This window comes from Coloeus monedula (genome assembly GCF_965178545.1).
Source record: "Coloeus monedula genome assembly, chromosome: 1".
Taxonomy (NCBI): domain Eukaryota; kingdom Metazoa; phylum Chordata; class Aves; order Passeriformes; family Corvidae; genus Coloeus; species Coloeus monedula.
Genome location: NC_138781.1, coordinates 121,199,687 through 121,271,775, shown reverse-complemented (window position 1 = coordinate 121,271,775; position 72,089 = coordinate 121,199,687). Strand labels below are relative to the sequence as shown.

Here is a 72,089-nt window from a genome sequence, read left to right as displayed (position 1 = left end):
TGAGATGTCATGTGGACACCTACGTTTCGGCCATAAAAAGGAAAAGTGCATGGAGGTTGAAGAACTTAGGAAGCTTCAGAAAACTGCTGGAACAAAAAGCAGAATTGGAGCAAAGAATTTACCCAGCTGAAAAACAGTGGGGAAAAGGAAGGCCTGATTTTTTTTCCATGTAATGAAGTAGGTTTGCTGGTTTGTGTTCTACGAGAGCTCTAAGGATTTCACATGCTTCCATATATTTAAGGAAATGTCATGGCCATTTATTTCAGTGCTGTGGTCAGCATGGCATTCCCTTGCAGAACAAATGTTGTCCAGATTATAGGCTTTACTTTATTTACCTGAACAGTGCAAAAACTACATGCTGATATATCAAGCAAACACAGTTTCTGCTGCAGTGCTTTTAATGAGATGTAGTGGAAGACTGAGACTACGAAGCTCAGCAGTTTGCCAAAGCAGGTTCCTACTTTTTATGTGTCTAGACTCCTGAAATGAAAGTCTTCACGTGGAGTCAGGCAGTAAGCACTCAGTGTGATCACAGGGCAAGCTTGGTGTCTCAGAACAGCTTCCACAGCACTCAGCAACCTGAGAGAGTTCAGGCAGTTACCGGGAGAAGCCGAGGACAGAGGTACATCTGCCCATCTCCTGCCCTGTGGCACATGGTTCTGTGCTGCCAGGAGACACACACTGACTTCCCTGGGCTTCCTCCAAACTGCTTTCTAAAAGCATTCAGGAGGAACCAATTCATCTCAGGTGGCAGCAGCAGCAACAACCTTCTGTCAAGAGAGCAGAAAAACTGAGCTCATTTTCTGCTGTTTCCAAAGAGGACACCAACCCATTGTTGCACAATGTTCCAAACACAGGACTGAAAGATTTCTCTCAGTAGAAGAAGTGGAGATGATGACCCTGAAGGAAAGCTCTAAGAAATATTTGTGTAAAGTGTGCAGGTACCTTTGGGATTAGACAGCATTATCAGCATACATTGTCAGCATATCTGACAGTTGCGTTTAACTTGGAAATTAGGCTGGACTGCGAATCTAACCTAATTTTCTACCTACATCTAATCTTCCTTTCCAAACTGTGCAAAATTCAGTGTAATCTTCCTCGGATTTTCAGTCTGAATGCTTTTTACAGTTTTGGCCTAAGAGCAGAACTTTTCAAGAGATTCCTTTCCAACCTTCTGAGATTAAAGCCTTTACTAAAGCAATGAGGTGTGTTTGCCATCCTTTGTGCCTGTATCCGAGTGATTTAGAAAAGCAACATTATGTTATTGTCTAGTGTCTTTTGAACAGCTGGGCTTTACAATGGTACAGACAAATAGCTGAGGAGAATTCAGGCTTTTATAATACTATCAACTCAATATTCAGAGAACAGAAATTACAAAAAAATCTCCTTTTATTCCAACAGCTAAGTGTTTCCCTGAAATTCATATTTGATGGGACTAGATAACTAGCAGCAGGTTCTTAATCTAAATGCCCAAAACACTATTATGCATGTGCTGTACAAAGATCATATGTGGTGATAATCAGATCCAGACACTGAGAGAGGAAAACTCTCATAAAACACTTTCTGGAACTAGTAAATGAAGAAAAATACAATGGAAGTATAAAGATAAAAGTGAGGAAGATTTAAAAGCAGGTTTGTTTTTTTGGTGGTTTTTTTTTTTTTTCAGAAAGGGTTTGTCCACTGACTCTAAATCATCTCCCAAGATATGGTTAAGCTAGGGAAAAGTTATCAGGAAAAATGTTTTTGAGTCACTAAGTCTAGCAAGGGCACCTAAGACCCATTGGTGTGCTCAGACAAATTTGTAGTGTTTTGTTATGTGCAAGGTTATTTTGCTGTTAGACTGTCCAAATGAGGCTGCCTCTGGTGCTGCTGACCAAATGGGCCTTAACATGCTATCCACAGTCCTGCTAAAGAGTTATGCTAACAAAAGTCACACAGACTTACCTTAAGTTGCTTAACTAGACTGAAAGGTTATGTAGGGAGAAGATACCACTGTGATCACTTAACCTGCTTTCCTGCCTGGGTGGTACAAGCCTATTTGATCCACCCTACAATGCAGGCACAGTCCCGAGTGCCGAGCCATGAGCAGATGGCACAGGAGATGACTCCAGTTCTAATGGCTTATCCCATGCAAATATAACAGCTCCTGGCTCTGAGAGGCTCTCTGTGTGCAGGAGAAGGTACTGAAATGGCCGGTATTCATTTCCTGCCAAACAGTGAAATAAATATGCTGGATTGGAAGAATCCTGGGGAAGGATTTGACTCAGAGATTAGCATTCAGATATTGACCATTGGGCTTCACACAGCTGGTTCCTGCCCGTAATGAAAAACATTTTAAAGAGCATGTGATCTCAACTTAGATATTTCCAAATGACTTCACCATGGATTTTGGTAAACAATTAAAGTCTTCAACTACCACAGAGTGTGTGTGTCTTCAGCTTCTCAATGCTGGATCTTTTCATGCATCTACATCCAGACCAAAGAAACCTCTATTCTAACCTATTTTTCTCCTGCACTCAGCTGTAGATTGTGACCAAAGACATCCTCCTAACTGCTCCTTGTTGAGCTAAACAGACAGAGCTCTTGCATTCCCTCTCTCTCTCTCCAAGGTATGTTTACTTGTCCTTCTGTATCTGTCATGACTGTTCCCTGAATGCTCTCCAAATTGCAAACATTTTCCTCAGACTGCAGAGAAAACATTAACACAGGATTGCAGTAACAGCCAGATTCATGCCAAATGAAGAAGAAATATATTTTTCCAGCTCTTAAGATCACTCTGTTTACAGTCCAAGGATCACATCAGCACTGCAGCCCACTGCCATACAATAAGCACTTGTTTGAGCTGAGCTATTTCTTCACTACTTGGTGATTTCAGTTGCACAAAGAGGGCTAACTTGAGAGATATTATATGTGACCGTCTGAAAAATAAAATTTGTTTACAATGAGCAGCTTACCCCTTTCTCTTCATCACTCACCTTTTTCCACAGGGTCCCTGACATCTGCAAACCCAATCAGCAATGAGAGATGCATGAAAAGGTTCCAGATCTGCTCCCAGTGGGAAGAAATAACTCTGCCCAACACGTTCCCCACTTTTGCAAGGACTCAGTTATATGTGCCATGCTACTTTCTATCATTCCAGCTTTCACCCCTAAGGTTGCTCTGAACTCTGTCAAAAACTTCTAAATTCAAGCACCACTACACTTATCACCCAGCTTCTCTGAAAAAACCTATCAGGCTGGTCAGACTGGATCTGTTTTCCATCTGTGCATGTGAATTGATGTTAACTTCATTAGCACCATATTAGCACTTTAAAGGAACCATAGCACAGAACTGTATTAGCACTTAGGTTTGCTTATTCTATGTCAGCTGCTTATTATTTGGACAGGAAGGGGCTGATAGGTCCATAATTACCTAGACTGTTACCTCCTGCCTATTAAAATACAATGGGAACATTTTAAAATGTCTAATGGATATTTTTTAGTGCTGCAATACTGACTAAATTTCAGCATTCATATTCATTGACTTCCTTTGCCAGCTCTCTTAAACTCATGTATATGGGATGACCAAATAGCTGATTTGAATCCACCTTTGTCCACAGCTGTTCTCTGACATATTCTTCAGTTACAACTGGAGAGTACATATTTGACATTGATATATCCTACAATATATACCGTATATACATAGAAATGTTTCCCATTGTTTACAGTACTATAGTACTGTCATAACTTGACATTTTTGCATTAATAAATTTCAGAAGGAATCACGTTATTCTTTAATTTGTGATCACTTCAGAAATCAACATTTATGATTAACATTTATTACCAGAAATTTCTCCTTTCTCACAAAGTATAAAGGAACAATTTTAATCCTTTCTTTAAGTAAGTTTAACTGAGTTAGGCTTTTCTTTTTCAGTTGGAAAATGTGGTTCCTAGACTAGTAGATACAATGTTCATAATCATTTGCAATTAATAATTCACATCAATTACTTACTACCACTTTTTTTACAATTTTTTGGAAATTACTTAATTCTGTATGTCTGACTTCCTCAAACTGTACATTTACATAGTTGTGCAATATAACAAAGAGAAAATGTGCAATATAACAGAGTATTTGTATCCGTTTATTGTTGATAGCCTTAAAATGAAGATAATTTGGAGGGAGTCATGAAGGCAAATACAAGTATCTTATGTTCAGCGTAATAAACAAAAGTGGAGCCAGTGCAGCTATGCAAGAGGTGAGTAGATTTGAAAGAATATTAATTTGAAAGCAGTTTTTGCACTCTGACTAGGTATTTCTTAAGCAGTTGTTAGCTTCAGTGCCAGAAGTTCTCACTAAAGCTGAGTGCTTCTTCAAAATTAAACATAATCTTCAGTAAAACTCTTCAAAATAACTCCCAACTCAGTACCAAGATTGTCTAAGGGACGAGGTCACTTAGTCAATACATGATCACACCATTAGTGGCAAAGATTTGCTCACTGTAGAGAAGGCATTAAGGTTATCACCATTTGTAGTGATCAACCCACAGAGTACAGAAATGCAAATGGAAGTACTTGTGAATGTGACAATAATGACAGTGATATGTTTTACAGCTCATGTTGTTTATTTAACTTCATTTAGTCCAATTTTAATCACATAACCTGCATTTTTAGCTTGCATACCTCTTCTGCAATCTGCTTGACATCAGAAGAAGAAAGGTCACTTTTTCCTTTGTGCTATTCAAAGCACAGAAATGAAATTTATTTCAAAGTTTATCTGGTTCAACATATGCAGCTTGGGCAGATGTTTGTGGTTTTTTCTGTGCTTTCGTGTACAGGAGAACAACTTTTTTTCCCCCCTGATGAAAGGGAGAAAGCAGTGAAATTTGTTTTGAAAATACTTTTCACATGTACTCAAAGAAAACCCCTTCTATATGCATATATGTGTGTATATATATGTGCATATGGATATATATATGTGTATACATATGTAAACACATATACACATACACACATAATCCTTGTTCCTCTGTTACAACTTTACATGAAAACAAAGAAAAAAATAAGCAAGTTCTTCTTCAAACAGATGCTTCAAGATCTAAAGCTGACGCCATGGATTCCACAACCATTTACAAACATTTTATCCTATTAAAAACAACAGTAAACCATCATAAATGAAATCTGTGCTAACATACTGTGTCTGTTGCATTAATGTTTAGATTTTGCATCCAGATGCCTCATGGACTATTAACTTATAAATGGGATCTCTCTTTCTAGAAGATAGGAGAGCAGAGCAGACAGAAGATATTTAAAACCCATCTGGGTTTCAGGCAACCTGTTCTTAGTCAACTCTACTTGAACATGGGAGTTTGGCCTAGACAGCCTCCAGAACTGCCTTCTGAGAACCCTGCCTCGCTGAAGGACGAGATGACAAGGAGTCTGCTTGCTGACTCGTACAAATGCTGGAAAGAGGAGGTGAGATAAGGTAGCTATTAAGAGAGGAGGGCAGGGATGGCATTCACAGGCTGGAAAAACAACGGTCACAGGACAGCATGTAGACTTCCCTGCTCTGCTTGATGCTGGTCCCTGTACTGCTAATTAAAAAAAAAGAGACCCCATAGTGGGCTTTATGGTAAGAGTCAGATTTCTGAAATGAAAAAAGGTCATGATTTCAGTGACCTGTGGGGATGAACTGGATTTAGGTGGTGACAGCAGTGGCGTCTGGGAGCCACAGTGGGGAAGGAAGGGCCCACCAATGGCAACACCCTGTTATCTGCAATGGTGCAAGAGGAGGACTGTCCAGAACTGAGACACTAAAATGAAGGAGTGAGTAAAAATGTCCTAACTATCGACTTGTGATTATGATGGTCTGGGGTCTTGGGGTCTGTGAGACCACCTGACAGTTTCAGACAATGCAGGACCTCTCTGTAGTGCCTTTTGCAGAACAGGCTTGTCATACAGTCCTAAAGTCTGGACTCATGTCTTCAGTATTCACCTACACACCTCAATTTCAGACTGATTGCAGACCTGACATATTTTTGAATAGGAATGCTTTTATGAAGATTTAAGGTAGTGGTTGTAACAGAGCTTATAAAGCTTGTTATTTTCTGTGATTGTCATCATCTTATTCACTAGATTTTTATGTATTATTTTATGGTCTTAACTTATAAAACAAATACTGAAATGCAGTGTTATTAATATAAAACTACGACAAGCACCCAGTCTTTCTCTATTCCAAAATAAGAGAAGATGTTATATGATGTAATTAATGGCAGTTAAATGAAGAAAAAATTCAAGGAAATATTATTTCATGAAAAGCATGGGATTTACAGCCACAAGAGACTTTTTGAGTGAAATAGTGAGTTGAGTGATTGGTTTTTAAAAAGATCTAGATAATTATGTGACCATTAGCATTTATAATTATGCTAAGATAATTAAGTATAATGAAACATCATGCTTCTTGATATAAACACATTACTTATATAAGTCAGGAAGGAATATGTTTTAGGAAATCAGCATTTCACAACTGGCCAGGTGTATTTTGGTTTTGTTGTGCAGACCTTTTTTTTAAACTTTTACAATCAGACAATGAACACATCTGTAGGCAGGATGATAGATTGAATGGGGTAGCCATCTATTTTACTCTAGAATACTCTGTCTCCTCACCAGTTGAAGATAATAAAGTTTCACTGTCTATTTGTGAAACTCTTTATAAATGTTCAAAATTGACTATTCAGAATTGCCAGAGAGGAAATCCTATTTGGAGATATGTCAGTAACCTTATCTGCTATATCACCTGCTTGTTGCTTTTTCCAATGAGGAATTTCAGTGATGGACATTGTAGTCTCAGAAGCCAGACGCCTTTCAAAGGAAATGTCATTGATCTAATAGAGGGCAGGCTTTTGGCAGAAGACAAAAAGTTACTGCATGTATATTTTCAACATCAACAAGATTTAAAAGGAGTTTTTTTTCTTTATAAAAAAGTGCAAATCAGAGGCATGTCACTGCTGTTTATGAGGTTGAAAATCTGTGCTATTTTACTGCCAGTCTGGTTCTTTTTTATTCATTCATTTTGAATATGACAGTTGCTACATTTTGCTGGTGAATATCTTTGCTTACAAGTTGCATGCCTGATTTATATAACCCTGCACATTGCATAGATATTCAGAGTACACAGAGTAAACATGGTTTGACTGAAATACCATTCTATTTTGGCTGTGTTTGGCATTTGCTTTCACATCATATTGTCACAAAAAACAAACCTGATATACAGCCTAGGTATTTCCTGCGCATTTTGTTCATTAGGTGATAAGCAGTACTGTTTTGCACAGGTTGAAGTACAAATCTATAGCGGTTTGTTGCTCTGAAAGTAGCTGTACTTAAACTACTGAAGAGAAGTTTAAAAATTAGCTGGAAGTCAACAGACATGGCATATACACCTGGTTCAAACAAAGACTTTCTGTGTTGGCAAGTTGTGCAATATTTCAGTATGTTGCATTCCCTGTCTGTAACATGATAACAGCACTTATTTCAACCACTCTGAAACTGCAAAGATTTACTAAGCTCCTTGAGATCCACCTGTCAAATGTTCAAAGGATAATGGTTAGGCACTGAGAACTGTGGATACTTCTAGAATTTATTCTAAAAACAAAAACAAAAACAACAAAAAACCTCTGCCGTACACCTAGTGCACTTCAGTCACTGACAGGCATTCAGCATATATGACCAAAATAGAATAAGCCCAAAGTAACACCTTCTGAAACGTATATAATTAAAATGTCTGCAGATCCCCTCCTGGATTCATCTGCATATTTGCTAAGGTAGGCATAGCCAAAGAGCTTTTCAAGTTAAAGAACAATCTGTTATTTCAAAAACTAAATAAAGGCAAGAACTCCTTTTGCATAAACAAGGTACACAAAATAAGCATCAGTATAAAACTTGATAGTTGGAGTTTCTGTTTAGACATTTTGCCAAGCAGAGGCTGACACAGAACACATTGCTACAAATTGTGTATGTGTATATATGTGTATATATATGGTGCTGTGAAGGGCCAGGAATTGAACTCAATGATTCTTGTGGGTACCTTTCAACTCAGCTTATTCTGTGATTCTGTGATTCTGTGATTCTGTGTATGAGCACAATGAACTAAGAACTGAATGGAAAAGTTACACTCCCATGACAATGTACCACAACAGCAGTTTATTCCTGTAACCAAGAGCTAAGGTACCAGTAACTGGACAGAATTCCCTCCTCATTTGCAATAGCTATAGAAAACCAGAGTTCTGATTTCACCTCCCTTGCATCCTTCAGGAATTGCTCTTACCTAGTGAACAACCTGCAGCTCTGATAGTGGAGCCTCATGCAAGCAATCCCCTACCCAGACTGCAGCCTGAGGAGAGGTTCACCTACATCTAATTGATGCCATACACATACTGATGGCATCAACATTTGAGAACATTTCTGTGTCTATCTGCCTGCATATCAATCTATCGATCTTATACAATGCATAGCACTGTTGTGTCTGTAACTTGTAATACATGAGCAAACACTCAACTCTAATTTCTATGTACTCTTGAAGAAAGAGGAATCTGCAGACATTTTAATAGGTCCAATGCTTATTCCTGTCAAAGCAGCTGATGGGGCAGAATTGATTGAGATGGACATCCCTTGTTTGTAAGGAAAAAAATCTCTTAATCTGCAGCTATGAAATAGCATTTTCTAGTCCTCATAAAGTCCCTTGGAAGATTCAGAAAAAGTAACATACTCCTGAAGTATCAATACACAGGATCTGTAAAGACTCACTTCTTGTTAAGCTGTCTCAGCTTCAGCCTGCCAACTGAGTCAGCCCAGCTTGGGTTATATTTCACTCACTTTTCCAAAATCCACTGCTGCTGAGTCCTGGATTATCCCTGTCTAAAAATTCAGTCCCCCTGTGTCTGAAGGTGAAATTTAGTTTAGCAGCAGGAAGGTGTTAACACAACCGCACTGTGGAGATTAACGTTACAGCAAATCCTCAAAAGAACCAGAAATATCCAACACACTCGAGATACCTATTTTTAATGAAAGCTTCAAGAAATTAAAAAAAGAATAGCATTTTATAGTAGGCCAGTTATTAATTTTCTTGGAACACCAACAAGAGCTTGGCAAGAAGCAACATGTCTGCAATACAATTTTTTGCTTTTTATGTAATAAGATATTCAGTATACCATTTAACTTTCTCTGCTCAAAGTACATATTTATTGTTTCACCTGCTTTGAACTACCAACTGTGATCTCACTAATGAAAGGTTAGAAACAGTGTTCAGTTTCATTGTAGTTGCTTTAGTATATACTGCTGCCCCTAGTGAGTTGTGTGTGAGAAGTCCCACTCCACTAATGGTGATTCTGGAAGCATTTGAGAAGGAATCTGAAAATCTTTTAAAGAACCAGTGACTGTCATCATTCCAGTAATTTGAAGTAATCCCATTCATTTAAAACAAAATCACCTGAAGTATATACTAGATGTAATAGATATAATGTTGAGAAAAGCAACTGAATGAAAATACATTATTTCATAGGGGATTGCCATCTATGATGTCTGTTTCACCAACCTTTGATCCATATGGTTGAATCAGAACAAAACATTTGTATCTGTCAATTAGTGCTTGGCCCACATTGGCCACACTTACAGAAGTTCATGCTGTAGAATTACTACCTTCCCTATTTAATATGTTTGATCTTCATGAGGTAGATTGTGCAGCAACTGCTAGAAAGCAGCCCAAACAAATGGCTGTGCAAAGTGAAGTGGACTTTCTCACCCAAGGTTTCATGCATATATTTCACAGGTATCTAAACTTCATCAGTCTATGAATACACAGTAATTTGGTTTGAGACTTTTCCCAGCCCATCTTAAATGTTTCTAATAGTTCTATTATTGTAAGAAACCAAAGCAGCAAAGGAAAACAAACCTTTTCCCTAAAGCCTCTCACAGAGCTATCATTACTGCTTTAGACACAGCAACAAAACAAACGAAGATGTGTTTGGAACCACTGACTTAAAATCTGCAGTATGTGCACTCGAGTATGGGTGCTAGTCATGCATGTGCATAATCATGTTACAACTGTGACCCCACGAGCCTAAGCTCAGACTCAAACCACAGTTCTCTGAAATGACTTGGACAAAACAGGGAAAAGCTTTTCCTGAGTAGCTTCTAGCTCTTCTACATCATATCCCCATATACTGTGTTGAGAAATGAAGAGGAATATGATTAAGGTGTTTCAAGCCTGACATGAATATTTTTCCAGTGGAGAGGGTTTTGAAAATGTAGCCTTGTGGACTGAATTTGGAATTTTCTTTACTTCTGTAATTGGGCTTCTAATGCCAGCAGAATCAAGGCCTGAGCAGCAAACTAAAATATATATTTCAAGGGAATGACACATCTGTGGTACAGTAAAACCATTAGGCTACTGAATGCCTGTTTTGAATTACATCAAATCACCTGAAGACCATATGGCAAATGGAAATTTTTTAAGTTAACATTTACTGCCTTGTACAGGATTAAGAAAGATTTTTTGTTGTTGTTATTTTAGCTAAACCTATATATGTAAACTCACTTTCAAGTTTTTGTAGTCAATAACTGAAGGCCAAATGCAATCTGCTAGGAATGCACAATCTGCTATGAATGCTTAATCTGCAAAAGAGTGAGCCATCTTGCAGTGGAGAAGCATGTCTTCGTTTTTAAAACTCCAGTGAATAAAGGACCAGTCACCTAATCCTTAGACAGTATCACTGATTCTTCTCAAATCCACTGGGGAAACCAGGACTAAGAATCTTAAAATTAGATGACTCACATGCCTAACTTTAGGAGCTAATATTTTTAAAAATCGATCTATTTATCTATCCCTGAGAGGAGAAATTGTATTAGGAAGTTTAATTTCCCTATGCACTCTTCCATGTATATTCCATGCTGTTTGTGGGTTGCAGATGGAGAGAGCAGACAGCAGTCCTAAGAAAGTTTTTGTGCAATGTGGCAGAAGATCTCAAATAAAATGTCAAACAGAATTTCATCATTTTCTAAGCACATTTACACATATACTTGTAGCAAGTAGCCAAATTATTGCCCAAACCAGTTGTCTAATAGATCTAGTGAGCCTTTGCCTTTGTCCTTGCACTGACAAAATATGATTTTCACTCTGTATTGATGTCAACACCATTTCCTCTAAATTGTACCACTAGGATCAGGTCCATAGTTTCCTATTGATTCCAAATTCCTAAGAAAATTTAACCCTTTTAGACTAGAATATCCATCACAATGGAAACAAATTTAAGGGCCATTCTAAATACATTGCTGGGATGTTTTCTGTCTCTCCAGGCCCAGGATTTGTAATGTTCTTCCAGCTAGGCTTGAAGTGGATTTTCTATAGTGTGTCTTGAGCTTTCTTCTCAAGAATATTTACTCTCAATAACTGAACATGAATATTTAGAATTTGTAGTGCACAGATCAGCACTAAATACACATTTAAGGCAATAAGAATTGTGTGAGCATATATGAGTAATGACTACCTGGACTTAAATGTGATCCTACCTAATGTTTTCAAAAATAGCCATCTCTCAGTTGGAAGATGCTTTTCCTGGGGTTTTTTGCCTTTCTAACTTACATAAGAAAGAAAGAACACTGGTCTCTTAGAGCTACCACCTAGCTTATTATTCATATTCTTACTTCATCCCAGTGAGAAAAAAGGAACCTCTCTAGATGGAAAAGTTTGCATTATACATTCTGTCCAATAAAACATGGGGTTTATTATTGTTGGGTTCTGGTTTGCTAGGCATAATACAGCATATCAATGAGATGCACTTGTTAAAAATTTAGGACTTCATTTTAAAGGGGATTTTTTTTTTAAAGAATTACTGTAATGAAAAGCGCATGCCAGGTTTATACTTTGATATCATGGCTTATTTTAATGTCTTTACATTAATGTGCTTACCTAAACCATGTGTAGGATCAAGGCCTTTCCTATGTTTGTATTTGCTATGTTCTATCAGGTGGCATTTCAGTTCACAGAAATGTTACTTGGCAACACTAACATCCATTATTTGTCCCTGATACTGCAGTGGCTGTGACTGGGGCTGAACTGCCAAATAACACCTGTTCAGGGACCATTCTCTAGCTCTGAAGTGAGGTGGCCTGGCCTGATCCTGTCTACACCAGGTATCTCCTGTCCTTCAGGTCTCCTTCAGGCCAATGTGGTACCTCTGAGGCCCTAACATAGGATTATCATCATATTTGTGTGTGTTCACACTGTTCACAGTAATACAGAAGGCCACTGCAGCTTACCAAAACAGTGCTTTTGCTGCATGAAAATAAAATTAGGGTTGCACAGTTTGGGTCTGATATGCCCATGTATTTGAAGTAAAAAAGCTGCTAGCACAGTCTGGGAGAACTATGGAGGGAGGAGAGTGAGGGTGGAGGGAGCCAAGTTGTGTCACTCTTGTTCACACTGCCCTTTTGGGAATGGTCTTTAATAACTCCAAACCCCAAATCTGACTCTGGTCTTATGGCAGAGCATGCCAGTTGGCACAGGACAAAATCATTACTCAGCAGGCTACTGAGTAATCATGCAGTGGGGCTGCCAGACTGTGAGTTTCTCCATGACTCCTGCTATGTGGCTGGGTAGGTGTGTGTTACCACTTCCATGGCTTCCAGTAGTTCAAGAGTGCAGCACTCGGGTGTGTGCATTTATTTGGGTGAGTACATCATCTGGACAGTTTTCCAAATGAGGCCATTAATTTTGATCTAATTATTTCTGATTTCCACTACACCGAAAGTTAAAACTTCCATTTTGTCATGTTTAACCCGTGATAATTGGAAAGCCACACCTATTTTCAGCTCTGAATTCTGGGGCTCTGCTTGGTCTCATAGACATGCTCAATCTGGCAAGTCAGCTCATTTTACCTGTATAACATTTGCTAGGATATACTTGAGTTTCCATCCCTGGAGTTATTTGAAAGGCTTGTAGATAGGACACACAAGGACATGGTTTAGTGGTGGTGGGCTTGGCAGTGGTTAGGTTACACGGTTGCACTCAATGATCTTAAGAGTCTGTTCCAACCTAAATGATTCTATGATTCTATAATCTTTAGAGAGGCTCTGTGCCTGTCTGCCCTCCACCATGGTCTCCTCCAGGACCCCACAGCCTCCCAGGCAGCTTGTACAAGGGGCTGCAGGGCACAGGCGTCCTCAACAGGCACAGAAGCTGCAAAGGCTTCCTTTGGAGACAGGATGGTTGCCATCGAGGTACTGCACCAGCAATGCACACAACTATAATTGCAGTTCTTTGTTAGAGATTAAGTCTTTCCAAAATTTCACACGTTATTCAGGAATGGAATTGAGAGATTAAAAGGAGCATGAGCAGTTAGCAACAAGGGGAAAGAAAAGCTCTTTTTACCACACTGAAGTGCTATGGGAAGCCAGCTAAATTAAGTCTGATTTCTTGAGCAGATCATCATGCACACAGCTGTTATTTTGGGGTGAAGGAATGCACTTGATTTGATCTCCATAGCCTTATTTACTTTAATTATTTTTTTATAAACTTTCTATTAATTTTTCTTTTGAAACAACAACATGTTTCTGTTTCTTTCAGAAACTAGCTCTTTCTAGTGGCCAAAAATAATATGTCTTAATTCCAGTGGATTTAACCAAAGATTGCACAGACCTGTGGATAAAAAGCCTGCTTTATACTTCAAAGTACAAAGGTCAGATTTAGTAGGTACTTGTAGATTTTTTTTTAAATTTTAATAGGCCAGATTCTCAGTTTGTGTCAATCAGAAGAACTCCACTGATGTTAAGGGAACTATGTCAAGTTGCATTAGCTTAGTATCTGGCTTCACAATATTTTTTCTCTTTGTATTCAACTCGGCCTTCAGTACTCATGTACTAATAATTTGTCTGTAGTCTGTAACTCGTTGCTCTTTTTTTATTCTTATAATTAAAAGTACAGCCTGTGAATTTTTGAAAATTAGTAAGCTCTGTGAAGGGAAGGTTCATCTTTTCATTTGCACATTCTCCAAAGAGGATGTCCTATACCTAAAACTGTTTGCAAGGAAGAGTTAGTTAGGCTATGGATCTGTCAGATGTATACATCTTAGCATATCTGTGTGTATATAATCATAAGAAAGAAGACAGAACTGAATGCAGCAGAACTATGGGTCTGCCCTGTTAGGTAGCTAATGGCTGATCAGGGCTAAAAGGGATAAGCAGTGGAATTAGTGGACTTGGGAGGTCTTCCTAGGAGCTTCCAGGAATGTTTCTGGCAGTTGAGTCACAGTCACTGCCTTTTATACGATTTTATTCAGGTAGAAATGGTATCCAAATGGTTTGAATAGGCATCACAAGGTTGCATGAAGACACAGAGAGGCAAGGCAGCAGTGCCCATGCCATTCAGGCAGCACACTCACCCCTCAACCAGGCAGACCTACTGAGTTTCCCTGTGTCTGTCCTCCTGAAATTCCCTCTAGCAGCTCTTTCATTGAATGCTAGATTTTTGATTAAAATTTTTACAGACTGATTAAGTTTGCAATGTTTTTAAAACCCTCTAGAAATTTATAGGAGCAAAACCAACTCAATCTATGCTGCATGAAGAAAAGATTATTTGAAAAACAGCAACATAAGGAAAGGGCAGTTTCTGAGCTACATACGTACAACCATAATCAAACCTTCACATGCAATTAAAATTATGATCATTTTTTACCAGGCCTATAAAAAATTAGGATTTGTGCTATGTGAGTCCAGCACATGCATACGGAGCACAAGAGACTAAGAAATGTAACAGTGAAAAGCTTATATGACAGTGTATGATATTGACAGGACAATTTCTTGAGCTTTTTCTCATTTCTCTTTGCTTCTCTGGCAGCAAGCTTGCAAATTCAAATTTGAGATCCTATGATTTTATTTATCATGCAAAAATAAACATGTATCTAAAAACTAGACATTTATCTACTATTTTTGAGAAGATTTTAATATATGTTTCTATACTTTCTTATAAAGTTCAAATACTATTTGACTGGTACTGCATAGAACAGGGTGACTTTTCACATGGCTTATATTAGCCTCACTCACATTTATCCAACTTTGTGAATGGATTCATTTGTTGTAGTTGGATTAAATTTAGTGCAGATAGCCATGAAAACAAGGTATTTTTTAAGCCAAGAAAGCCAAATTTGTCCTCATTTACCTCCTGTGGAAAGCCATTAACTTTCATGAGTAGAAAGGAGAGCTGAAATTGGTTTTGCATGCTGTGGAAATTGCTTCAATGCTTTGCAACTCCTTTCCCTCAGCTTATCATGGCTAAGAGCACATGAGATGATAAATGCAACCAAAATTTTGACAATGGATTCACTGGCTAGAAAGTTGAAAATCTTCCATTTAATTGAACTCTTTGTAAAGTCCTAAACCTCCCAGAAAAGACCATATTTATTTAGCTCAGTTGGTTAGAGTACAGTGCTAATAACACAAAGGTTGTTGGTTCAGCCCCTGTATCGGCCATTCACTTCAGAGCTGGACTTGATGATCCCTGTGGGTCCCCTTTCAATTCAGAATATCCTCTGGTTTGTGATCTATTTCTCAGTAGTTGTAGAATCATTGAAGATAGGAATTTATGAGTATATGAGAAAGTGAAGTCCATCATGGCCTTATCTCTGCGGCAGTTAAACCACAACATGATGAAAAGACCTGAAGATAAATGCTCCACTGTTCCAGAAGTGGTGAAGTCATGGACTTTCTCCCCTTCAGGATGAGTACCATACAAGTTTCCCATACTGCACATAGATGAAAATGTAATAGGTAGTAAGAATGGAAACACATAGCACAGGTTTTGATTGTCTAGAGCTTAATGATGGTGCTGATAGGGTTGAGTGTTTGTGGAGAAGAATCAGAGGGAAGTCCAACAATATCCTAGTGCGACTCTGTTACAGACAAGCTAATCAGGATGAAGAGGCAGAAGAAATATTCTATAAGCAGCTGGGGGAAATCTCACAATTGCTAGTCCTTGTTCTCATGGGGAAATTCAACTTACCAGATGGCTGCTGGCAATACAAGACAGCAGAGACGAAAGAGTCCAGAAGGTCCTGGAGTGTGTGGAAGAAAAGTTCCTGACAGAGCTGTTGAGGGAACCACCTAAGGAACACACTCACTGGACCAATGGTTTGTGAACACAGAAGGACTGTTGGGGGATTTGATGGTTGGAGGCCATCTGGGGCACAGCTATCACAAAATGATAAACTTTTCAGCTCTCAAATTAAGGAAAGTGGCCAGCACAACTGCCACCTTGGACTTCCAGAAGGCAAACTTTGGCCTGTTTAGGAGACTGGTTGAAGGGCAGTCCTGAAGAGCACAGAAGCCCAGGAAGGCTGGACATTCTTCAAGAAGGAAATCTTAAAGGCTCAGGAGCAGGCTGTTCCCATGCGCCAAAAGACAAGATGGTTGGGAAGAAGACCAGCGTGACCTGACAGAGAGCTTTGGATGGAACTGAGGAAAAAAATTAGAGTTTATGACCTTTGGAAGAAGGGGCAGGCAACTCAGGAAGACTACAAGGATGTTATGAGGTTCTGCAGGGAGAAAATTAGAAGGACCAAAGTCCAGGTAGAACTTAAGTTGGAGATTTTGAAATGCAAGTAACTTCCTGTTGAAAAAGAAGTCAAAAACATCTAGAGAAAAAGCATTATCAGGAGAAAATATATTCTTTGATACAACAAAAGCATTTCTGGTTGCTAATCCATGAAAATTTTTAAAAACTGTGGTTTTCTTTCCTTTGTAGAAGAGGAAAATATGTTGAAAGATCAAAGTTTTTGACAATTAAATAAAAATGCTCCCTTGCTACTCTATTATATCCTGAAAAGTCCCCCCAAAAGATCCATTTAACTGAGGGTTTCTCAGATTTCAGTACAAATAAATACAATACAGACATTTTGCTGGACAGTCTGTGAAGAGATGACTTTAGTGGGAGACACAGCAGTCCTGCAATCCCTTCTTCACACATGTATCACAGCAGAGGCATGCTATTACATGGCTGACACCATCCAAGCAAAGTTCTCCCTGCTTCACTTCTAATTCACACAATAAACCCAACATTTAGCCTTGAAATCTTGGCAATTTCCCCAAAGACATATGGAAAAGTCCAGGATGTCCACATGTTCTACCTCATGTAGGTGGCCACCTGATGGACACAGACTTTGGTGGAAATGCCACTATCCAAAGTTTGCAGATACTTCTCTCAGATTTTAGACTGGAAGGCTTGGTTTGGTCTTCAGTGTATTACATTGGAAAACTGACTTTTACTTTTCTCAGAAATGCTACAAATTCCACTCCATCATGGTATTTGTAGCATATCATGAACTTTAACAAGACAGACGGAACACAGTCAGCCAGATTTCACTACTGTTTCTTGGGTTTAGGTTTGTTTATTTTTAATCTCCATTGTGTCTGAAATCTACCCTCAACAAAACAAAGTACTTAGATCAGGCCAAGCCTTAAAAAAAAAAAATACACTGACACAGAAATGTTATGCTATTGGTGATTAATATGTATACACTGTTAGTTTAGTGCCATCAAGTGACCAAAAATATGAAACAGCACTCCTATTTTTTCCAGTTTGGTTTTGGGTTTTTTTAGTCTAAAGAAAGCTGATATGTTATCCTGTTGATATGAGCACAGGGAAATAGCTTCACAGGCAGTTTATCATCTCCATCTAGGGCATTTCAAGAATGAAATTTTCAAGTAAGAATTCCAAAGTTAGCTTCAAAATTTCTTCCACACATTGATACATCAAGGTCTCATCACAATTTATGAGGTTTGAAGTACTTCACTCACCTCTGGCTGAAATCCTTGCTGTGTAGAACTCAATAGGAGATCTCTCCAAGGTGAAAACTCATAACAATTTTTATTGCGTGGTGATATCCAAAGGGTTTTTTAATGAAGGGCATCATAAACTGTGTGTGTAAATCTTTATTTTGTTTTCTCAAACACAGTAGCTCTCTCTGTCAGAAACAAGAATCTTAAAAGGATTGAAATGGATGCACCAAGAAAAATGTTTAGGTTTTAATATGCCCACTTACTATATGATCAAATTTTGGATAAACAAGCACAGGTAATGTAAACGTCTAAGAAAATATTTCTGGAAATTATTTTTCCATATTTTGTCTGTCTAAAATATATGTAAATAAATTCCAAACACTCATTAATGTAGTAGATGAATACATATTAAGTTTCTGATTTATTATGATGGAACCAATCTCAGAAGCATCAATCTGAGGTGAAGTGAGCCTGTTTTCTCCTGGCTCTGTCACACTGATTTCCCACCAGAAGACAGAGACCTGTATGAGTTACCAGGTAAACTTAAGCCCTAGAACTGGCAGAAAAGAAATGCAAACACTTTATTAAACACACTAGAGTGAAGGGAGAAGTTGGGAGAGCTTCCACAGACAGGACAGTAAATAGAAGTGTTTTAAAAGTCCCAGGTCATGCCTTGGTGTGCAATAAACAAGCTTCAAGGTTACTGGTCTGTCAGGGCTTGCTGTGGTTGAGAGCAGAGTGAAATATCACTACAAATAATATTTGTTACCCAGTAGTCCCAACAGCAGAAATAACACCACAGATGATTTTGTAAAAGTATTTTCTTGATAGTTTGCTGCATCTCTTCCTTCACAAATTAACTCCTGTATCATCTGTAGACAGTTGGCACTTGTGGTTATAGCTTCTGGTGAAATATAAGGAAGAAACAAACCTTTGTGGTGTTGCTATTTCACAAGAGCCTGTGGTTTACAGTTAGATCAATTTTGTGAAAAAGCCTGCAAGAATTGAAAGCTCTGCACACATCCCTAGCTTTTAAAGTGGTTTCATGTGTTTGGTGGCAGGGTCTCAAGTGCACTGAGAGCTGTGTAATGAGTATTCATATATTTAGACACTGCAGCATATTTAAATGTGCAATAACTTCCTGTCTATTCATTGTACTTCTTCATGGTTTGGTTCTGACTTTCCTATGAAATTATAAAAATTTATAAGTTAAAAACTATTTCTTTCTTAATGAAGTTTCTAAATATCTCTAGAAAAAGGTGGGGACAAAAAAAAGTTGTTCAATATCTGGAGACGTGACCATGACAAGAGCACAGAGAGCAGCACAGACCAGAGAAACACCTGCACCGGTTGTAAAGATACATGCATTTGCTGGCAAAAAATGAAAAACATTTTTTAAAAGAAAAATTCCTTTAAACATCACTCCTAAATTATAAGCTTTCAAACTGTGGAAAGGTTTTGGTACTGCTGTAGTGATTGATTGAGAAGCACTGGTCAGAGTAGAGGAAAACTCTACTCAGTCAAATTCTGTCAGTAATTGACTAGTAGAATCTTACCCTGTCCATCAAAACATTTCCTTTTATTGACGGCATTTGCTTATGCTCTCATCACTTAATTTAGACTTTTGGAGTCAAGGTTTCCTTGACTTTCTTATCATCCAGATGCCATCATCAGTGACTAATGTAGCTCTACTGTTGTAATTGATTTAATGTCATGGACCACAATATCCTGCCACATAATATACAAATGCAACCAAGAGATGCTCCTTTTCTCAAAGAATTAACTTTCTTCTTACATAAGGACAAAACAAATCCTTACAGTCAGATGAAGGAAAATAACCAGAGTCAAAACCATCTAACACACAGGTACAACTGGCTAAAAGAATGCAGCCACTTGTTGGACATGGATATGCTGATTTATATAGCAATGAAAAACCATACTCTTGTCTTTTTTCTTCTGTTCCTGTCTTCCCAAACCACCACAGCTCATTGCTTAAGTTGTCAACCAGAATGCTGTATCCTTTAATGCCTGACCATTATAGATGCGGAACATACATGCTTCCTTTGAAGCATGGATTTCAGGTTCAAAATCTCAGAAGAAGAGTAGGTGCCTTCTGCTTTAGACTTCTAAAAATTCTTGGGTACTTGAAGTATGTCTTTGCAGCATGTGAAGTCTTTAATCTTTACCATCCAAGAGTGACAAGCCAAACACTGCTTCACTGTCTAAACCATCTTTCCAATATCCTTTTAAAATAAGTCATCTAGTAACTTGAAGTTGAACTTCTTCTTCCATTAATGGTCTTTCGCTTTAGGAATTTCAAAAAAATGTAAGTATCAGAAAGCATATAGCATGAGGAGCTGTTCAATTTATTTTCTGCGTATAGCTGAGTGATGTAGTCCTAAGCAGTTTCTCACACCCTATTCTGTTCCAATTCTTTGAACAGAAGGCTATTGAAGTCAAGCTATTATAATGAGGCAGCAATATCAAATACGGAATTTTTCTCTTTCATATCACACATAGTGGGAATTCTAAATGTGATCCTGTAAAAATTACCATATGCTTATGAGTACTGAGCAGAAGCTCTAGCTTGGTTTTGGAAATTTTTCAGAACACACAAAACCCCAGAATTTCACCTCTGCTCCTCTTAAAATGCAAAAGACTGCTTTTCCTCTCTCACTTGAACCAGTCAGCTGAAAGCAGATATGTTTCCACCACAATTAAAAGCACATCTTACAAAACAGCTATAAGAGCAGTGTGCTTCATGTCCAGGGAACTTTCCCTCCACAATGCTACCTGGTGTCCAGCCTCTCCAGGCATGTCTGATCACTATGAGATCAACATGGTCACAGATTTTGAAATGCTTAAAATGTGCAACAAGTTACTCCTGCATGTGTGTGAACATGGCAATGGGTAAGTTTAATCTTTAGGGCAAATCTGGAGTCGCTGTTAACAAATAATGTAACATAAACAATGACTTTTCTTTGAAAAGCACCTCCTGCAGCACATGGCTCATTTTACTCAGCTGTAGTTACCTTAAAATTGAAAGTCTAATTTAAGTCATTTGGACTCTCTCCAGAGTTAACAGAGATCCTATAGGAAGCAATCCATTCTCCTTAGGTGTGATGCCCAAGGTAAGACTGGTGAATCACCCACCTCTCTCCATGACGCACAGTAGAAGCATGGAAGACTATGACTAAAGGCTTAACGTGCATATTTGCCTAAATTTAGATGAGAAGAATCCATCCTTAGTGCTTCAAGTGCAATTATTTCCTGAAGAAATTCTGTTCTAAACAACTGCTCTGAATAGATGTATTGGGTTGACCCTGAGTTGATGGACAGTTTTTAAGACCAATTACGCTTCTCACAATTTACATATTTAAACTGCACAGAAAGGCGGGACTTCCCCTTTTGTCGGAGCTCGCTTGCTGGGAGGTGGGGGCAGCTCGGAGCCTCCCGGCCCCACTGGGCCGGGCCGGGGCCACTGCCCCTTTCCCCCTTTCCCAGCGCTGTGGCACGGACCCTGGGTGGCTGGGGGGGACTGCCTCAGAGCCACAGGCAGCTAAAACCAGCCATGGACTGCTCACAGCTAAACCCATCCAGCGCGGCTTCTGGGGACCGGCGGGTCCCTCTCCTCTCCATGCGGAGCCGGCGGAGTCAACGGGAGCCGGCAGAGCCTCCTGTCTGCAGCCAGCACACTTCGTGCTGAACTGAAGAAGACACCACGCAGCCAGCAGCACAAAGGGAGCGAGGCTTTCCCCACCGTAAAGCCCGAACAAGAACACCCTTCAGCATGGCGGCTTCAGAGTCAGAGAGAAAGAGAAGTGAGCCATGTGGGACGGAGCTGGAAATGGCGACGGGAGAAAAGAGGGCGGTGCTGCGATTCTGGCGCGCAGCTTAAAAGAAACCTTCTTGCATGCCGTGGTAAGAAACTGTAATACCACAAACTGTTTGTCTCTTTAATCCATTTGAAGAACATGGGGGGATGGAGTATCTTCGTGTGCCTGTGAAGATTGTGAAGAATGCCTATGCCAGGCTATATAGTAGTAAGAGGCTGTTAGAGACTTGTGGCGAAGAAAAAAGCTTTTGTGTGCAGGCCAAAAGAACTTATCCTTAAAAAGATGAATAACCCCATGTGATGGCCCATGTTTTGTAGTGTGAAGGAACTGTGAGATTTTTCATGGGAGAGATGTTCTACACACAGCAGATTGTTTGTTTCCGGGCGGATCTGCTGTTAGTGGCAGTTTGGGAACCACGTGCAACTGAAGGAAAAACCCTTTTTTCCCTTAAGCATAAGAGAGAGACTTTTCAAGAACTGGAACGCTGACTAACATCCCATGTTCTGTTATCCCTTGTGTGAGCTAGGTAAAAGGAGAGAAGTGCTGGGGGGGGGGGGGGGGGGGGGGGGATTTGCTTTAATTTTGTTTTGTTATTGTCTCTTTACTTTTAATTCTATTAGTAATAAAACTCTTTCATTGTACTGCAACTGTTTAAGGTTTGTGCCTGCTTTGCTTTTCTCCTAATTCTTATCTCACAGAAGGAAAATAAGTAAGTGATGAATATTTTGAACGAAAACCACTACATTTAATTGGTGTTTCCGCCCGGTTTCGAACTCAACCCGCTACAATAGAAAAGTTGTTTCTATTCGTCACTTCTCCAGCTGCTATAAAATATATATATATATATAACTCTATTGTCTGCTGACAGAGAAGAAAGCATTTTACACTTTACAAAAATTCTAGTCTTACATTCAGAAATATAGTCATAGGACTTCTCTATTATACATCATACAAAGCATGCCAAATTTTCTAGATGGGAAGGAAGAAGGAAAAGCCTTTATACATTTGTTGTATGTTCTTCAATATATGAAAAACAGTTTAATTTGTTTATGCAGGCCTTACCTGCACTGATCTTGTATCTCCCCAGTTGCTCACGCTGTCTTAGCTTTTGGACAGGACTTATGATAACATAGGTTTGCTCTTTATCTCTTCTGGTTTAGGGAAAGCAGGATAAAGTCAACCAATAGACAAGAATATATGTCAAAGAAAAAATATGTTTGTATGCACATCTGAAAATTAATCTAAATTATGAATTTGTTTTACTGATATAAAATGGAAGCATGAATATTATTCTGTCACAGCTCTTCTTTGCAGCAAGAATGCTGTTGGACACAGAGCTGAAATAGTTAATAAACAAATGGCCTAACATACCTACGACTGTTACCTGTGCAAAAAGTATAGGCATTTAAAATATTCTTCGCTGAAACATTTTAAGAGTTTTAAAGGCCAACTACTTACGCAAATTAAACAGTTTCGTTCTGCATCTCAATTCTTCTGCTTTATTTTCCCTCCCCTACACCCAAGAAAAACACTCTCTGCCAGAACACTGAACCCATTGGCCAAAAAAAGGGAGATTAGTGATTTTACCATTTACAGAGTGGGATCTAAACTTCCCTTTGAGTTTTAAACACAGATACTCTTAGACATCTAGTCACGTGCACTTGCTCATGAGCAAAGGAATAAAACAATGTATTCATCAGCTAATTAATGTTCTGCCAACAAATTAACTGTGTCCATACAAAAATAGAGAAAACCCAATGACACTACAAGTTACTTTTTAAATTTACATTTAAGTGATATGTTATGGTGGTGGATAAAATGGAAACTGGTATTTAGTCTGTAAGGTTTATTATATACTACTTTTGCATAGAGTATCTGTCCTTAATAGATGCTCCCTCCTTCCTTGAGACTTTTCAGGTTTTCTCTCATCACCACTATCCATGTTTATTTTCATTACTATGATATAAGATACATCTCCATTGTCCTGTGGACTATACATAACAAGCTTACTGAAAGGCCTTTCCTTAAAACACCAGCTATACTGAAAAATGACTCAAGGGCTCATCCCTTTTTCAAATCAACATTTGTGGCACCACATTTAGCAGCTCTGCAGCAGAGCACAGTGACTCATGCATCTAATGACATGAAGTATGCATGGGTGTTGGAGGGGAGCCAAGTCATCAGCTCCATAAAGAAGCGGGAACACTGAAGGGGTGTGGGAGTATCTTACTCGATGAACACAGTCGGCTGTTTTTTCCATATAGCTCACATGTGTTCTAAATCTGTTTTAATAAAGTAAATATATTCTTTTCTGTTACAAATTTGTCTCTGATCTTTAAAATTTACATGCCTTTGAAGAGACTAAATTAGTATTATTTTATTTCCCAGCAGTGCAGATAAAAGTGTATCACATTATTTCTGGATTACCATGCACTCTGCCCTATCTTATGAGTCCTCTTCAGGACACTTCCAAAATGAAGTGCAGGGATCTGTATATGCAGTGTGTACCAAACCAGTGGCTGAAAAACCCAGCACTCAAATTCTACAGAGATTAACCTATGGAAAAGAGCTGTTAGTAACATTAGCAAAGGAGTATAGAGACCTAAAGGAGATGTAATCCTTCAAGGAGTACTAAAAACCAAAACAATTTATAATCAAGTACTGTATTTCAGAATGGGTGTGGTTCAGAGCCATTTCACTGGAAACATGAATTTTACATAGAATCCTCAATTTAAATTGACATGTAAAATAATTGTACAAGTTTCTCTTATCCTTGCCTTTACAATTTGACTTATATAACACCTTTAAATGTTGACACTTTAGGTTTATCTTTTTCTTCAGGGAAAATGGTAAATTAAACATTTGTTTATTGATAAAAATTGGTTTAATTAAAATTGATTTTAAATCAAACACACACTGTGTCCACATATAAATTTACTTACAACTAGCTCAAAAAAGCTTAGCAGAATTTGGTGTCAGAAAGATGATTACAAACTAGTTTAAATGTGTTCAGAATGGAGCTGACAATTCTATCATGAGGGTAAACTTCACATGATTATTTTTAAACTAGTGGAGTTTTAGCATGTAACTCCAGGTCATCACTCAGATCAGGGCAACAGGTAAGCCAAGGCACAACTAATTGTTGTTGATTCTGTTACAGTTACTGTGATGGATCTATATTATTCTTAGCTCTGAGTACACACACAGTGAAAAGATAGCATGTGTCACAGAAGACTCAGGCCATTGTTTGCCTTGCAGAAGTTAGTCTGTCCTAAACTTTTCCTGAAAGCAAAACCATTCATTCATATCTTTCAAAAAATGCTTTCTTTACAAAAATGCTAACTTAACTAGTTTAAATGTCATTGTAATGGGAGGTAACAATGCTGGGTTTTTCCCCATGAAAAAAAAGAGTTTCTGTTTTCTGACTAGTTCTACTAACAACAAGCGAAAGTACTCTTTACTAGTTTGCCTTCAGTTAATGTACCACAGATTGGCTATTGACATATCTTTCAGAATAAATACATTATTGGACGAATCCTTGAACTACACTCAGGAGTCTTTTATACTCCCAACAAGAACTTCACCACTGACTTCAACAGTTGAGGTTCAGCCTACTATGAACATGTTTAAAAATGCCCAATAGAATAGAATCGATTGACAAGAAACTCTTGAGCATTGCATTTAATGAAACTTTCTAGATACCTGAAAGACAAAGCTTTAGTGGTTAAATACCATTGGGAATATCTGCCAGACACAAAAAATGAAAAAAATAATGAAAAACAACTTGGAATATTTGAAGTCAAATGCCAGGGATCCAGTGAACCTATGGAAAAAAATACAAGTTTAGTAGCCTCCCAGAGATATGGTAGCACGAGTGATAGCTGTATATAAGAACGCTAGGGAAAATGGGCACAGTAAATCAGGGGATGATGATTCAATGTGTACTGAAACCAGGAAGAGACAAAAGATACTGTTCTTGGTGAAAATTAAAAGGAGGAAGCAAAATTATCCTATGATTGGGGTCTATTTTTCATAGCAGACTACAGCTGTATTCAAAAGGAGGAAGTTGGTGATTTTTCTGATGTATTCTGAGCAGCTAAAGAAGATTGCACATGAGATAATAATGGATTTCAATCATTTGAATACCAGTTAGAAGAACAATATGGCAGGACACAAAATGTCCACCAAATTCCTGTAGTATTTAGGGATGAAGTTTTGCTTTACAGTACAGAGGAAGTTACAAGAGGCACTACCAACTGGAACTGCATGACAAGTAGAGAGGAGCTCATTTTGACTTTAAAGGCAGAAAGTAAACTGAGTGAAAGTGATCATGACACATTTGACCAAAATAGGCTTCCCTACTCTGAGAGAAAGAGGAAGAAAAAGCATGTCAGCACTGCCAACTCTGGATTGCATTGATATGTAGAAATAGTTAAGCTAACTTTAATCAAGCTAGTCTAGGTACTAAAAGCAGGCTCATCATAACAGCATGCCATTCTATATGAGTTAATTAAACTCCTTTCTGTTCAGTCTAGGCCTGAGCTCAGTCATTTAAAGCTAACCTAGATTTTCTACAAAGAACAATACACTCATTTTTAATTAAACATACAGTAGCAAGCTATCTTGATGTGAACAAAAAGATGGAAAGGAAGCTGAAGTAGACTGTGTTAACATCACATTAAAAACTCTTCAAGGATTTGAAGAAAAAAGTCACAATAAGGGGACATAACTGAAGAGTAACATAAAAGAATATGAATAAAAGAATACAATTACAAAGCCTACAGTACAAAATGAGTGACAGGTAAAAAGGAGTATAAAATGCAACAAGAAAATGTTCTGGAAATACATAAGAAGTGCCCAGTTGAATTTATCTTACCATAGATTTTAAAGAAGGAATTAATTAAAAACTATGTAAATTTTATATAATCAAGTTAATAAGGCCTAAAGAAATTTACTTAGTAATATAGCAAAAATAATCTCTGGTTGCTAAAAGACTATATAGGTTTAAAGAGACAAGAAAAAGATAAAATGCCTCTATCTAAGGAAAGCTGGTCTAAAGCAATCCAGATTAATTTTGATGACAAGGAATAATCTAGAATAAATTTCACTATTAAGAAATTACCATAAGATTGTCAGGAACAGATACTCTCACACTCCTTTAATGCCCTTTTTTGCAATAAATTTCACTGATTCAGTAGAAAAAGAGAAACAGTAATTATTATAGATCTTGAGTTTAGTAAAATTTAGACACCGTCCCATGACAGTTTCATTAAAACAAAAAGCAAAAGAAACACAATTTTCATGAAAGCACCAAGAAATTGGCATGCTGCTTACAAAAATCAAACTTGAAGAGAACCTGTAATGAGAACCCATAAGGATCTGTCGTCATTTCAGTTCTATTCAGTATTTCCATTAGTGATCTGCAAGGTGCAACAGAATATAGATATATTAAGAACCTGGTTCTCACCAACCTTGGTGCTAGAAGATAGTATCAAATTTCAAAACTGGTTTCTTAAGTAGGATAAATGTCTAAAGTTAGTAGAATTAAATCATCAAGACTAAGGCAAAATATTATACCTGAGGAGAACTTACATGTTCAGCATAAAATGGGGAGAACTAGGTGGCATTATGTTAGAAAAGGTTTTGAGCAGAAATTTTTGTCACAATAAGAAAAGCAAGTTCTTCCTGGGATGTATTTGTGAATGTTCCTCTTGTGTAACACATGGGGCACAATTACCACACTCTAGTTGGTGTTGATGCCTTATACCTTAAGATAAAGGCAAAAGTCATACTGGAAAAAAGGCAGAATAAAGCTGTAAGAATAAATCATTTATGAGTGTAGTCTATAGGAAAAGTGAAAAAGAAGTTTCATCTGTGAGAGGACGATATACATATCTGCACATATAAACAATTATACAAATAAATATGTATTTACACACAAATATTTATTAAAACATATATGAGGCACATAAATATTTTTCACCTTCAAGTGCTGCACCCAGCTCTGGGGTCCTCAACACAGGAAGGATATCTACCTGCTCGAGCAAGTCCAGAGGAGGCCACCAAGATTTTTAGAGGGATGGAGCACCTCTCCTATGAGGAAAAGCTGAGAGAATTGGGATTCCTCAGCCTGGAAAAGAGAAGGCTTCAGGGTGACCTAATTGGGTCCTTCCAGTACCTGAAGCCTACAAGAAAGATGGAGAGAGACTATTTACAAGAGCATGTAGTGACAAGGACAAGGGGTAATGGCATCAAACCAGAAGAGAGAAAGTTCAGATTAGATGTTAGGAAGAAATTCTTTACTGTGAGGGTGGTGAGGCACTGGAATAGGTTGCCCAGAGAAGCGGTAGGTACCCCATCCCTGGAAGTGTTCAAGGCCAGACTAGATGGGGACCTGACCCATCTGGTCTAGTGGAAGGTGGCCCTGCCCACAGCAGGAGGGTTGGAACTAGACTTTTAAGGTCCCTTCCAACTCAAGACTTTCCATTATTCCGTGATTCCACGATTCCACTGGAAGTATGACAACAAGGAATGCAGCAAAGAAAATTCAGGTTGGCTATTGGACAAATATATGTCTATAGATGCTGTTAGAAATTTGTACAAGCTACATGCAAATGTTGCATGTTTTCTTCAAACAGGTGCTTTTACAAATTGATTAGAGAAGTAGTTCATGCAGATGACAGAAGTGATTTTTAAACTGTGATCTGTTGTCTCCTTAGATTCTCTGAAGTACTCCAAGAGGACCCTGAAAGACAATTAGCCAAAGTAAACCTGTCTTCTGCAAATACAACACTTCTCATATTTATGTCCACAAATTGAAAGTATTTGAGTTACACTGATCAACATATACCTGAATCTGCCTGTGCACCGAGTACATCAGACAATCTCTTGAGGCCTAGAAGCCTATAATTATTCTAATTCCGATGTGAAAAATTATATCCCCTCCATGAATCCATTTTTCTAACTTATAAATATGCAAAAGCAGCATTTTTCTACTGCACAAGAGATTGTGTCTGTAAACACATTATAAATCGTTCAGATACAGCGGCAGTTCTATGAATTGAAGGGGTTTTATAAGAACTAAGGGATTTTACTTAACTCCTCTTTCCAAAGAGGTCTTTTTTAGGCAATGATAAGACTTGAGGAAACGGCATGAAGCCGAGTCAGGGAATTAGGTTGGATATGAGGAAAAAGTTTTTCACCTATGGGGTGTTTGGGCACTGGAACAGGCTCCCCACGGAAGTGGTGACGGCAGCAAGCCTGACGGAGTTCAAGAAGCGTTTGGACAATGCTCTCAGGCACATAGTGCGAGTCCTGGGGATATCCTGGGCAGGGCCAGGAGCTGGACTGGATGATCCTGATGGATCCCTTCCAACTCTGCATATTCTGTGATTTTAGGTTTTGAACACACCTCCTGCCCGGACAGCTGCTGTCGCACGCATTATGGGCACAATGATCTCACTGCAGTGGCACTACATTTAAAATTTGCATTTAAATCCACGTAACTAAGCTCTTTCGCAATGTAATACAGCGTGAGCTTCCCTCCGTGTGCGCCGCGGAGGCCCCGAAGGGCCGCAGAGACGCCGCAGCCCGGGCGAGGGCTCAAAACCCTCGCTGCCGACGGCCTCCATTTCCCCGGCTTTTCCCTGTGCCACCTCCCCCGCCTCTCCGGCGGTATAAACGGGGCGGGCCGGGCTCCCCAGCCCGGCTGCGGCCGCGGCCGGCCCGCTCTCCCCGCCTCCCTGAGGCGCGGCCTGGCCCGGCCCGGCCTGCTGTGGCGGCGGCACCGGCAGCTCGGCCGGGCGGCTCCATGGCTTTCATCCGCAGGCGGCGGCTGGAGCGGGAGCTGTACTCCAAGGAGAGGTGAGCGGCACGGCCCCGCCGGCCCCGGTCGCCCCCGCTCGGCCCCGGCCCCTCGGAGCTGCGGGTGGCGGGGCCTCCGGGGAGGCCGCGGCGCAGCGCCGGGAGGAGAGCCCGGGTGCTGTGCTGCCCTCGTTGTTACTGCTGGGATCAGGCGGCTGATGGTTCCCCTGAGTTACGGCTGAAAAGGGTGTAGAAAGGACCTGGGAAAACAGGAATGCTGCTTGCCTTGCATAAACTGCATGAAAAATAGCGTCTTGTAGATTTTTGTATCTTTGTTTGTTCTCAGTTGTGCTTGTGGCATGGAGCTTTGCTTCACTGTAGTTTGTTGTAGTTTGCTGGGATTTTTTTCTTTTTTTTTTCTTGAACGCTATAGTCAGTATATTGTCAGCCTTTAAATTACAGACTCTGTGCTGCCTCTTAAAAGTGTTAAATTCAATTAGCCCGTTCTTGCTTGCTGACTGTAATATTTGTTTTGTTTCTGAACGTACAACAAAGGCTTGTCACACACACTTGAGTGTATCCTGAATTTACCCTCTTCTTTTTAGGTAGTGTCCCACTTTCTTTTACCTGGCTTAGCTGTATCTGTCTTGTCACAAAGTTTCAAAATCTTTTGCCAGCTTAATATTTCCACGTAGGAAATCTCTGTGAGAGCAGTAGGTCGGCATGGGTCACACAGCAGAAGGACACATTGCCTTCTCTGGAGGGATCAGGGATTCCCGGTTGTCTCCTGCCGCAGGAACCAGGCGGACAGCAGGCTGCTCCCGTGCGGGCCTGCGCAAATTCCTGGTGCAGGTCTCTGCTGGCTACACAGCGCTGTTTATTGTTGATGAGAAAACCACATGATGAAGAGCTGGACTCACTCTGTCCATATAAATTCTGATTCATAGCTGTACAGCCCATGAAGCTACCACATCCTTTGAAGTGGTTTTTTTTTTTTTTTTTTTTTAAGTACAGATGTGTTCTGGATCACGTTTTGTCTTCTTGTATATCTCGTTTCTTTAGGGGGCTGCTCTAGTTTCAGTTGCGTGTAAGGGGCTGCAGGGAGAAAGGACAAACTGTGTAGAAGGAAACGAGAACTATTTTTAATTGTAAAGTAAAGCATCTTAATTGTAGGAAAAGCAAGTAAAATGACTGTGTTAGCTGTGTTATGGATTTAATGTAAATAGGTTTTGTTTTTTTTTTTTTGAGAAGCTGAGGAAAAAAAGGCCAAAACTCATCAGACTTGTCCCAAAGAACCCAAGTGGGATCTAAATTACTTTTAAAAAGCCGTGAGAACAAACTCAGCATATCAGTGTCATCATTACTGCTCTGCAGTTATTGACGAGAACTCTTTTTCTTTGCTCATACTTGAAAGCATATCAGGATCTTATTATTTGAGTTTGTAATTTGAGCACTTCATGAAAGATTAGTGTCATTCACATTTACACTGGCAGATTTTCCTGTATCTGCAAACCTATTTCTTTGTTTCTTCCCCCTGCCTAACAGTTGATATTAGTATAAAATCCAAGTAAATTTATGTTTTGTACCCTGTATCAGGTCCCTGCCTCTCCCTCTTTTCCTGTGCTTTTCTCAATTAGGAAATCTTAAAAGCATTTAAGTGATTTAAAATACTTTGAGCTTTGAAATATCAGATCAGAAACACTGTATTTTTGTTGCATGTTGTCCTTATAGTTCTGTCTTAAAGCAGCAAAAAACCAGCTTGCTATGACTTAATTGAAGGGACAGGTTCTGAGAATTTTTTACCTAGGTGCTGGGTAGCTGTTACAGACACCAACTTCTGCTTGAAGGCATTTACTTGATCTTTGTGTCCTTGGTGTAGATATTTCCTAGTAAGATGAGCAGGACTTTTAAAAATTTTGTGGCAGCTGTATTTGCTGTGTGTTTTGGTTTGGGGTTTCTTGGGTTTTTGTCAGGTTTTTGGTTGGTTGGGCTTTTTTATTACTTGTACATCGCTTTCTACAAAACTTTAAGCTATAAAAGTTCAGGTTAGGGGTACTGTGAAACTTGGTAAGTAAGAAGTTAATCTTCTTATGCAGTCGCTTTGGAGGGAAGGAAGATCAGATTAGTTTTAAGTGATCTGAAAAAAAATATTTCTTCTTGACTAATTAGTTAGTCCACTTTAATATCTGATTACATAAACCTTCTTTTCTGACTACATGCCATTTTCTAGAAGAAAACAACAAAGTTCTGAAATGGCCTGTGTGCAGGACAGTTTATTAAATCCCTAAAATACTCATCCTTCATGAACAGCAATCCTTTTTTGCAAACAATTTTAGTTACAAAACATCAAGTTAGATGATGTGGTGTTTGGCTCAGGTTGTTGCTTTCTTTATAAATTGATTTCTCACTTCTGTTCGCAGTGTGCCCAAATGCAGGCAAGTGTAAACACTTGGTACAGGGGCTCTCTATAAAGTTCTGCTGGCTGTCTTGCCTGCTGCTCAGCTTTTTGTGGGGGGGTTTGTCTCTTCTGCTGGAAACATCACTCACATGAAGCAACCTACTGGCAGCATGTAGGTGCTCCAGATGGATCTTCAATGTGATGGCTGCTGGGGCATTGGGATTATTTATTTACTTTTTTTAAATCAGTAGCCTTATCTTACTCTCTTCAGACACAATATGCATAATGAAGGTTTTTATCCAAACATCAGCAAATGAATCCTACAGCTGGCCTATAGGTAATTTGTTCTTGTTGGGAGGAGGTTTAATTTTAAAATTGGTTTTGCATAGCTGTGGGCTGCTGCTAGATTGGGTTGCCCTGCTTTTTCATCCCTGACAATTTCCTTCTGTTATCAGGATTGTGCTTCCAGTATCAAGTCAAGTGATTGTGCAAGGTGTGTTGGATCAGCCACTTGAAACCCTTCTGTCCAAGTAGATTTCCAGCATATGCTTTTCTGATGAAAGGACGAAAATAGTAAGACTTCAGTCACAGACAATGAATTTAAAGCAGGATCAATGGATACCTTTGCTGGGTGGTATAAACAGCATTTTGCCATGGCACAGGCTTCCGCATGGACTTTCCTGTGTCCAGTTTGAATAAGTCCAGTGCTTCAGTTGGTGAGATTCGTATCTAAAATAAACGGTGGACTTGTTGTTTTGTTTTCTTTTCTTTTCCTCCCAGATGTTGTTGGATCTCTGAGTCTTTTTTGAAGTGAAGTATAGATGTACATGCACATCAAGCAAAATAACATTAAATTCTCATGTAGACTAAGCCTGATGCAACACACTTTTGTCTGGAGGATATTTTGTAGCATCTTGGCAGGACTTAAAAAGCCCAGGTTGTAGTTTGTAAAGAGTGATTGGCTTCTTAGCTGCATACTCTGAACAATGCTAGGAATGTTTGGGTGCCTTTGGGTTCCCAAACCTTGTGTATTGGGAATGACATCATACGAGCTGAAGTCTTGCAAGTGTTTTCCTGATACTTAGTGCTGAGTTTTCCTATGTGTCTTGGGTGTGTTGTTGACTCATATTCCTCAGACCTTTTCCGAATGGCAATTATATGGGAGCTCTTTGAAAAAGGCAGTGAGTTCTGTTTTTCTTGGCAAGATAGTTACCTTCTTCTGTTTTTTACCTGGAGCTGCTTCTCAAAGGAATACTGATTCCCTTCACAAGAAAATACCTTCCAAGTGTCTGGCATATGAATTTTCCAGTTATTCTATTCTTTCTGGGGCTATACAATGACAGGAATTTGAAATAGGTCTTCAAGCAAAATTACGTTGGCATGCTTTAATTTACCTCTCCCCTTAAGTGTAGGTGCTTACCTTTAAAGCTCAAACGCTCCTCATAGACTGTTAAAAGATTAACTCTTTACTCCACCAGGCTCTGTATACTTTTAACCCTGTGTGGGAATTGAAGATGTTCCAGCACCAAAGCTCTTAAAGCCTTCATTAAAGTTATCTAGGGGGATGTAGAGATGTGTGTGCATACACTATACTGTTAATCCATTGCTGTAGCTCCTATACCCCCAACATATACCCTCAGACAGGCACAACTATGGCTGAAAATCTTCTTTCCATTTTGGATCTGGGAAACTCCTTGTGTTATTTAAGTTGGTGGTGTTGGTTTTTCCAGCTATGTGAGTTATTATAATAGAAGATATTCCCTTATGTAGCATGTTAGTTCTTTCCCCTCCAAGCTGCTGCTGCTGTTGATTTTTGAATGCAGAACTTGCATTAAACCTGAGATGTAACAGTGTGAGTGCTTTTCTCACTCTAAAGCTCAAGGCTTTGCCATGGTGGCAGTGGTGGCTACTGATTTATTTTACCCTAGAAAGTGGAACTGTCTCTTTCCCAGAATCTCTGACAGCAGAACTGCCATGCAGGTTTGCTGCATTCCAAAGGGTAGTCTTGTTCCTGACAACCTTGTTCTTGTGCCTGACTCCTTCACATGCTACTGATTCTGGTATTCCATGTACCCTTCCATGCGCAAAACTATCCTGGGAAAACTCCACGACTCTGAACAGAAGCTTGTATTATGGCCTATCTGCTAATGTGATAACTTTTTAAGTCAAAGTTGGCTGGTCTCCACAACTGGAAGTAGTTTTTGAGGCATTACAAGTGTGTGGGACCAGCAAAGTTACTGAAGCTGTTCCCCCCTCTCAAGTTCCATTTTTCAAATATTACGTGTAAATAAGAAAATACAGTCATCTTGGAAGTTCTCTAAAGGTTTGTTTGCTGTTGGTGAGACACTGGAGACAAAGACTGGACTGTTAAGAAGCTATAGTATAAGGTGTTGAACCTCTTCTAGACCCTCTACCCTTATAGCTACTTCCATGGAGTTTGAACTTTTTTTAAAAAATCTTATCTAATTTGTCTCTTTGTCATTTTCAGAATAACATATTGGGGTTTTTTTGGATAGCCTAGTATGTCAAGTTCATTGTACAAGAAAAAAAGGTCGATGATCCCCGAAGACATGTCTGTGGCTTACTAAACTTCATCAGTGTGTTGCAAAGCATTAAACAGCATTGTGACCACAACATTTGTGAACGTAAACCTGTTCTTATTTAGAAGCAAGCATAAAAATATCCTGTAATAAGCTTTGAGGTGTGAATTTTATTTCTTGATTTCAAAGGATTTTGTGTCAACAGATATTCGAGTTGCTTTCCAAGCTATAGCATTACCTTTCTCTAAGTAGATTTTTAATAAACACTCATTAATGATTTATACTTGGGAAGTTTCAAGTAACAATTGGGTTATTAATTTTGAAAATGGATCAAAATGAACTACATGCTGATAATAAGAAAAAAGTCTCAAATGTGATCCTTTTCTGTTTGCCTGAAAAAGAACTTTGTGATATGTCTTTATTACTGTATTATAGGAATACAAAGTTTTAGATCACCAGGCAAATGTATTTAACAGAAACTGAAGGGATCTCCTAAAACTGTGTAAGAACCAGAACTGGGTTTTGTTTGTTGGTTTGTTGTTTGATTTTTTTGTTTGTTTGTTTTTGTTTTTTGTTTTTTTTAGATGTTGGTTCTGGCTGATAATTTAAAATTTAAAAAAAAAAACAAAAAAAAACAAAAAAAACCAACAAAACAAAAAACCAGCCCTTTTTCATTTTAGATGCCAAAACATTTTTGTACGTGACCCAGTTAAAACTTAAAATTTGCCTGACTAGCCACTTAGATTGAGGGGTTTTTTCATCTTGGGATCAGACTTGAAGGCAAAAAAGGGTAGACTGGGACATTGTTACTTGTCTTGACATTGGTTTTGTGATCCATGCTGTTATTCCAGGTCAGTGTGATAAAGTCATAGGCTTACAGTGTTTGCTGTTAATTACACAGCACTGGGAACAGTACAGCTGCTCAGTGGCTGAAGACCAAAATACAATTTTCAACTGTTACAGGTTTAACCAGTTTCTTACACAGGGTATCTCATGCATTCTCTTCCTACTATTTATTTATTTATTTGTAAGTCTTCCTGTCATGTGCAGAATTAAATTTCTATTTTAGATCTATATTAAGTGTGCATACAAATTCTAGTTGTAGGACCACATAGCAGCTGATAGTATATAAATTTGGTATGCCAGTCATCTTGATATCACAGGTGTCTTTGGAATACCTCCTTTAGCTCTTTGGAAAGCAGTCAGCCCAAAGCCCAACTGCTTAGTTGTGCACTGAAGATCCCATTGCTGTAATTTTACAACTATTATGATTGATGTCCTTTTTTTTTCAGGCCTTCACAACACAGTTTGCCTACTTATGCAACATGCCGTAGACTGATCCATACCCTTGCGATCTTGGTAGATCTAGATACTTGTTAAACCTCCTGGCAAGCCTGAAGTATCATCATGTGCTGTGATGGTTCTCAAGAGGGGCCCTCTTGATACAGTAACTATCAATGGCTCTGTTTATGTAAAAGATGTTTCTTCTGTGAAGATAAAAAGCTCTGATGTACTCTAGTAACATGTGATGAAACTTGACTTTTCTTTTCTTTGACAACTCTATGGATCATTAACACAGGGAAATGAAATTTAAATACTTATGAAGTAAAGACTGAGATGAGTTGAGAAACTCCAGAAGGTTGTGCCAGAGATCATGCATCATAATCTCCAGAGTTCATTATTAGCAGTAACTTGAACTGGTCTAGATTTGTTAACCAGTAGTTGAGATGCAAGTGTGAAAATTTTGCTTTCATTTATGGTATCGTGTCTATTTTAAAAGGGGCAGGTTTTGTGGCATAGTCTTGGGACAGGCAGTAAGTTTGTCCCAACTGCAGTGGGTGCTTGAGAGAAGTAGAGACTTGTGATTGCATTTGTGGAGATTTGATATCTGGCTCTGTCTGCCTGCAGAAGTGACTCATGGCAGCCTGAAAATACAGGAAAATGCAGTTAGAGTGAATGGACTTGCGTAGAGTAGCAACAAGCATAGAAATGCCAAGAAGAGACTTCAGAACTACATGGAAGGCTCTGTGGGGAGTGGGAGGGGAAGATAAAATGTGGAAAATGCACTTAGCCTGTATGATATACAATGTTTGAGGGGAAAAATGCTTTAACAGTTGCCAGCACAGCAATACAACCCATTTTGAAGACAGGAAGGCTGAGGTCAGTGAGCAGGAGATTATTGCACAGGAGGTTGCTGATCTCCAGCAAGAAGCTCTACAGCGATGCTGTCTCTGTAAACCTAGGAGTGAGTAGTCATGTGGAAGAGACAGAGAATAGCAAAAGGATAAACTGGACACTGCTAGCAAACATGGTATTTTAAAAGGAATAAACCTACAGTTTCCCCACAGTACCTATTTAGCCTATATGAAGAGTTTATCTTGAGTTTTTGTGCTTATCTTTTCTTTTTTTTTTTTTCTTCATGAAATCATCTGGTTCAGCAGCAGTGAGTGTTATGCCAGGGAAAGAATACCTCAAATTCTTGCCCACAGCTTCTGGTTTTTGGGAAGGTGAATTGATTTATAAAGTGATAAGTATAGAGATACAATAGTTTCATGGAGATAGTTATAATGAAAAATTTCAAAGAGAACTCTCTTGGTTTACGTCTTTTGGATTATGTTAAGTATATTATAGTTACTGTGAATAACAGCCAATGTTTTGATGTAAAAACATGGCTTGTCTGAATACATCAGGGATGCCTGCATTTACTGAAAACTTAAAGTCTAGTAATTACCAGTGCTGTCAACAGGTGAATTCGGAAAGAATATAAAAATGTGAGGAATTTGTTAAAAGAGTAGGTGGAGACAAAGGAAAGAGACTAAGAATGAAGAATTTCAGAAATTAATTCTGTTGAACAGGCATTAGTTTTCTTGGAAAATAATTAATTGTGGGACCATAAATGCTATTTCTCTGAAGCTCATGTTCCCTATGTGAATAGTGGCTGTTTCATGATGAAAGAGAATAGATTTTTTTTCTAAAAAATCTTGGTGCTACATTTGTTCTTGACTTTTTTATTATTATTGAAATATTTTGGCTTGTGGATAATAAATTGAATGTATATGCTTATACATACTAGAAAGAAGAGCGTTCTGCTGGTGAGTTGCTCTTTATACATCCTAACATAGCTTTATTGGAAAGCTTTAAAAATGTGATAGAACTTGAAAGATCTGAGTTTGCAAAATCAGAAATTTTAAATTTGTCCCAGATGATTTCAACTGGATATGTTGAAAAATGGGATATAATGGTAACTGTGTGGAAGCTACTACGTTTCATATCCTGAGTATAATGCCATATGGTACAGAATAACTCTTGGGTCACTTGGGGTCAGCTGTCCTGTCTGTGTCCCCTCCCAGCTCCTTGTGCACCTCCAGCCTCCTCATTGGTGGGGTGGGGTGAGAAGCAGAAAAGGCCTTGACTGTGTTTAAGCACACTCAGTGATAACAAAAACATCTCTGAATTATCAACACTGTTTTCAGCACAAATCCAAAACAAAGCCTCATAGTAGATAGTGAAGAAAATCAAGCCAAAACCAGCACAATGGGATCATAAAAAAACTGTTATCAAGAGAGGAGAGGTAAAGATAAGGCCATTTCGAAAAAGCAGTAGAGCAGTAGGACAAAGTATCTTGGACACAAGAACACTGTTAAGTAACCACTGTTACAAGTAACCACTGTTACTTGTAGTTACAGTAAACCTTTATTTTTTGGTATGTTCTGTTTAATATAACAACCACAACACAAATCTTTAAGTGCACAAGATGTATTTTCAATAACACTATCTTTTCCATTGTGAAATATGCTTTTTCAATGAACAGGCTGTTCGATTCACTCAGTTCATTTTGTGAACTCTTGACATATTTACTGCTGTTTGAATACTGCTCTGGGGACACTTGGTGTTTATTAGTGTTTTCACAGGCATTTCTAGTGAAGCACATCATGAACAAAGTACAAAAAGCTCAAAGTGTGGGTGTAAATAAATACTAAGTGCTTGTGCAGATCAGATCAGTGCTGTACAGTACAACACAGACAAGTTGTACTTCCAACTGAAGTTGTTTTTGCGTCTCCTGCTGTGCCGGCAGCTTGCATTGGCATTCTCTACAGCTGAAACACTCAGTGACCAAGTGCTCACCCTGTTAGAAAGTTGCTGAGTTTTGATCACTTGCAGCAATTTTAGTTAAGTTGTTAGAGAAAGCATTTTCATGTTCCCTCTCATCTGGCCTGTTTGCATTTATTTGGTACCAACACTGGCATTGCTATGATCCTGAAATTAAATACTTCAGAAGACTTCAGTTTCCTGGTTTTATTTTGTTGTTGTTGAGGTTTGTTGTTAATCACATTAATCCATGAACAGGCTTCTTGGGGGGTTGAACAGAGGTACAGAGGAAGTACAAAATGTGGATGGAGAGGAAGGTAATGCTTCCTCAGAGGGCGTCCATCGAGTGACTCACCCGTGTTGTAAAATCTGTGCCAGTGTTTTCACTTAACATTTTAGACCAATGTAATTTGGCTTGGCTTCAAAACAATCTAATTCCATCCATTCTAAGTGATTAGTTCCTGCCCTTCTTTTTTGTCATTGCACATTCTGGCTGGCATAGGGCTAAAGCAGAAAGCCTGACTGTATTAGAATAGTTTCCACCTAAGGCATCAGAATCAAATATCTAACCTTACATATGTTGGAAGAGCATCAATTGATCTTCTTCATGTGTAGACAAATTTTCCATATAGGTTGTTATTTTAAAGAGCTAAATTAATTTACTATTAGGGTGTGGCACAGCAAAGAGATCAGTGAAGGCTTTCCAAAGACCTGGTATGTTTTATTAAGAGTACTAACTGTTACAGTATTTTCTCTTAGAGTAAAAGAGTCTTTTTTTTTTAATTTGTAGGTTTTCACTGCTTCTTCTTAACCTGGAAGAATATTACTTTGAACAGCACACAGCTAATCATATTATAAATAAAGATTGCAAAGATGAAAGGTACAAAACTCTTACATATCATAATTTCCTGCAGTCATTCTAGGCTCATGTGTCTTGAACACATGCACAACTTTTTTTTTTTGTTCCTTTTAGAAAATTCAGAGGCTCCCTAAAAGTCTGTTCAAAGTCAATTATTTTTGAACCAGATGACAATATCCAGCCCATTATCAAGGTAAGTGTTGCAAACTTTAATTTCTTGGTAACTTAAGATTCTCTTTAAAAAGCTTTTAAGAAAGACTGTGTGTTTTTATAACTTGCTGCAGATACCGTTGAGAGATTGCATTAGTATAAAAGCCCCAGAAGACAATGAAGCAAATAACCCTTTCAGACGGTAGGTAAATTTGGGACACTGTATGTATTTAACTTCCTTTAAAGCTGAAATGTCCATCGTTTCAAATATCTTATTTACATTTTAGGAATACATCTGGAGGGATTTCTGTTGTATGTAGCCAGGTAAGACCTGCATATAACAGGTTCTTGATCTATAAATGGGTGAGGTTACGTAAATGAGCACACTTACATTCCTTAATGGTATTATTCCTCAAAGCTGTAGTCCAAGAGTGGGAAGTTAACTGAAAGCAAAACTAATTAATGTCAAAAACTTAGCATTAACGTGAAACTGTTAATGCTGGAAATTGCAAACTGTTAATGACTTCATTAAGTCATTAATTCAATAAAGTAAACTTTTTGCCCTGTGCATTTTATAATGGAGCTTAGGGAAACCTTAGAACTGAATGAAAAAGGAGACAAGACTCTAATAAAACTTGTTATTAGTCATCTTTAGTTTGGTCTTGTTATACTGCTTTCGTCTACTTTCTTCAGCATGTTGTGGTAATGGCAAAGCCATCTCAGTCCCTGTGGTTCAGCTTTGCGAAAACTCTGGACTGTGCTGTATCTCCACCAAATAGTTTTCAGAAGCTGTCCTGAAATATTGTCTGTGAGTTCCAGTCAAGAGTTGTGATTGTGGATATATTAATTCTTAAAGTTAACCAAGGGGATACATTTCAAATTCTGATAAATTGCAGTTGATAGGTGTTCCAAAGCTGTAAAAGGTTTTTTTTTTTTAAAAAAAAAAAAAAAAATCATGTTTTCCTTTCAGGATAGAACAGAGTTGAGGGAGGGAAATACAATTTTAAATATTCTTGTGTATTTCTAAAATCTGTCTTTATCAATGCCCAAAATTTATAGCCTTTCTCAGTTACATGCTGCAGCAGTCTAAAACAAATTCAAGCATTTAATATTGTCAGTGCCAGAGGAGTTTGTGGTCTGTGTTGAAGTAATCAGGATACTTAATTTCATTTTGAAATTGCTTCTGTGAAAAATGCTGTGTAATCTATTTCTTGAGTTGGCAGGTTTTCTTGTGTACTGAGTGATTTTAAAAAAAGTATTTCTAGCTGCTCCGGGCAATGTTTGTACCATGCATCATTACTATATGTTCTGAAGTGCAGGTGATTATAAGAAACACCTTGTGGGAAAGAGGAATTAAGTTTTAAGATGGCAAATGTGGTTAGCACCCCCCACTCCTCCCATGTCTTGCTTGGCAGTCCTCTTCCTATCTGTGAGGAAGTGTTCTGAAATAGTTGGGTAACATCATAAATGCTGGTATTTTGTACAGAAGGAATATGGACTTCCAAGTGTCAAGTAGTCACTAGCTGTAATTATGACAAATCATGATCTAATTAAAAGTATGTTTTTTAAGTAGAATTTTGGCCTTGTAGGAAACTGCACATAGCGAACATTTGGAACATCTTAAAAATCTTTGTCTTTTAGACTCAAAAGAAATTTTTAATACATAGCTGGATAAACAGCTTTTCTTTATGTAACAGACAACTTAGAAATAATGGCTTTAAAATATATTAAATGGGAATAATAATTTGAGATTCAGTATATTTTCTTGAGATAAAATTGGGGGAAATCCTCCAAAATAGGAAATTAATACAGTATGCTTAAGGTTTTGCTCAGCTTACAAGTAAAAAACCACAAACCGTTGTGTCTACTTCTTATATAATGTGGAGTACTCAGTATAGCTGTCCTGCAGAAGAGCAATGAATGTAAAGAAGGTTTCTCATTCTGATCTCCCTTGGCCTGATTCAGGTCTGTACATGCTGATGTCAGATGAAAGACACTAATTACCATTGTTTTTTAATGTAGCACTTAGAGAGGCATGCTGAGCTTAGAGGCTTCTAAGCCTACCACTTGCTTTCTTCTAGCTGGATGTCTCTTGGAGTGGTCGTGTGGTGAAGGTTGGCTCTGTTGTCAGCTGGTGGGAGTGGGGAAGGCTCTGTGTAGCAGCCAGAAGGATTCCTGATAGAGAGGAACATCCATTCTTGCAAGTTTAGTACTTGCCCTTGGTTTGAGGCTGCTGCCATGATGCCTTGGAGCATAGAACCACAGGTATGCTACCCGTAGGAAGGAAACGGAGGCTCTGGAAAGGACCTGTGTTCGACCAACTCTCTTGGGCCAGGAGTAGAGCACAGTAGGTTATGCAGTCCAGTGTGTTTTGTTTAGTTCAGAACCAATCCTGAGCTTAGGCCTGAGATTTAGCAAGTTTGAGCCTTCTCTAGAAACAGAGCAAAACCACAACTTACTTCTGGGTTGTCACCTTTTAGATGGTGGATAGTAAGGCACAGCGTACAAATCAGTGTGCTAGCAGTCAGGTCTTTTTATAGGAGTTGAGAATGTTCTGAAGAAGAGAGTAGTTTTATGTGGGTTTTGGAGAGAGAAGATGTTCTCAGATATGAGGCTAGCACCAGAAAAATAAAACTGTTCAAAAGCATGGTATTGGATGAGGGGAGGAAATCTGGTGTTCGTTATGGTTGGAGCTGGAAGCAAAACGTTTAGCAGCAGCAGCAGAAGGGCATTCATTTGAGAAAGTTTGCACAGTGTATGTTGTGAGTTGCTAGCCTGGGGTAATTTCTGTTTGGGCAGAACCTTGAGCCACTAGAAGAGGGGGAGGATCTGCCCCACTGAATGTAGCTGAATGTATTCACTTTAGTATTGCGACTCCTTTACGGTCATATGATTGGGATAAAAGCCCACTAATTGACTGTATAAGTAAGCCTCTGAACTAAATTGAACTCTGCCCTTCTTGCAGTTGGCTGATTAAAAGCTTATTGTTTTTCTGCAGTTTATCTGGGGTAGTTAAAGCAGGATATTACAACCTAGTGTTTTGCTTGCTTAAACAGTGTTTTTAGCTTTGTATTTACCAGTACTTCTGATTAATTTTATTTTTTTTTAAGGTGTGAATCTGTAATGTCTGTTACTATTTCAGGTTTTTCTCATTAAAGAAAGAAATGTTATTGCACCCTATAAAACAGTAAGAGTAAGTATGTATTTTTTCACTGTTCTGAGAAAAGTTTTGTAAGGATTAATGTTCTTATTTCTGAAAGAGTAAGATAATTATCATCTGAGGAATATGACAATAAAGCTTTAAAAAAAAGTAATTGCATATTGAAAAAACATGTCAGAATTCTTCTGTGATGGCTTTCTGATACTTCTTGGAGGACATGCTGCAGACTTCACACTTGCCATTTACCTTGATGTGCAACTCTATGGGCTCAACAGAGCTGTCAGCTGGCTGCTGTGTACAGTGGACATTGCATCCTGGCTAAGTGCCTTCTCCTCAGTTCTGCTCAGACCTGAGGATGAGAGATGGATAATTGACATTTCCCAGCTGAGTGCTTCTTAGGTCAAAGAAATGGCAGATGAGGCTGCTCAGAGCAGAAATTGGAGCTTACTCCTGGTTGTTTTCTGCTGATGGGATTGGTCTGCTCCAATTCTGAGCCTGGAGGCTTCAAGGCATACAAGTAAGGGTTCTTTGCTTAAATTGTGAGATTAGTTAAGACACAAACACAAAATAAAAATTCAGAGTTAATTAACATATTGCCCAAGAATTGAAAAAGACAGAATTCTATTTCTCAGTGTATTTGTTCAAGTAAGAAATTTCAAGAATGATGGAGTCCCTAAATTTGCATTACTGTAGTCAACAGAAGAGAGTCAAGAGAGGATCTCCGTTCTCTCGACGATTGCTTGGGGTTGGTTTTGTGATTAGATCTGCCTTTAAACTAGGACTTTAATTTTTTTTTCTTTGTTTGTTTTATTCCTGTAATTCTTCATGTGTTGGACTGTTTTGTCTCCTAGTCCTTCCATGATCTGTTTTGCAGCCATGTACAAGATTTATTAAGTATCACACAAATACCTTATCCCATTGCCAACACAGTGAAAAAGAAAAGAATCAGAAGGGTTGTTTGGAAAGCTTTTCACTTCATTTTCTCCTAAGTTATGATTCATCCACAGCTAAAACATTCCTGACAGTTAACCATTACAATTTACTTTGCTAAAGTGCAGCTATGTTTCTGTATTTTTAAACAAGAAATCTAGTTCACCTTCAATCTTTTCTGATTTTTTTCTGTTGCTGCTAAATGTCTTCTACTTGAATTGTTGCCAGTTCCATATATGTCACTAAGTGCTGGAATTGAGAAATACATTTTATCTTCCGTGTCTTTGATTGTTTCAGATCAGTTACAAAATACTGAGCTGTTGTCTTTGCACACGGCTGGAGAGCTACAGAGACAAAAACTTTCACATTGTTGTCTGTAAGCAATCCTTGTAGACCACTCACTAGGATTTCAGAGAGCTGTGGTTTTTTCCTGTTGAAGGAAAATGATGCTCTGGGTGAAATGTTATGAGCCTTTTATCTAAACTGCTGCTGGATTTCATGTGTCCCTATGATCCAGTTCCATTTGCTTTTTGAAGCATGCTTTCCTCTTGCATTGCTGTCAGTTCAGCTCAGATCACATACTAATGTATGTGAAGATGGTCTAGATTTTCATGTCTTCCTTCCTTCAGTTTAAATTTAATCCAGTTGTATCTACTGACCAGGGTCTTGTCATAGTCTTACTGATCACTTTGTTGGCTTTTTTAAAGTCTAGCCTGAGAAATCACAAAACCCTACAGAAACACATTTTATACAGTTTTATACTGCAGTCAGGGGTCATGAAAGGATCCAACAACATTTGCTAAACATGAGTTGTGTGTAGAGTTAGTCCCAGTTGATCCATATACATACTTTTAATGTATTTAAGTTAAAACCAGAAATAGGTACTATAAAATGACACTTAAGAAAGCTGGGAAAACTTTGTAGGGGAAAAATGAGTGTGCCACATATGCTAGGTGATGTTAGTGAGGCTTTTGTAAATGACTAGTCAAAATAGGCTGCGATTGTATTTGGGATCTTTCCAGCTCAAAATTACTTATGTAGATGACAGTGACTAACTTTTTCAGCCTAGTCTTTAAAGATTTGATGGGCTGGTGTCTTTTATCTGTAAGAAATACAATGGTTGTTTAAATGTAATGTCACTTGCTAGTTCTGTATTTGCATATGTTAAAAATAGATATTAAAATAGGTACTACTTCTGCATTTACTGGTGTTTGCACTACATTAACTTGTTCACTTCAAAGCTATTGTGCTGTATTGTATTAAACAACAGACAAAATACTGTACAGAGAGCTTTCCACAGCGAAGATATATTTGTAAAGAGAAAAAGATCAGGTTTTACATCTGCTTTTGGAATCTTTGAGATACAGCACAATCTTTAATAGCATAGTTTTATCAGGTTCTAGAGTTTCATTATTTAAGGGTTTTTATTTTAGTTTAGCTTGATTTTATTTTTTTTCCACTGAGTTCTGTTTGAAACTCATTTGTAGTAAAAATACTTTCAATTTTAGGGTAGAACAGAACACTTATTCCAACTGGATGTTGCTGGGAAAGTAGGAGATGTTGTGCAAACTCTACATCAGGTAGGTGGTTATTTGGTATCCCTGCATAGTTCATCACAGCATCTTTTGATTTTTAATGTAGAGCTTTATTTGTTTTTAAGGTGAAAATCTTGGAGTATCTATTTTTAAAATGTAGAATTAAACACAGCAGCTAGTTCTGACAGCTGTTTTAAGTCACCCATATTAGCTTTTAGTACACAGGGTGGTAGTATGCAGACAAAGTAGTAACATGGCAGTAGCAGTGAACGTGTAAGTCCTACTTTAAAAAGAACTAGTAATAGATCTTTTAGTATGCTGTCACTAAGAATGCTAAAGCCCCTCCTGTTTTTGTTGACTCCTGAGCTGTGTGGGAGGTCTCTGTGCTGTTTCACTCAAAGCTTGTTGTTTAGCTTTACAGGGCTTCTTGTCTAGATAAGATGGGAGATCAAGCTGCCATGGTAAGTACCTGATTATTTCTAATATCCCTGTTTAATAATGAAATTGTGATATCACTGTTTAATAATTAAGTTCTCATTGCATTTGAATCAGAGACCATACTAATTTTTCTTTCCTTCTATGTTAGATAACTGCTATATTGCAATCACGCTTGGCTAGAACTTCATTTGATAAAAACAGGTACTTTTCTAATCACTTTATACTGGGAAATCACTTTCATCTTGTTGATTGATTAGTCTACTGCACTGATAGTTAGATTGCTGGTTGAGTTAGTTTAAGTTCTCCAATTCAGAGAGTTAGCTTCTTTTTGTTCTGGAGCATCCGGAATGGAGAGTGGGAAATTCTGTGCTGTGAAGATGAATGTGTTACTTTATCTCCAAAACGTTTCATTTATCTGTGAATTTGTTGCAGCTTGACATCAGTATATGCCAAATAAAACTAGTTTTAGAAAAGTCAACTGGCTTACTTCTCTGAGACTAGAGCAGAATGTAGCAGTGTTCCTTTCTGGAGTGCCTGTTAAAGTGGAGGTCTCAACAAAACTTCTTCCTGTGTAAAATAGGCTTAGTGAAGTCCCCATTCTGATGTCCCAAGGCTATAAGCTAACCGAAACCTTTCTAAATAATTTAAGGGTGCCTCTACCAAAGTAAGAACTGGAGGTAAACTTACTCCTTTTCTTCACTTGTAGATTTCAAAGCATTTCTGAAACGCTGCATATGGAATGTAAAGCAGAAATGGTGACGCCACTGGTGACTAATCCAGGGCATGTGTGCGTTACTGATGCTAACTTGTACTTCCAGCCTCTTAATGGATATCCTGTAAGTGCCTCGTAGATGGTCTTGCATACAATGTGAGCACGCTGCCCTGCTAGTGGGCAGTTTTAATTTTCTGTACTATTTCTCTGAAATGCACATAGAGCACATCTCCAAGAAGACTATTTTCAATTACATTTAGAAGGTTGTTAGTCTTCCTTTGATCTCTGCTGCTCTGCTGCATTCAGTGTATCTCTTCTTCTGAGGCTTGGTTCTGTGCTAACTTGCTTGAAGTTTATCTCCTACTGACAAAGCACAAAATGTCCTTTGCTTATTCTCTATTAATATTTGAAGATCACTACTTGTAACATTTCATTTAAGATAAGTGTCTCAGTCTGATGCTGTTTCAACTTAGTGAAAGCTTTATATCCATGGAGTTTACTTTGGGAGCTCTTAGCTAGGTTTCCTATTAAACTGATCATTTCTTTCTCTGGAGGAAAGCTGAGTACATGTTGCAGATGGATTACTGCTTTGGATCTTTGTCATAGAAATAGTAGTGATGGTCTTTGCAGGCCACTGACTTGGCTATGATTTTGTGAAATACCTTCAGTATGGACATGGCAGTAGCACGATCACCAGTAAACTTTAATTCTCAGACTAATTTTTTTTTTTTTCCACTCTGCTTGTCAGCCTGTGAGATTGCATCAGCAGCCCTGATGCTGTTCCAGCTGGGTATGACTGGTCCTGCAGGCTGGTGGAGCAGTCTGGCCAGGGATGAAGAACCAAGCTAGACCCATTCTCTAATCCCAATGCTGTGCTGCCAGTTCCCTCCACAGGGCTGAGGACTGAAGCACACCTCTAGTGCTCTCATCCACTGGTACCCTGTGGGGGAAGAAGGGAATCTGCCTAACTTGAGTGCCCTAAGGACAAGGAAGAAGAGACAAGCAGAAGATTCAGTGGAGTCTGGAGGCTCAGACACAGGGAAAATAAAGGGAAAGCTCTGAGTGCTCTGAAAGGAATGTTGAGTTACAGAGATCATGTCTGTGACAAGATGAAGGAATGTTTGGAGCTAGTACAGAGAATGGAGAAGGGAATTGGAGAAAATGTGTTTGACAAAGGAGGAGGAATTTGGGGGACACACTTTTTAGCAGGGCCTTTTGCAATAGGTCAAGGGTAATAGTTTTAACCTAGACCAGGCTAGATTCAGAGTAGACAGAGAAAAAAAGTTTTTTACCGTGGAGGTGGTAAAACACTGGCACAGGTTGCCCAGAGAGGTGGTGGATGCCCTATCCCTGAAAACATTCAAGATTAGGTGGGACCAGGCTCTGAGTAGCCTGGTCTAGTTAAAAATGTCCCTGCTCATTGCAGTGGGGTTGGACTAGACGGCGTTTAAAGGTCCCTTCCTACCCGAATTACTCTGGTTCTGACATGCTGGAAGCAAGTCCAGGCAAGGGAAAGGGTTTCAGTGGGATAACGGTGCCGTTCTGCTTCCACCCGCCAGGTGGCACCGTTGGCACAGCTCGCCCAGCAGCCCAATGGCTCCCTTTTGATAGCGTTTGTTGTGTTCTGCTTCTCTCGTGCACGAGCATTGTTACTGGCCACAGACTCGGGGATTACACACTGCTGCTTGTTGATTCCTCAACTGCTTTGCTACGCAGGCAAAAACGAACAGCAAAGACTAGCTTTCTCTTTTTAACATAACTGCTTAGCATCACTATTCCTCTGCTAAAATGACATGGATGGATATTGTTTTCATATTGCTAGTATCTATAGTCAAGAAAGACTTCAGATTGTCTGAGGAGGGTAAGGTAGAAGAGCATAAACCAACTAGAATGTCTCCATCTTTTTTTTCCCCCTCCCTCTTCCCCCACAGAAGCCAGTTGTACAAATAACACTGCAAAATGTGCGTCGCATCTATAAAAGAAGACATGGGCTGATGCCACTGGTAAGCTCAAGTATTTATTTTATTTTAATGTCATGGTGTATATATGGTTTCTTAAAGTGACCAGCTGAAACAGTCTGCATCATTATATAAAAGCCATGTGTTCTTAAAAACTCTGTATTAAGTAGTGAAATAGTACTCAATGATCCTTTCTGGTTTTTCAAGTGTTTTCTTTTCCTGTGCTGTCAAAAAGATAAAAACAGAGTGAATACTGACAAGGATGAAAAACTTCTTTCATAAGCAGTCAGTATAGGGGAAGGGAGACGGGAGTACCATCAGGGAGCAATTCATTCCATTTATCTCAAACACCTATCACAGGATTGAATGAATTTCTCTCTCATGATGTATTTTCTCTGGATTGATTCATGGAGGAGGTTTGGTCACTGCTTCATATTGAGACTAACGTGGAGTGATGAGTCCCACTGTACATGACTGAGGAATGACAAGAGTTCTGCAGTGAAACCTCACTTGTGTGCTTTCAGTGTTAGCACTGGAATTTTAGTCTTGTAGAAATTTTTTTTTCTCAAAACACGTGTAAACCAAATATATTTTTTTTTGCCTGAGTGAATGGAGTGATGCAAAGAATTAAATGTCTATTACCTATGCTTAATCAATCCAGAAAGAGCCACTATATTGGCTCAGTGTAAACTGAATGCAGTTATGATTGGAAATAGAAAGTTTAATATGTTAGATTTTATGGGAAAAACTGCTACCCAGTATAGAGTTGTTAAGTCTTACATGTTAGTAACTGGAACATTCTGTTAAAAACCCCAAATACTACAGCTTGTCAATAATTGCTCTTATTTGTGTCCCCCCCTCCCCCCCTTTAACTTTTCAGGGACTTGAAGTATTTTGCACAGAAAACGATCTGTGTTCTGACATCTACTTGAAATTCTACAACTATCAGGATCGAGATGAGGTCTATTTCCTTATTGCAACATATATAGGTTTGCAGTATTTATTTATTAATGTAGTGTGTCGTACCTTGTGAAGGGAAATTTGTCTGGGTTTTGCTCTGTTGATGTGTGGGAAGAATGAGAAGAATAAACAGATATATAAGCTGTAACAATTTTTAATAGAAATAAGCAAAGATCAAAATGAATGTTGTGAAATGGCATCTCTTTGGTTGTGTTTGAAGAGCTGAGTGTGAAAGCTGAGGTGGCATTATTAAGGCAAAACTAATTATTTTGATTTTCAACTTGATATGCACTGTCATTTAACAGCCCCCTTCCCTCCCCCCCCCCCCCCCCCCGCTTCAAGAAAAAAAACCAAAAATCAAACAAATGGAACAAACAAAGCCACAAAACTCTTATTTTCAAAGCAAGGGATAAATAAGGTCCACACAGCTAAATTGTGTTTTGCTGAAAAAATATAGACTAGCTTGTGTGTGGATCCCCCAGGCCCTCAGTTAACATCCTACTGAGAAACCTCATGTAATAAGTAGATTTCCAGTGCACACATAAATACCTGAGCTTTCCTCAGTCTTAGGAGTGGCTGATGAAAATTACCATTCTGAAACAGTTAAATTCTCATTTCTATTAAATGTTATATGCATTAATTCCTATTCACTAGAAAGTGATGGATATTTTTTGCAGATTGTAAACAGAAGCTTCCTAAAATGTGTGTGTCCTGGAAAAAAGGGAGAAAAAGACAGAGTTATTCTGTAATTTGAAACACTGAAACTCATATTTACTGCCACTCTTGAAAGTATTTATGTAAATTTTGTGCTATTTTGTTGTTGTACTGGGACTCTAGTTCTGTTTCAATGAATTCACCTAAATATCAGTTGACATTTCCCTCATGCTTCACAAAGAAAAATGGAAAGGCCACGAAGGAATGATAACTTTCCTTGAGAACTGTTTTAGTCTCTTAGATTTTTCTTTGAAAAGGAAATAGATTCTGACATCACTTTCTCTGTATTGAAATAGCTGCATGCTGTTACCCTGCTTCAGACTTTGTTTCCTGGATAATTTTCTAAGGTGAAATTTCAAGGTGTAGATGAAAATGCTGATGATGTTGGAACTTAGTAAAATAAAAAAAGGGTGAGCCCTTTCTCTGAAAGTGTTTGTAGCACCTCAGTGTGTCTCCCTGACAGAAGAGCTTCTCTTTGAAGGTGCTAACACTTTTTATTTGTAGAATTAAAAGTACTAACGTGAAGGAAAGGTTGGAATATGCTTTTCTACCCTATGCTGAGCTAAAATAAAGGCCTGCCCTAATCGAATCCAAGTTTCTTTCTTGATGTTGTGCTATGGTTGCAGTCCTTCAATTCTGCTATTTCAGGCACTTGCCCAAGTGCTGTGTACTGAATCAATGGAAGAAAGATTAAAAATAAATAAATAACCCAGTTTTCCAGCAGTGTACCTTGACATTACAGCTAATAAGCAGAGAGTAGTGCAGTTTGAATTTCTTGAGCTCCTGCCTATACTTCAAAGAGAACTCCAGGTGCATAATTCTTACTTTTTTGTGTGTGGGTCAAGTTTTCTTTTCCTCTAGTCTCTGTTTCATTGGATCTGAAATTAAATCCTGTTTGTGTACATCCATGACTTCTTTCCACAAGTTATTGATAGTGGATGTCCTTGGTTGCAGTAGGAAAATATATTTAATTTTTGTTTGACTCTAGCAGAACTCAGTCTAGAAATTTGAAATCTTAAAGGTTGCCAGATTGCTGAGAGAGTTGTTCATGGTCTGCAAATATTTTTCCATTCCTATGTAAATATTCATCCATTTTTACTGTGTTTGGTTTCAGAACTCCTTCTTTATATATTTTTTTTTCCTGGACAAATGCAATTTAGGCCCATTTGCAGGGACATTAAAAAGCTATGGTAGCTGTGGAAGCATGAAGTTGCCAGTACATTCTTACTTGTTCTATTAAGAAACTATGCCCTTAATTATTGTATAGTATCTTGTGTAATGTTAATCACGGTATAATTTGGGGATCAAACTCTAAACCTCACAACTCTTAATGTTTTATTTTATTTTAGAAAACCATATTGCAGAGCACACAGCTGAAAGTTATATGTTGCAGTGGCAGCGAGGACATATATCAAATTACCAGTATCTTCTCCATCTCAACAATCTGGCTGATAGAAGCTGCAACGATCTCTCCCAGTATCCTGTATTTCCTTGGATCATAGCAGACTACTCTAGTTCAGTGTTAGGTATGTGTACACAAAAAGGCATGTTAGTGCATCATGACCAGCCTGAAATGTGGGGGGGGGGGCTTTTACACTGCATAAAGTTCATGTTACATCAAAATGAACCTGGCATTAGTGATCTCAGATGTTTTCTTGTGGACCCCTCCCCTTTAGCTTAGGGGATAAAATACCTCACCTTTTTCTGTTAAGTATTGCACTCCTCAGATACGGAGTATGTACCAAACATCTGCTTGGTTGCTTTGCAGATTGGCAGTGCTGAGCATTCAAAGACTTTTCTGTGATTCTTATAAATTGAACAGAACCATGGAAAAGTAAAATGACTTTTTTTTTTTTAACAAGTTATACACACTGAAATGTGTAGATTCCAGGTGTTCTTTTATAATTCTTAGCATTGCAAATTGAATGCAAGAGGCTGACAAGGCTTGTGCCTAAATAGACTCCTTGATTAAGGGTCTTCGTGCAGTTTGTGATGGGAGTTTGTCCTTTTGAGGAAGGTGTCCTTCTGCAAGAAGCAGAGTAGGGGAATCTCATGGTTTTCATCAACACCTGCTCAAACACTTCAATCTGATTGTATGGTGGGACTTAACTGTAGCCTGACAGAATGGTTAGTGAGTAGGAAGAAGACAATACGGCTGCTTTTGTGCCTTTGGTAGCAGGACCTTGACTACATGATACTACTTGTAATAACTGTCCCATATATTAACTATTAGCTCTTAAGCAAGAGGCATGAGATTATATGGACTTGGAAGGAAGATGAGTAGCCATTTACAGTATGACTTTATGGGATTGCAGTTAGTAGGGAGGGAGAAAATTACTGGAGGTGTTCTGTGTTGGTTTTTGTTTGCTTTGTTGCTGCTTGGATAGGTTGGGGGTTTTTTTGTTTGTTTTTAAATATTGATTAGAGTATGTTAATGTCTAACAGAGTGCTTGGAGTCTATAACCATGAGTTTGGTTTTCTTTAGATCTGACAAAGCCTGAAACATTTCGTGACCTGAGTAAACCAGTTGGTGCCCTGAATAAGGAAAGGCTGGATAGACTGGTGGTATGTATATCTTGGTATTTATATGCTGAACACTTTGGGCCTTGTACATATTGGCAATAAAAGGAGCTTTGTTCAGCAAGCTTTGGGAATTGTGTTATGAATTATTATATCTAAAGTTAACTATAAACCTTATCAGAAGCAAACATACCTATAACCATTCCACATTTATTTTCCAGCTTAATTTCATCAGTACTGGTTTTGTCAGTACTAATTTAAAATTATTTGAATACATTTCCTCTCTCTTACTACTGTTTCATACATATATGCTTTTAAAAGTCTTGCCTTACTTTTGAAATAATATCCCCAAATCTGTTTGACTATATACCGTGGCACTGAGATGGTATAAACATATAGGGATTTATGAAACTTCAAAACCCTTGGATTTAAATGTGTAATGTAAAACATGTGTTTGAAAGAAATAAGAAAAAGTAGTAGAAATCTTAAGTATTTCCATTTCAGAAAAAACTAGATTTGAGGGAGAGTACTTCAGAGAGAGGAAATTTGGATCCATGGAGGTCAGAGCACTAACTTGAAAATTCTATATGCTTATAATAGTGCACTGTGTGTTTCTATTTCTCAAGGTAGGCAGATTTTCCTTTCATAAGCTGTCAAACACATAGTTAGAGACTTAGAAGTTCCTCTGTTGCTTGGCTTGTAATTATTTGTGTAAAATTATTATCTTCTATGGAAAGTTAATTATGCCAAAATATTTTACAGAACATTAGAAAAAAATATTGCCAGAATAACTCCATTATATTGATAAAAAAGATTAAAATATTTCAAAATCATATAGCTTTCTAAGGTTGTGGAAGGTGAGAATATGAACAATATTGTGTTTACAATAACAGTATATAAAGTCTTCCTTCTAAGATCTGACTTTCCCCAAACTGTTATTGGCTTCATGCTTACTGCAGTAAAAGTTATTCTGTTTATATTTTGATACATTGTAGAGTAATTCATAGGAGCTTCAGACAGGAAGGAATCTTCCAGGTTGATGAAAGTCAGTATGTTCTTCCATACTCTCATTAAACTTGATGTGAAAGACAAAAAGGAAGAATTTGTTTGCACTTCTTTGAATTTGAGTCACTGCAGTTGTGTTAAAGTGAGAGAGGAAAAAAACACTGGAAACCTGGTAGTTTTGGATGATCAGTTATAACAACTATTTTGCTGTGTTGATTTACTGCTCTGATTAAAGCTGCATGGTTATTAGAACTTAAGAGTTTTTATCATTAGAAGAAAAATTGAGGGTGGTCCTAATCTGTGTCTTTAAAAAGAAACAGTGTGTATGTGTTCAGTATTGAGAGAAAGCAGGAGTGCTGATTTGAAACAGACATTTCCTTCTTCCTGTGTTGCAGACACGTTATCAGGAAATGCCAGAGCCCAAGTTCATGTATGGAAGCCATTATTCTTCTCCGGGTTATGTTTTGTTTTATCTCGTTAGAGTTGGTAAGACAACTTTTATATGCTCTCTGAAGACAGTTACTTCCAAAGCAGACAGGGTTTGGAGCAAGCTGATGCTGTTTTTCTTTCTCCTAAGCTCCAGAATACATGCTCTGTCTGCAGAATGGGAAGTTTGATCACGCTGACAGAATGTTCAACAGGTTTGTTTACACTTTGTATATAACTAGGCTGGTTTTGTTTTCAAATATGCATCAATAGGGAGTGTGAAGCCTTAAAAATATTTTTTCTAACAAATGTGTGATTGATCTGTATTATCTAGTATTGCAGAAACCTGGAAAAACTGTTTGGATGGTGCAACAGATTTCAAAGAGGTAAATGGCTGGAAAGTTATTCAAATCTTCTCATCTGTGCTTTGCTTTCTCATCTACTGTTAATTTGAGAGTGTTTGGTTGGAGTGTGTTAGGTTGTTTTTTGTTCTTGTTTGTGCTTTTCAGTTGTGTGGGTTTGGTTTGGGGCCTTTTTTTTAAGGCTGATGACTGCATTTTATGAATCCTTTATTAACTGTATATTAATCATGTATCAGCTCCATGTTTGCTTGTCTGTGCCTGCTTTCTGGTTCTTAGTTTAACAGAAGTATCATTGTGAATGCTATTGGAAATACATGGGAATTACCAGAGTTATGGATTAATGCTGAAAAGATGCAATTTTATGTATTGTTTGCTGGAATCTTGTAAGGATTTGGATGTATAGCAATGCTATATTGAGAGAGTTAAACTGTAGTAGTATCTTGGGTTTTTGAGCCTTAAGAAACCCTAACTTGTAGAATACGTTGAGAATAATAAACTGTCACATAGTAAATACTGTTAAACTCCTTTATCAAAGAAACATTATTTAATACAGTGATGCTTTTTTAAAAAATAGTCTACAGTTAATGGTTAGATATGGTGGTATTTAAAGAATTGATTTAACCTCTGAAACTTCGGTCATAATTTTAGTTTTGTTCTAGATTTTAGTCTTGACTCTTACTTGATGTCCTAAAAATGAGAAGGTAGCTATGCAATGAGAGTTCTGAAGATACTCATCGATATTATGGATTTATATGTCACACATTACTTGTTAAAAATGAGTGCCACTCCAAATTTAGCAGTTTAGGTCAGAGAACTGTCTTGTAGGGAAAACCTGCCCAACTTTAGGGCTTGACATACGAACTTTAATAACTTTCTTTCCACTGAATGATCTATTTAAGTGATCAAAGCTAAGCTAATACCAAAACTTGGTTGTTTTTTGTTCTTTTTTTTAAATTCCAGTTGATTCCAGAATTTTATGAAAATGATTCTAGTTTTCTAGTAAACAGTTTGAAGTTGGACTTGGGAAAAAGGCAGGGTGGAAAGATGGTTGAAGATGTAGAGCTTCCACCTTGGGCATCAGGTAATAATAGTCAAACTTCTTGTATTTTTAATTAATTCAAGATTGCTGGAATCATGGCTTTTCCTCAAAAATGTCCATTCTGGTTTCTTCTAGATGAATTCTTTAAAACATTGACATAATTAATAGGTGCTTTTATTTTTTTGTAAAAAAATTGATGTTTAGCATGGGGGTGTTTGCTTGGCTTTTCAAGAAAGAGGAGGAAGAGAGATGGATACCAATATTGAATGGGATGTTTTCTCCTTTAATTAACCTATTTTCTCTTGTCAGGTCCTGATGACTTTCTTCAGAAGAGCCAAGAGGCTTTAGAAAGTCCATATGTATCAGAACATCTTCATGAGTGGATTGACATCATATTTGGCTACAAGCAGAAAGGAAGTGAAGCAGTTGCAGCTCACAATGGTAAATACACATTTATAGAACTAGCAAAAAAATAAAAAAGGGATGTTTCAACTAGGCAGGAATGGTAAATCACAACTTATCTGTAATGCTTATTTTGTGCTTTGAACGTTTGATCCTTATTTGAAATAGTGACTTATCTGGTAGTATTGCCTTCGTGGTGATTTGCATCTTTGAAGATATGCTTCAGGGGGTGGACAAGACGATTCTGTAGCATTGCTGGGAATTGCTTGCACATCAGTGTGGCAACAGAGTATGGAATTAATGTTTCCCAATTAAAAATGGGAGCCTGCAGGGTCTCCAAATAAACATGTATTTAACTTTCCTCCACTGTAATTTCAGTGACAGAATTTCAACGCAATTTCCCCCTCCTCCTGAGAGAATTGGCAAGGGAAGGAATGGGCTAGTGGGCTCCAGGTCTTTAGGAGCAAGCATGAAGGAAAAAGTGTCTTGGTTTGTCCTTGTATACATACATAAGACTGCATGTGAAATGCTTCACTGTTTGCAGCCTTACTCTGAACATGTATCTCATCACTGTGGGCCCTTACAAAGGGGATGTTGTTATGTGACTGCGGTGTAGATGTGTTTATTTACACCTGATAGTATTACCAATGATTAGCTTATTCATCAGTCTGATATTTCAGCTGTGTATGTTACTACCCAATAAGGAAATGCCCTCTTGGTAAAAAAAGAGTAGCAGATCAGATTTTTAGGATGTTTATTCCAGAAGCCCTGATCCTTTTGAAGGACTACAGGTAACAGCTAACATTGAGATAATTTGCACTTAACAACATAGAATATGTTTAGAAGAAAACCTTCCTACAACAGTGGTGAGGGTAGGAATAAACAACTCCTCATTTTGGTACTCAGTACTTTTTACTTCCAGGGTAAGATAGTTGAGATAGGACTTGTTTTGTTGGGTGGTGGGGATTTTGGTTTTTGTTGGTTTGTTTTGGGGTTTTTTTTTTGTTTGCTTGGGGGTGTTTTGGGTAGTTTTCCTGTTGTTCATTTCTTTTCAGTGTACTTTCTCCACATGCCCTCAACATATGATGGGCTATATTTTAGAATTTCAGGGTTTGGCATCCAGTCATACTGTGAGCATAAGTGTCAGTTACCACAGACTGTAAATACAGTAAATCAGCATATAAATTATGGCACCTATATTTTTACCTCTCAGAAGAGAGCACTAATGAGAGCACGTTTTATGCATAATGTGCTGCTTCTGCTGCAGTATGGAATTTTATTAGCATAATGAATTGCAGACACTTAAGTAGGTAAGAGGCAGAAGGGATCTATGTATGAATGAAGTCATGTCAAAGTAAATAATCTTAAGCAGAGGCCCCAGCGTCATTTGCGTCATGGTAATTCACCTGGAAAGGTGAATACACAAACCTTTCTGATCATTCCTTATTACTTTCTGTTCCCTGTCTAAAAATTAACCAGAACTAACCAGTTAAGGAACTGTGCTTGCTTGGTTATTTACTTATTTGTTTATTTATTGGGGTATTTAATGAAGTTTAAATAAGTGACCCTTCCTTTATGAAAGTACTGATTTCTTCTGGAACTTTCTGAAAATCTCTTAGAAATCCTGAACTTTTTTTTGGGTAAAAAAATCCAGGATTAAAATGTAAGACCTCAAACTCTAATGCCTACTGAAATAGCTTATTTGTGAGTTTAAAAATGCAGCTTTGTTTATAGGAAGACAAACAAAATGAGCCTTGTATATCTACATTGTACAAATAAACTTTTTTTTCCAGTGTTTCACCCATTAACTTATGAAGGAGGAGTGGATTTAAACAGGTAATTAACAAGAATCTGAATGTTTTTGTTAAAGCAGTTAGCTAAGTTTCTCAGTATCTCTTGAAGTTCTCTGCTAGCTGTAGAAGGGCTCTGTATATGAACGGTGTTTCTCTTCCATTTTATACTCCCAAATATGCAGAGAACCAGCGTCATGTTCTCAGTTCTAGCTTGCATTGAAAGATTGTTACTTGAACATTTCTTCAGTCTGGCTTTCATGAAATTGCCTCATTTTTTCAGTCATTGAGAATATTGTCATTTTACATAAAGAAAATTAAAAAGCTGTTATATGATTATGAATCTGCAGTAAATCAGTTCTTTAAGAATGTGTGATGGCCTGTAGTTCTGTAGTAACTGCACATGCAGGCCCATGCCTTCAGGGGAGGGAAGGGAAAAGTAGTACTTGTCTCCTTGGCTTAATTATATATCTTGTTTTGTAAAGTATTATGGACCCCAATGAAAAAGTAGCTCTGCTGACACAAATCCTGGAGTTTGGACAGACGCCAAAACAGTTGTTTACAACCCCTCATCCTCGAAGGATAACTCCAAAATTGAAAAGCTTGTCTCGAACATCTAGTCACAGCATTTCCATAGCTGAGTCTCCAGGTAAATGTTTAATAGATAAACTGACAATGTAAAGGATTTGTAATTTTCAGTAGTATCTTTCTCCCACAGGATCTCATTATACAACTCTCTTGGCTACTTTCCCCGTAAGCCAATCCAAGATAAACCCATGAACTAAATCTTAAAGAAAAACAAACTAGACCAGTTTAAAATTTGAAAATACAGATGTTGCCCTGTATTTTGCCTTCTGTTCCAGTGTTCTCCTCTGGGACTGTTCAACCTCTGTTTCTGAAGGTGTGGGAGGGCTATCGTCCCAGCCTTTCCTGACACTTCAAATTCAAGCTGATGTGACAGCAGTTGCACTGACCATATCTGCAGGCATTTTAAATTATGTAAAGATTTGTTTGGCTTTTTAACAGGAATGTCTTAGGGGTAACCAGTTAATTGGCTTGATCAAAGTAAACCTTAAGAACTTATATTAAGCATCTGAATTTTTTTCCCTTTTCCATGACTTGAATGAAAATCTGAAGGGATTTTTTCTTCCCCCGTACATACTGTAGGGCCAGAGTTGACTGAATAACTTTCTTCAAGAAAATGATTGTAATGCCCTCACAGGCTTCTGTTCAAGGCAGGACTTAACACCATTTCTCTGAAACTAAGATGCTCTTGTCTTCATAATGTATATAGTAATTTAACGATAAATTGGGCTGAAGATTCAGCCCAGGTATCACTTGGAAAGGTTTTTCACATTTGATTGTCTTTAATTCACTTACCATTTGATGACCTTCACTTTTAAGCAGAGGAATGACAATGAGTGCTACTTAGCATGGCAACCTGTAGCATCCAGGTGGCAAGAGTGGCTTTGGAAGTTGTATGTGGTGATAGTAATGGTCATATGTATTAAGTAGATGTGGTGGTTTGCTGCCTAGAGTCATTAATTCACACATTAACAGTTTCTCTTGGGTTTGAGATAATTAGATGTCGATTATTATAAAAAGGTCAATTTTGTCACATTTTTCGTCCGTTAGCTTTTGCAACAGTGAAATGAAGTTGTGACACTCTTAACAGAATGCAACAGAATAATAAAATCATATACTGTATTGTAGCAGTAAATGGCTTTTCTAGTTTTTTTCCATCTGGAAAGGCCTTGACATTTCAAAGGACATCAGAACATCACTGCAGAGTTTTTGGGTTTTCTTTTTTGTTTGTTTTCCATTTTGGAATTATGTTCTGTAAAGTCTGCAGTTTAAAAGCACTAATTTGGTGACAAAAATCCTGGTTTTGACTGTGTAAGCCTATGCAAATTCAGGAAGAGATTTGGGAAAAAAGTTAGTGATCTTGTCACTCTCTGCATTAGCCTAAGGGTCTTATTCCTGAAGCTCTGCATGATTTCTGTACTTTAATATTTACGTCAGCTACCTAGGTATTTGAAATATGTCTTTATTTTCTCTTTGTGATGAAACTTTATTGTGGCATTTTATTGCAGTTTCTCCAAATGAAGAATCATTTGAAGATTTGACAGAAGAAAGTATAACACTTGCCTGGAACAATATTGCCAAACTAAAATTAGATAAGCAATATAAAATTCACAAAGAGTAGGTACTATTCTTTTCAGTCAAAATTCTTCCATTAAATTGGGGTGGGAGATCTGTTTATCAATCTGAATGATGGGTTAGGGTTTAAGGTAAATACTTTTCTTTGTGAGATGACTTAGTGATTTGATTATGCAAGATTAATTTGAGTATATGATGGGTTTTGAATCCAGAGAAGGTATTTGTCAGCTTGATTTTTGCTGCTGTTTTTCCTTAGCTCTAGAGCTATATAAGTTCATTACCATTTTAGTAGCTGAAGCAGATATTGATTACTCTTTTCTAAAACTGATAACAGCAGCCAGATAAAGACTTCTGTTTATTTTTTTTATAACACCAGGAGGACCAAACTTCTTCATCCCATCTGATTTGAAAGGTTAAACACTTAAGTTTTTCTACTGCACACCTCAAGCTGCTGCTGTGTGAGCAGTTTGCCAAGTCTCCAGCTATAGGTTTTCAGTTAATCCAGGTACCAAACTACTGTTCTGATGGATTCCTAGGGAGTCAACAGTCAGTAGGGGCACTCAGGTGGACTTTGAAAATACCTAATAATGAACAATGGCAGCTATATTTTGAAGAACAGATTTTTCTTTGGCCCCATCTCTTGTCCTAGTGACTGGGCTGGTTATGAGGATTTCTTACTACCTTGAGTCCAGCTACTTTCTTGATGACTGTAATCCAATCTAGGAAAACATTATCATGTCCCTAAAACAAGGTAATATTTTTAGTGAGAAACCTGTTACCAGACTGTTAGCATTAGAGAAATCCTGATCCTGAAGAGACTCAAATTTCAGCTTCTGATTATTTTTATTACTTTTTTTTTTTCTCTGAAGACTGCTGAGAAATAATGAGACACAGAGCTGTGTAACAGAACTTTGGCTGTGCAGGATGCTCTGGGCTTCCTAATTCCCTGACATAAGCTTTGTCTAAATTTCTACCTATAGTGACTTTGCCAATGTCAACTTAAAGGAGAAAAGATGTGCAAGTTCCAATTCCTGACACTTGGGGTATTCAGTATCTGCTTGTAGGCAGCTTCCTGACTATTTGTAGCTAATCCAAAATTGGAAAACTGAATGTGAAACCATTTATCCTCTCACATGGGCAAGTCCCTTCTGATGAAGATGGAGTTCTTACAGAACACAATGGGGATCCTGTCCTGGTGTTTCACATATTATGTCAAGGTATATTTTTGTCTCTAGGCAGATAACACACCACTGAAGTGTTTTTATTCTCCTTGAATGTCTTAGCTCTTACAGAGCTCAAATAACAGATTTCAGCTGTAGTCTGTTTACAGTATGGTGGTTAAGTTTCAAAACCTATGAAGTCACCCACAAGCTTACTTGTATTAAACAGGGCAATTACTGGAATAGCTGTCACTTGCAATGGGTCTTCTGTTTTCACTACATCCCAGGGTAAGTACTGCACAGGTATTTACCAACCTGCAGTGTAAATGCAGGTTTATGGGGTTTTTTCAACAAAAGGGCATGAAACTGAAATATATATCTGATGTAATTAAATAGCTTAACTATATGAATTTGCTCTGTTTTAGATGATTTTGACTCAAGCATTTCAGTATTATTTAGGCTTGGAAGATAATTTCAGTAATAATAATAATGGAAGTTTGTCCATTTAGATACCAGAGCTCTCTTGGAGTTTGATGAGCTTGGGGTAGTCCATCTGTAACTGGTACAAAACAGAGTGGTTCCAGGCCCAAGTCACAGGCCTTATAAAGAGTTTCTCAGAGACTATGAGAAACCTGTGTCTGCTTCCCATAGTAAGATATTCAAGCAGGAAAAAAATTATTACCTTCTAGAATATAAAATAGTCCTTTTTTCTTCTATTTTGTCCCTTGTCCCCAGATTCAACTTTGAAGATGTTTTCCAAAGAATCAAAAACCATCCAGAGAAGTGTGTCCTTTTCAAATATGGTAAGTTGCTGTCAAAATAAGGAGATCATTGGAAATCTTCTGAAAGCTGCTCAGAGAGATGGCTCTTAGCATCCATCAATGCCTCTTTTCTTTCTCTTCCCTACTCAGTTTTATTGTGTGTGAATAATTTAGCAGAGTGAATTGAGACTCTGTCAGGCCACCAGAGAGACAGCACATTCTGCAGACATGGGGAAGGAGCATTAATTGGTTACACTGGCTGTGTTCTGAGTTGCCCTGCTATCCAGGGAAGAACTTGTGGTAGACAAAGATAGTCTGGCATCAGCAGAGGTGTCTTCCTGAGCAATCTTGAACTACCATTGGGACCAGAATTGCAAAGCTTAAATTCCACCCATGTGCTTACATCCAGCATTGCCTTACTGCACCCAAGTGTTTGAAGCCTGAGTCAGCCAGCAAAGGAAAACCAAGCACAGGGAGTGGAATCTGTGCTGGGTGAAAATGAACCATCCTTCCTCCATGAGCAATGATCTCAGCAACTTCTGAAAAACATTTTTCCCCTGCTCCTAAAAGAGCTGGCAAATGGATTCTGAATTTGATTTTCTGTGCTTGAGCACTGTGGCCAGACCTGGGTCATAAAGATACACTCCCAGTTGCCATGTTCAGTCTTGTATTGGTGCAAGACACCAAGATACATCAGTTTTCTCTCTACCATCATCTCTGGGGGGAATGAGAATGGCAAATGTGTTGCCCAGACAGAAGCCATAGCATGTCCTGACTGGTCCCCAAGTAAGGTACAGGATCAAGAGCCTGTGGTCTGCCATGGGACACACTAGCAGGTGAATTGAGATACATCAATTCCTAATGCTTCAGCAAAGGGAAACTTTGGAATGTTGCTTCTTGGCACTGTGAAAAGGGAGCTCTTTGACTCCTAAGCAAAAAGTCTGTTTTTCATGAGGAGGTCTTGTATACTCTTATTCTTCTCCCCTGTAGCTTTAGTGCTGATCTAAACACTTACAGTAATGTAGTACAGCAAGAAGTAGTCTCTACAGTCCAGCGGCTTACTGTTCTTCAAGCAGACCTAAAACATGACCAGTAATGACATCAGGTAGAAGCACTGGGCTGATTGTTGGTTTTTTCCTTGCCATTTCCAGTGATAGTAACGTAACTGAGCAGGTATCTGTAAATGTTTCTTGTTGAGAATAGCAGGAATTAGTTACATTTGTTCTTTGGAAGAGCTGAGCTGATAAGTACCTGTGATGGAGAACAAACATCAAAAGAAATCTGCATTTTTAGTTTCTGTTAGCCATTTGAGTCCAGAATTGACAGCAGCTTAAAAGATGATCTGACCCAGTTACTTCTGAGTGAGGAATTACATACTTTAATATACCAGCTTCTTTGGAAAGATCTCTCAGTTCTGCATGTATTTCTGAATGTCTCTGCTACGTTTATTTAACAGAGATGAAGTATTCTTGCTGTTCAGTGTCCAGCCTCTAAGGTTTTTCTTGGTCAGTGTTCATATAACATCTGCATGTTGTTTACAGAAGATTAAAATGCTTCTTGTTCTCCAAAAGCATGTTAATATACTTTTATTGAATTTGGGGTAAGAAATTGAATACTACTTTTTTTTTTTTCTTACAGGCTTTGTCATCTTGTCTGATCTTACCAGGAGATACCACTGTCATAAGTTCTTCATGGGACAATCATATGTGTGTATTTATTTCCTTTTGACTATTGAATTGCATGGGGTGCCTTGGTTGTTACGTTTATGGTTTTAGATAATGATACAGAAATTCGTAGTTAAAACAGTGTCTGTTTCTATTTCTTCCCATTAGATTTCCATTAGAAACTACAGAAACAAAGTTACTTTATCTAGGAAAAAACCCCTTAAGTTTTACAAAATGTAATGCTTTTGTAACCTTCCTCTGTTAGATATTTTTATTCAATTGCATTTGGAAGACAGCAAGACATCCTAATGGGCCATGATGATGCAGTCAGCAAGATCTGTTGGCGTGATGGGCGCTTATATTCTGCATCTTGGGATTCCACTGTGAAGGTTTGTAGATGGGGTTGTTACAGTTGCATAATTATTTATAGCCAGCACTTTGTAATATTCAGACAGCCAAATGCTTTGGGCTGGATGTACCTCTGGTACTAGAGTAATAACCTAGCTAGTATCACAGTAAGTTTACTTGGGAGTTTATTCTTCATTTAGCTTTAGCTCAACTGTTTCAAAGCTAAAGTGTTATTTTTTCAAGAAATTTCATTCATTCTAACTTTACAGTAAAAAATAAGGAGTCTGAAGACAAACTGTATTTGTTGGAGGAACTGGAATGTTTTGTGACTTTGGTGATTCTGTTCCTGGGGTGGAACAGACTTCCAAAATGTTTAATAATTTTGTAGTTTACATTTTTCAGCTAAGAGGACCAGAAACTTGCTAATTTTAAAGAGCATGCCTACAGTTAGGTGGAAAGATAATTTGGAAGCTAGACACAGGAAGTAATTTCCCAAAGACTGCTGTGTATGATTTTTTGGCAAGTACACATTCAGTGCAGTGATACACCCACTCTTAGGTAAGCTCTGTAGCTATCTGGAGTCAGGAGAGTCATCTTTAGCACGTGGCTCTGCTTAGGGTAAATGAGTTCAGGTGCCATTTCTTGCTGTGTTCTGCCATGTAGGCAAGGCCCACAGTGAACACCAGCAGTCCTCCTTGTAATGTGAGAGTTCAGCACTGGAGGAACTCATCTGGGGTTATACTACTGCTTCCTTGAGCAAACTTAACTATCTGTGTTGTAGGTGTGGCACTGTGTTCCTGGAGAGACCTTGAGCAATAAAAAACACCACTTTGAACTGCTTGCAGAGTTAGAACATGATGTTAGTGTAAGTATGTTACAGTATCTCAGAATAATAAAATTAATTGATCATTTAAATCATGATCTAGTGGTAAAGCACAAGGGTTGGGTTAGGGGCTGAGGAGTGTATTTTGGGAAATGTGTATGGGGGCTTTTTGTTGTGTTTGGGGGTTTTCACTGTCTGATGGTTCTGCTCCCTGCTTTGTTGAAAGGCCCACTTCTGGGGACTGAAGCACCAGTGTAAACAGAGGTTTCTTAATTTGTCTTGCTCAGCTTGTGTGCACAGAATTCCTATGGGGACAGGAAGGATTGGGTGGCTTTTGTTTGCTTCTTTGGTTTTGAAAACAGACTAATCTTTTTTCAAGTGTTTTGATTGTTACAGCTTCCTCTTAATGTAAGGCAAGCAAATGAAAAAGAATTCCTGAGTTGTTTACTATGTTATCAAATATCTTAGTGAATTTCACTGTAAATGTATAAACACATTGTGTGCAATGAATCATAAACGTGTAACCTCATACTTTTATTTATAGCCTCTAATGTCAGCCTAGTAAGATACTTAGAATTACAGTATTCTAAACCTCCTAAGAGTTAGTTTTTTAACAGGTCACATTGGCAAATAGTGAAACAGTTCTGGTAACATTTAAGAACTGTAGCCAAGAGAACTGGAAACACTGATGGGTAGGAAGTTTTTTAAAAGTGAAAATTTTACCGTTAAGGGTAGAGTCTGGCATTTAGATGGAGAGTATAGGTACTAAAAGCAATATGAAATGTTACTTAGCATTTCTGATTCAGCAAAGCAAAAGCCTTTTAAAAATATCTTTGTGACCTATTTTTTCTTTTTATAGTTCGGATTTTTCATACTTGTACTTAATTTAAGGATGTTGAGAATTAAATTCAAAGCTTTTCATAAATAAAATATCATCTTGGGGATAATGGGCTTGTTTTGTGTATGTTTAAAACCTGTCTCAAGATGGCTTCCATGAAAGAATAGGAAAAATCATGGGATGTTTAACTTCCTAGGTAAATACAATCGACCTTAATGCTGCAAATACCATACTGGCATCTGGAACCAAAGAAGGTACCATTAGTGTTTGGGATGTTTCTACAGCAACAGTGTTGCACCAGTTGCCATGTCATTCTGGGACTGTATTGCATTCTGCTTTTAGTCCTGGTATGTTGGATTTCTGTTTTTAATATGCACTGCTGGGAGTTTCAAAGGGAATCTTATTCCTGGTATCTTTCCTATTAGAACTACTGCTTTAAGGGGGATGGTGAGATGTTTTGGATTGTCACACATCTCCACTGTAACGAATTTAATTGTACACAAGGCCATGCTAGGCTGTAGACCAGTGGTCTAGATTCTAAACCAATCTTGTTTATCTTTGCTTGCTTAGAGACTTAATTTCCAGTAAATTATTTATAGATAAGTAGGTCAGGCAATGTCATATTCAACATGCTGATCACAGAGTGCTTTAGGAACTAGAACCGAATGTCTGAACATGCGTTGTTGTTGTTGTTTCTTTTGTTTGCTTTCTTCTTTTGTACAGACAGCAGACATCTACTGAGCACAGGAGAGGACTGTTGTTTTAAAGTAATAGATGTACAAACTGGAATGCTCATATCTTCTGTGACTGCTGAAGAGCCACAGAGGTAATGCTGAGAACATGCAGGTTACGGAGCTGCGTGGAGATAGTTGGTGACAGCAGAGTGGAAAGGGCAGTAATACTGGGAACTTTTTGTTGAATCACTTTTTAGAGGGCAAAGGCTGACACTCTATCATATTGTGTGCATTATGATCAAGCTTTCCAAACTGGGGCAAACTCATACAGCTAAGTAAATAACTTTTCAACAACAACTTTAATGTCCTTTAAAGATGATGAGATCTGTAGCTAAACAGCTCTTCCAGCAGCTGAGCTACTGAAATTTCTAACAAGGTGACAATTTTCTTACTTAAATCATCTCTATAGCTAATAATTGATTCTTTGGTTTTGTTTTGGGGGGTTTGTTTTAATGTTTTCTTTTTATTTCAATGATCTTAAAAAATTATTGGCTATTAAAATCAAAGACTGATCACCTTTTTCCAGCAACTGAAACGTATACAGTTATTTATGGTTTATCAGGTAAACAGACGGAATGCTTACTCAGTTACTGGAGTAAAAATACAGCAGCTATACATGGAGTACACGTGTTCATTTTTTTTGTGGGTATATCTAAACATACACATGTTCACATATATATTTTCACTAGTTATTTACCTGAAAGTCATCTTTGCAGTTCAAATGATTGTTTCAGGAATATGAAGTGGCAGAAGTGATGGCTCATGAGAGCACTGGGATATCACACACGTGTAGCTGACTGGGTCCTCTTCTGTTAGGGGATTGTTTTATCCTCTGCCAGGGGCAGGCCTAACTAGATCTAGGGCAGTCAGAGAAGCAAGTTTGGGTCATGACTCTTTAAAATAATTTGTGAATAATCTTTCCAGAAAGACTGTGTTAAAAAGTGGAGCTTCCTTTGATTTCATATCTCTATTTCCAATTCTTTTTTGACCTAGTTTGGAAATGTTTGGTTGTCATTATGTAAAAGCTTGGCATGAACTAATTTCAGACTTACTTGCAGGTGCTTCAAGTGGGATGGAAATACCATCTTATCAGGCTCTCAATCTGGTGAATTACTGATTTGGGACATTCTTGGAGGAAAAGTTATTGAAAGAATCAAAGGGCATACAGGTATGCCTGAACTATTCCCATTCTCAAACTGAATGCAAGATTACTATTTTCCAGCTCTTTTAGTACTGAAAACTTTGACTCATCTGCTCAGCCCAGCAGGCTGTTCCTGATGTCAGCTTTACATGAAACACCAGAATTAAAAGTAGGTCCATGTGAGCTGCCTAGGAACTCTAATAACAATGGAGGAATATTGCTGTTTACCAGACTGGCCAAAGGGAAATTACTCTCAATTTTTCTAGTTCACACAACACTGCAAAAGCCAAACTTTTTCTACCTCTTGGCCCTCAAATACAGTATAGACTGCACTGTATCCTTTGTCATGGTCTGTCCAGGCTGAGTCTAACAATGTTAAATAAAGTTTACTGGAGAACTTGGTTTGGATGGGGATTTATAGGCTGATTAAATATATCTATATAGTCTCAGGACATCAGCAACCAGAATGTGTGGAGAAAACTGAATAAAACTGAGGTAGTTTAAGTTTTTAAGGCTATTTAACTAAAAACAGTTGTTTCAAACTTCCATACTGTAAGTTTTACTCTGGAACTTGACCTGTGGAGAGATCATTCTGGGCTTCTAAGGCATGTGCTACAAGATGTGAATATACTTTTAACATGAAAATGCCAAATGGCAGAGTAAAAAAGCTCATTCTCCATGAATGCTTTCCTTAGTTGCCATCTGCATTCTACACTGCAGTGGTGATGTCCCTCTAGTACCAAAAGTCAGCTGAGGCAATGGAGCATGAGATCATCACTGTGAATACGAGCAGCTACCTAGAAGCCTACTACAATTGCTCTTAGCATATATGGTGTCACTGAAATGTAATGATGAGACTATGCTAAACTCTCTTAAAAAGATCTGTTCTGTCATCTCGAGTACCACACTCATTTGCATTTGGATTTGTTTGATTTTTGCTTTGTTTTGTTTCCCAGGTGCTGTAATGTCCATGTGGATGAATGAACAGTGCAACAGTGTTATTACAGGAGGGGAAGACAAACAAATCATGTTCTGGAAACTGCAATACTAAGTGCCTTTCCCTCCATTTAAATGAACTGTAATTTTAAACCAGACCTTTTAAAGGAATTTAACTGCGTGCAATGATGGCTGCTGAAGTTCAACCAGATAGGAAGCTTTGTTCAACTACAACTTTCTATGTTATGGTGACTTTACTGAGAGCTCTTAACTTCCATAGAGTATGCATTTGTTTTTCATGGACTATCATACTGAAATTGCTTGTCTAAAATGAGATCTGATATAAAATTAAAGACTTATTTTTCTGTAATTAAAGAGCTCTTAACTTGCAGTCATTGTTTGATTTACATGGAACGAATCAGAGCTTGCTGTTTGAACTGCTTTGAAAGAAGCAGCATTTGCATTCTTAATTTAAGCCTTTTCAGGTGTGTGCAGCTTAATGCTGTCATGTCTTGTGCCATAATGCATGTACATTGTGTGAAATCAACCTTTCTTTTTAGTAGAGATGCACGTGATTGTAAATACTGCTTTGAACATCACAGCAGCTACTGACTGATCCTCAGTCTGGGCTCCTAGACAGTCTTCAGCTGTGGCTATTTGCAAAGGCATAGAGCACACTAAGAACATATTTTCTCTTGCTTTTTCCTGCCAAACAACAGCACTAATGTATTGGTCTGAAAAGAAGACAAGCATAAAGTTGATCTCCTAACAGACCAACTACACCTACACGTATTGGGATAAATATTCCCCTAATCCTGTGCCTGAAGTTAGAGCATAAAATACTATCACTCCTCCTTTTCCTTATTTATATTACTATCCTTCAGCATTTTCATGTTTTGTTTTCTCAACTTTCTTTAATGCAAATCACCTTTGGGATGGAATTTCAGTATGGCATTTAAACAGAGCTAGAGTTCCTGGGTTTACCCAATTCCCCAACTGTCTTAACCCAGGCACAAAGCAATGTTGCACAAGGATTACTTTCTCTGTAGAACTTCAGGGTGTCATTTGCTGGGAGGAGCTGTTTTGAAGTGAAAGACTTGGAATAATATTTAAATAGTTTATTTACAGCAATAAGCATTTGCATTTGTAATGCTGCCTGAGTATGAGTGAAGATCTGTTTATTTCTCTGCTGGTCTTCCCTACTGCTGGTGTTGAGGTGCCCTGGCACTGCATCCAGGGCAAGTGTTCTACTAAACTGTGTTCAGTCAGAAACCCTGCCTTGGGTTTGACACCCAATGCCTATTCCAAGGCACAGCTGTTTCTTGGCATTGTAAAACAACTGGCTTAGGATTAGGGGCTGTTCTCTCATTCCCCTGATCTTTTATTGTGTTGGAGTGTGAGCTTATTTTTCAGAAAGGTAATGGTATTAAACCAAAGTGGTATTTATTTCAGCTGCACTATGCACTGGGTTTTTATGTAATCAATGAGTGTGTGTGGCTATGTCACACATGGCAAAAGACTAAGCCATACCATGCCTTCCTGCTGTACCAGTCTTAATCTTGCAGAGCAATGTTTGATGTCTGCTCTGTTTCTTCACCTTTCAGTTTATTTATTTCCCAAACATACTCTGGTGTAGACAAAGAAGACAGAATGTGATTTTTCTACACATGCCTGGAAACGGCTCGGGTGAATTCTGGATTGTCCTTTGTCACTAGGGGGCCTCCTGCTGAGCTAAACCGGAGGAAAATGACCCTGAAGCTTGTGACCCCTCAGTTCTGAGTTAAACTACCTCAAACAACATACCCTTTTTTGGTTCAATAGGGTTGCATGCTATGCATAGCATAGGAGTGCAGCTGATGTTTACCTTCTGCTGTAAAGCATGCCCCAAAACAGCACTCACCCACTGCTTCATTGCCTAAAGCAGCCATAGCTTTTGAAAAGGGAAAAACCAGTCAAGTTAACCCTGGTGCCTTGATACTTCCTTGCAGTTTATTTGAATTTATGTACATGCATTTAACCCTAAGTTACTCTTCAATGCTAGCTGATTTCTACCTTAAAAAAGAGCTTTTTGATTATTCTTTTACTTCTGGTTGCTACCTGCTATAGCTGGAAGTTCTTGTACTGAAATTCTACCCATTTTTTCCAATGGATTGTCCCACTAGTTCCAGCAATCTGGCTGATAACAAAAAAAAAAAAAAAAAAAAAAAACAAACTATGGTCATCTTCTATTCCCCAACATATTTTTGTCTTGGGTTTTTGTTTGTTTGTTTGTTTGTTTTAGTTTTAGCCAGACTTGTTCTTAGTAGGGAGTCACAAGATTTAAGTGACCAAATGCCACTGGTCAAGCTGTAAATAAAAAGTTTTAAAGCCCCATTAGCTCTAGAATCAGCCCTTGCTGACTCATCTGCTCCTAAGTGAAAACAGGTTAGAAACAGAGATGAGTGTCTAGGCTCCAGGGATTTCACAGCTAAGCTAAGGAGCTTGGCAAAGCCCTTAGAGATGACTGCAGGCACAAGGCCTAGCCCATGGGGCTGAATCATACCAATGCTACATGAAGCCACCAATTACTGCCAGTGTAGGCTTGCCACAGTGGTTCCAGAGACACATCATTTAGCAACCAAACTGTCCCCTTCAATTGGCTTGCAGGATGAATTTGATCACATCTCCAGCCTGAAGTACTGTAAGGGTTTTCTCTGGGTTACCATAACTGAGAAATTCATTTGAGAAACAGCAAGCTCCACAGCAAGACTTCTCTTGACAGGCAGAGCTGAGCTTACACTGCTGAACTTCACTCCTCCCAGAAGAGCAGGTTTCCCAACCCTGCTTTTCCTACAAAAAGGAAAAGCTACACTTAGCTACACATGCTGAGGAACTGGCAGGTGAGACTGTTTATTGCAGACTGCCAAGCTCTGAAGTGTTTGTTTTTCATTTTGGTGTGATCTCTTACAATCTTTTGCAGTGTATGTCCTTTAAATGGACAAGCAAGAAAATAATTAAGAGGCCACCATCCCCAGACCAGTTCAGGATCCAAGTTAGTTCTGAAGGAATAGCTAAACTGATTCCCCAAATACATCTTTAAAAAATAATACCTTTGCTAAACTGAAGTTCTTTGCTTTGACTTCATGCTGCTGCTAGCTATGAGGAAACATAATATTCAGTGATCCTATACTTCACAGCTGAAATCTGGAAGACAGCAGAGGAAAAAAAAGTAAAAAGGAAATCACTGAACTTTCAAGTCTCAGTTGAACATGCCTGTGACCCGTTGTGGTGGGCTGATCCCAATGAGCAGCTGAGCCCCTACTGAGCTTCTCACTCACCCCACCCCACAGCAAGAGGGGCAAGAGAATCAAAAGGGCAAAAGCTATGAAAATTTGTGGATTGCAATAGATGGGGGGACTAAGTGAAGGGAAAATAGAAAGTGGGGAAGAAAAAAAAGGTGATGCAAAGGTAATCATTCCCCTATTCCCCCAGCAGACTGATGCCCAGACCAACTCCCTCAGAAAGATTCCCCCCTAATTATTGCTGAGCATAATGTCAAAGGGTGTGGAATTTTCCTTTAGTCTGTTTGGGTCAGCAGTCCCAGCTGTGCTCCCTCTCGGCCTCCTGCTCCCTGGGGACAGGGGCAGAGTGAGAAGCAGGAGAGGCCTTGACACTTTGCACATTGTACTCAACAAACACACTGCTGTGTTACCAGCCCTGCTTTGGTCACAAGCTTCCAACACAGCCCCATACCTGCTCTTACAAGAAAATTAACTTCATCCCAGCCCAACCCAGCACACCCAGCAAGCTGCAGGCAGTTTTACAGTGAAACTGGAACTCTACAATCAGTAGATCTTGGAGAACAGCTGGCTGCTATTGCATGTGTTAAGCTTACAGTACGAAGAGAGTTAGAATCATAAGAAGGCTTGGGCTGGAAGGGATTTAAAGATCACCTAGTTCCAAACTCCCAGCCATGGGCAGTGACACCTTCCACTTGACCAGGTTGCTGAGGTCCCCATCCAGCATGGCCTTGAACACTTTGAGGGATGAAGCATCCACAGCTTCTCTGGGCAACCTGTTCCATTACCTCACCACTCTCACAGTGAAGAATTTTTTCCATT

The 72,089-nt window shown here is 38.4% G+C and overlaps 1 protein-coding gene across 1 annotated transcript; it reads left to right on the top strand.

Annotated features, from left to right (window-relative positions):
* Positions 1 to 29,308: 29,308 nt before the first annotated feature.
* Positions 29,309 to 68,364, top strand: NSMAF (neutral sphingomyelinase activation associated factor). The gene is made up of 31 exons (XM_082284074.1): positions 29,309 to 29,497; positions 39,255 to 39,344; positions 39,438 to 39,516; positions 39,608 to 39,675; positions 39,761 to 39,797; positions 42,616 to 42,666; positions 45,072 to 45,143; positions 45,512 to 45,559; positions 45,685 to 45,737; positions 46,243 to 46,372; positions 48,180 to 48,251; positions 49,087 to 49,195; positions 51,230 to 51,406; positions 52,366 to 52,445; positions 53,801 to 53,891; positions 53,983 to 54,046; positions 54,166 to 54,217; positions 55,154 to 55,274; positions 55,542 to 55,673; positions 57,428 to 57,470; positions 57,910 to 58,073; positions 59,518 to 59,626; positions 60,974 to 61,032; positions 61,480 to 61,547; positions 63,144 to 63,211; positions 63,435 to 63,558; positions 64,299 to 64,382; positions 65,375 to 65,525; positions 65,902 to 66,004; positions 66,971 to 67,080; positions 68,010 to 68,364. The coding sequence occupies exons 1-31, from the start codon at positions 29,445 to 29,447 to the stop codon at positions 68,102 to 68,104; spliced, it is 2,757 nt and encodes a 918-aa protein (XP_082140200.1). The 5' UTR covers positions 29,309 to 29,444; the 3' UTR covers positions 68,105 to 68,364.
* The last annotated feature ends 3,725 nt before the right edge of the window (positions 68,365 to 72,089 follow it).

Coding starts and splice junctions, on each gene's coding strand:
- NSMAF (XM_082284074.1), top strand. CDS start 29,445: ATGGCTTTCATCCGCAGGCGGCGGCTGGAGCGGGAGCTGTACTCCAAG. Junction 48,252..49,086: donor GACATGGGCTGATGCCACTG/GTAAGCTCAAGT, acceptor TTAACTTTTCAG/GGACTTGAAGTATTTTGCAC. Junction 59,627..60,973: donor CAATATAAAATTCACAAAGA/GTAGGTACTATT, acceptor TGTATTAAACAG/GGCAATTACTGGAATAGCTG.